This window comes from Cyprinodon tularosa, unplaced genomic scaffold, assembly GCF_016077235.1.
Source record: "Cyprinodon tularosa strain WSP-4 unplaced genomic scaffold, ASM1607723v1 ctg337, whole genome shotgun sequence".
Lineage (NCBI taxonomy): Eukaryota > Metazoa > Chordata > Actinopteri > Cyprinodontiformes > Cyprinodontidae > Cyprinodon > Cyprinodon tularosa.
The window spans coordinates 286898-358986 of NW_024039049.1; the positions used below are offsets into that span (position 1 = coordinate 286898).

The 72089-nt window shown below is 40.7% G+C and overlaps 1 protein-coding gene across 1 annotated transcript; it reads left to right on the top strand.

Annotated features, from left to right (window-relative positions):
- Positions 1-3828: 3828 nt before the first annotated feature.
- LOC119789374 (chloride anion exchanger-like) lies at positions 3829-34996 on the top strand. Its single transcript, XM_038294238.1, is given in 20 exon segments — positions 3829-4058; positions 4164-4303; positions 6091-6201; positions 6403-6563; positions 6653-6817; positions 12650-12802; positions 12922-13004; positions 13083-13173; positions 13175-13231; positions 13388-13501; positions 13588-13665; positions 13750-13845; positions 15995-16101; positions 18333-18402; positions 18473-18565; positions 18652-18747; positions 33617-33838; positions 33941-33995; positions 34530-34663; positions 34985-34996. Coding segments are annotated over 20 exon segments (2205 nt in total). The 5' UTR covers positions 3829-3891.
- Positions 34997-72089: the final 37093 nt, after the last annotated feature.

A 72089-nucleotide genomic window follows, 5' to 3' on the forward strand; every position in this document is an offset into this window, starting at 1 on the left:
GGCAGTGTTGTTTTTGACAGCCATCTTAAATTTAGTCTTTTGTGGGAGTTTTAGTTGGTTTTAGTCGACTAAAATTTAAAAAGGTTTTAGTCAGTTTTATGTCGGAAAAAAAGTGAAACTTTACCATTTGTAATAAAAACCAGATTCTTCCCCAGACTGGCAGCTCTATCCTAGATGCTACAATAGCTGGGTATAGAATGCTGCCGTGCAGATCATCATTGCTGTTGGGCAAAAAAACTTTGATTTAATGAATTCAAATAACTTTTTTATGAATTAATGCCCTACTTTATAAAAAAAAGTGTCTCACAAAAGCTGTGAAAATAGCAGATCTTGTTCAACACATCATATTGGTTAATATAGCAGACAGACAAGCTAACAAAATATACAGTAAAAGAATGATTTTAGAAATATACGGTTTCCATCCCAAAGCAAATACTTCCTGATCTACTATGAATTATGCATAAAGACAGATCAATAAACATCTTCATTGCTCCAAAATGCCCCAGGGTCAACAGATGAAAAATAGCATTTTGGCTAATTCTGGTGCATCTGCAGGAATGCTTACTAATGTACACTTTCCTGTCAAATAAATAAATCTAAAAAATCCAAAAAAGCAAAGAACAAAAAATTCTTCTTTCTACTTTGGTAGATTTTGCTTTATTTCTATTTAAAAGCCTTCAGCTGTAAAAGCCTTCAGCTGATCCAAAATGCTGCAGCCAGAGTTCTGATTAAAATGAAAAAGAGAGATCATATCTCTCCTATCCTGGCTTCTCTTCATTGGCTTCCTGTTAAATCAAGAATAGAATTTAAAATCCTCCTTCTCACATATAAAGCCTTAAATGGCCAAGCTCCATCTTATATCAGAGATCTGATTGTTCCTTATGTTCCTAACAGAGCACTTCGCTCTCAGTCTGCAGGTTTACTAGTGGTTCCTAGAATTTCTAAAAGTAGAATGGGAGGCAGATCTTTTAGTTATCAGGCTCCTCTCCTGTGGAACCAACTACCAGTTTTAGTCCGTGAGGCAGACACCCTGTCTACTTTTAAGGCTAGGCTTAAAACTTTCATTTTTGATAAAGCTTCTAGTTAGAGTGGCTCAGGTTATCCTGAGCTATCTCTATAGTTATGCTGCTATAGGCTTAGACTTTTGGAGGACATAGGGACCCCCATTTCATCATTCTGCTTCATTCTCTCTCTGTTCTCCTATTCTGCAGAATCTGTTAGTTCAATCTCTAACCTTCTGCTCTCTCTGCTTTTCCTCAGAGTAGCTTTGCCTCGTCTGTTCCTGTTTGGCTGTGACGTCATCCTGGAAAAAAACATCAGCTGTGCTGCTTCTATCAACACCCTTGTTAATAGATGTTGGAGATCGGCCTGATTTCCAGTGTGGTCCTGTTTCTCTGACCGTGACTGAGTGGATGTGCTCTCTTCGTCCTCTGGCATGGGAGCTGCCTTGGAGCTCGTCTGCCTGGCTGTGTGTTTCCTGGACGGGGCCGCCTTTTACAGCTGCTTGTATCTCTGCTTCTGTCTCCTTGAACCCCAGTCGGCCTCGGCAGATGGCCGCTCACACTGAGCCTGGTTCTGCTGGAGGTTTCTTCCTGTTAAAAGGGAGTTTTTCCTCTCCACTGTCGCTACAAGCATGCTTAGTGTGGGGGATTGTATTTGAGTCAATGAGTCAATGCAATCAACTGGTTTTCCTTAGATAGAAAACTTTGTATCAATTTGACTGTATGATCTGGTTGAACTGTAAAGTGCCTTGAGATGACATGTGTTGTGAATTTGGCGCTATATAAATAAACTGAATTGAATTGAATTGAATTTCTGAGAATTTCCCCCTCGGTTACTGCTTCTCAGGGGTCAAAGTAGAGTTAAATTCAAAGGCTTTGAAATAAAAAGATACAGCGAGAAACTACATAATTGTCTTATAATGCCATGGCAACCCAGACCTTCTGTCATGATGGGTTGTGTTACTAGCCCAAATGCAGAACACACACAGAGGCAGAGGAAAAGTCCAAAGGTTTATTGAACACAGACTGGGTTCTTCCTGGAGGGCATAGAGGACAAAACAGGTTAGGTTCAGGTTCAGGTTAACAGGGAGTCAAGATTCAGGCAGGCAGGTTGGCTCAGGCTTGCTAACCATAACTGGCAAACAATCTGGCAAGGAGTGAAGTTCTCCTCCAGCTTAAGTAGTTCCTCTTGATGAGCAAATGGGGAACAGCTGTTGCAGGTGAGCACAAGCTCTCAGAAAGGGATCCACGGCACCCTCTGGTGGGCAAACCTCTGGATCCCAACACCTACATTGAATGAATATGCAAAATAAAATGTTGAAATATTTAAAGGAAACAGAGAAAATGTTTTAATGACAATACAAGGAAACATTTACCCGTCCATCCATTTTCTAACAGGCTAATCCCAAGTGGGCTCACAATGTGTGCTGGTGCCTATCTCCTAGCCTCGTGAGAACATCCTGATCTCGCGAGCTTTCAAGGTTCCACTCGCAGATCAGTCTGGAGACTCTCCGTTGAAGAAAATTTGGAGCCGTTCACCAAACGAACGTCCAATCAGCGTTGGCTTTGAGGCGGGTTGAGGTGTGACGCAACGAGAAGCGCGACAGTTCAGTCTAAAGAACATGGCGGCTTCAGCCGATGAAACTAGCGTTAGCGTGACTATCGAGCAAGTTTTATGGGAATTACAGAGTATTTCTTCACTAAAAGAAGAGCAAAACACTGCTCTGGAGGCTTTTCTCAGAGGAAAAGATGTTTTTGCTCTTCTCCCGACTGGTTTCGGCAAGAGTTTGATCTATCAATTGGCTCCTCTTCGTCGTCGCTCTGTTAGTACGTCATATGCTCCGTTGATCTGATTGGTTTATTTGGCCCATCTATCACCAACATAGGCCAATCAGCTAACCAGTATTTTCGCCCCTTCCCAAAATTACTTCTACGGAAGGTTTCCAGATGGATATGCGGAGCAAATCCATCTGGCGGAGTCAGGTTACCTATCTCCAGCTGTCAGTAGGCGAGAGGCGGGGTCCACCCTGGACAGGTCGCCAGTCCATTGCAGGGCAACACAGAGACAAACAGAACAAACAATCATTCACACACAATCCCACCTAAGGAGAATCTAGAGAAGCCAATTAACCTAACAGTCATGTTTTTTTTTGGACAGTGGGAGGAAGCCGGAGTACCCGGAGAGAACCCACGCATGCTCAGGGAGAACATGCTAACTCCATGCAGAAAGAAACCGGACTGGGATGAGAGAGATGAGAGAGAAATATTCAAAGATCTATGTACCTTTTCATCTGGATCTTTATCCAAAAATAAACAGAATGCAATGAAATATTTGCTTTGGACATAATTTAGGGATTAATTTTGGTAGAAATTAACGAATATTTAGCATCACCTCTTGTGAGCTGGAAGAAATAAAGCATTAATAGACTAAAGGATATTTTACGCTTGGAAGAGGATGATCAGCCACATGTAGTTTATTAAGTAGCGAGAGCAGGAAGATGAGTGAAATGAACAATCAAGACAAGATCATCCAGTCAAATTGATCCAAAATTTTCTATCTGAGGAAAACCAGTTGATTGCATCCACTGATTGACTATTCAGCAATCCCTCACACTGAGAGTGCTTGTGGCAACAGTGGAGAGACATTACTAATAGCATTCACTGCTGTTCAGTCTTTACTGTTTTTTCCACACATTCCTCACATCTCAAAGGAAAGTTACTGACCAATAAATTCAAAGAAACAATGACAGACAACAACTCAGTAAACTGTAAATTTACGCGTGTTAATCATTGAACGGAGAGAAGACAAAGACGGCACAGCGATGAGACTCATGTCAGATTTCAGCTTTGATGCCTCGACCAAAGGTTCTTCAAAGGATCTCTATGCTTTATGACTCACTGTGACTCTTCAACATCCTCCACTGGAACAATGGTGACTTCCAGAAAACAATATGTGGTTTCCAGGCCGGTGTACTCTGAGGACAGCCTCGCTGAAGATCATGAAAAGATTCAGAGGAAACACAAAGCTCTCACTGCCCATGTTAAGGAATATTTAACGTAAGTGTTCCCACAGACTCATCGGAGATCTCCATATTGATCTTCTGCTGCAGGGTTCCTGCTCTCACCTCACATAAACTTGTGTTTTTGGTTTGATTGAAACAGCTGTGATGCAAAGCGGGCCAAAGCAGCGGTTCTCTCTGCCCTGCCTGTCATTGGCTGGATGAGGAGCTACAGAGTCAGAGAGTGGCTGCTGGGGGATGTGGTGTCTGGGGTCAGCACTGGACTGGTGGCCATCATGCAGGGTGAGGAGATCAATTGCATTCGCTGCAAAAAATCTAAATCTAGATAAGTCATTTTTTCTTAAAATAAGTGCATTTGTTCTTGAATTGAGGAGGAAAAAGAGACATTTTGCCAATGGAACAAGACAATTTACACTTAAAATAAGAAAACACAATTGCATTGTCTTATTTCAAGTGTCTTATTTTAAGAGTGAAATTACTCATTCCATTGGCAAACTATCTCATTTACCTACTCAAATTAAGTTTGAATAAACTTAATTTAAGGCATTTTTACTTATTTCTAGATCGTTTTTGCAGTGTTGTTGGTCCTTTTCAAACAAAACCTCTGGAATCAGCTCACTGCAAAAAAACATCTAGAAATAAGTAAAAAATTACTTAAATTAAGTGTATTTACGCCTAATTTGAGCAGGTAAATAAGATGATCTGCCAATGAAATTAGTATTTTTACTCCTGAAATAAGATAATTAGATAATATACACTTGAAATAAGACAATGCATTTGTTTTTTTCTTATTTTAAATCTAAATTGTCTTGTTGCATTGCACTGCAAAAAATCTAAATCTTGATAAGTCATTTTTTCTTAAAATAAGTGCATTTGTTCTTGAATTGAGGAGATAAAAGAAACATTTTGCCAATGGAACAAGACAATTTAGATTTAAAATAAGAAAACACAATTGCATTCTCTTATTTCAAGTGAATACTATCTAATTATCTTATTTTAAGAGTAAAAATACTGATTCCATTGGCAAACTATCTCATTTACCTACTCAAATCAAGGGTAAATACACTTAATTTAAGAAATTTTTACTTATTTCTAGATCGTTTTTCCAGTGTGGCAAAGTGTCTCATATACCTCATCAATTCAAGAAAAAATGCTCTTAATTTGAGCAAAAAATACTTATTTAGATTTCCATTTTCCTATGGAGGAAGGTTATAAAGAATTATTACACCTATTGAATGATTTAACAGATGTACAGATTGTTACATAAAATCTTAACTGCTTTTTTTGGTCATAGTTCCCATAAAAGCCAAAAAAACAAACAAATAAAACACCCATTTGGCCATTATTTGAAGACGACCATTTCACTATCTTCAGTGAAATCTTATTTTTTAGAGATTAAATGTTTGGCATATTTCATCCCCAGAACTATTAAGTCATTGGTTGCTAATTAAAAGTTCAAACTCACTTAGATAAAAACAACAACAACATAGTGCTTTAAGAATTTGGGGGTAAAGATAAATTCATCCTGGATTTATTCCCATCTGACAAAAGCACCTAAAGTTCAGATCAATTTATGTTTATATGAGATTATACTGAGGCAATAAAGCGCTGAATTGATTTGAGGCTCTATACTCAGCTTTACAAGCAGCACCAATAAATGTGAAGGGCTCTGTGTGTCATAAATGCCGCCAAATTCTAAGAATCAGAACTAGATTAGATTATGTAAGATTTTGATATGATTTTTAAAAAATGGTGTAAATATCTAGATAATATTCTCATTGTTTTTTTTTTTATCAGGCTTCAGAATCTCAAATATTTTCTTGTTGGTTCACTCAGACCGGATATTTAGAATCATTATTCCAGATTTTTAGGCAATGCCAGGATTATCTATCAAATATAAACATATTGCACATTAGATATTTGAGGAAGAAAATGTTTAAGTTTGGCTACATGAGACCGAATGTAAAGGAAAAGGTTGAAAGGATTTAAATTAAAAAGAAAAAAAAGATCAAAAACCTTCCCAGCTTTGTCCCAAACTGGTTTAAATGTTTTTTTCTGGTTTTGTTTAGGCCTGGCCTTCTCCCTGCTGGCCTCGTTGCCTCCCAGCTACGGCCTCTACACGGCTTTCTTTCCTGTGCTAACATACTTTTTTCTTGGCACCTCGAGGCATATATCAGTAGGTATGTTGTGCAAAACAAAAAGATGTTTTATTACCACGGTCATCCTTTCTGATTAAGAAGTATTCTACCAGAGATAAAAAAGACTTGAAGGTCATTTAACTTGAAGGTCCAATTCCTGGAACTATGTAGACCTTATCAAGTTAACCAGATTAGATCTAAGTTAACTATCTTTTTACACTCCCATCTCCACTCTCTCTGAAGGCCCCTTTCCTGTCCTGAGCCTCATGGTGGGAGCGGTGGTGACCCGCCTAGTCCCTGATGAAGGAGCACATGCAAATATTACCGACTTTGAAGGTCTGACCCAGGATCAGAGGAGAGTCCTGGTTGCCTCTTCTATGACTTTCCTCATGGGTATTTTCCAGGTCAGTTGGATCCTCCCTCCATCGTTTTAAGCAAATAAATGCATCTATTCTCTAACCTTCCCCTCTCTGCATATTCTGCCTGAATGCAGCTGGCCATGGGTGTCCTGCAGGTGGGCTTCATTGTCGTCTACCTTTCAGAAACTCTGGTCTCCGGCTTTACCACAGCAGCCGCTGTTCACATCTTGGTTTCTCAACTCAAATTCGTTTTCGGTTTGACTGTTCCGGGAATCAGCGGCCCACTTTCTATAATATATGTAAGTTTAATTTAGGTGCAGTATAATGTTACAAGAAACAAATGTCATTATTGGTACCCAGAGATGGGAAATAATGAAGTAAAAAATACTTTCTTACTGTACTCAAGTAGATTTTTCTGATATTTTTACTTTACTTTACTACTCATTTTTATGGTGGCTTTTTACTTCTACTTCTTACATTTTTACACAAGTATCTGTACTTTCTACTCCTTACATTTTAGAAAATTGGCTCGTTACTTAAAAAAAAAAAATACATAAATAAAAATAAAAAAAATAAAAATAAAAAATAATAACGGTAACTCAATGGAGTTACCGTTATTATTTTTCACGTCATCAATACCAAATTCAATCTAATTGGATGGGAATCTACGTTGCATTTGACACACCACTACAAGATGAATCGACAGATTCGGCGGTATTCATTGGCGGCAAATCATTGCAGCTTGGTGGCGGTGGCGTTAGCATAGTAGCATGGACGACGAGATGATTGAAAATGAACACAACGGAGATCTAGTCCTATTGGCAGACATCCATTTAAAATGTAGGCAACGGCATGAAAAAAGTGGTTTCTACTTTTACTTTTATACTTTAAGTAAATTTACAAGCCTGTACTTTGTTACTTTTACTTGAGTAAAGAAGTTTAATCAGTACTTCCACTTTTACCAGAGTATTTTTTAACACAAGTATCTGTACTTTTACTCAAGTACGGAAAGTGAGTACTTTTTCCATCTCTGTTGGTACCTGACAAAGTTGAGTGCAATGGGATCTGGTTGAGGAAAGCAACACAGTTCTGTGCCTTTATAGACATTGAAGCGTCCTACATATCCTGGAGATTACCACTTATTGAAAGCTGGTGATCCTTAGAGAAATTACTTCTTTTAAGTATACAAGTTTGTGTCTATCAGTAAAAAAAAAAAGTATAGGTCAGCAGAAAGGTTAATGGAATATAAAACTGTCTATCACCCCTTTTGCACAAGTGCCAGAGAAATAGGCAGAACAGCCACAATCAATGACTCCCAGACACCATATCCTCTACTCCTGGGCTCAGTTGCACAGGTGAGTCCTATAGAAGAAATCCCAACTGCATCCAGGGTAACATCGTTCTACTGCTTTTTGAACCATATATGCTGTTCACATTTTGATCACTGCTGCTCTTTATAAATGTAAATGTTCATTTTCATTGTCAGGCTGCTGCCATTCGGCTGGGAAGAGTCATTTTGAATGGCTGCTACTGTACCTGTTCGCAACTTGTCATGTCTCTCCTCTTTTACTCAGACTTGCAAAGCCATAATAGGAGCATCACATCCGACTGTAGAGCCGCCTTGTTGTTAAATATCTTGCCCCACGGAGATACTACGCTAACCTGACTCCGCCAGATGGATTTGCTCCGCATATCCATCTGGAAACCTTCTGTTGAAGTAATTTTGGGAAGAGGTGAAAATACTGGTTAGCTGATTGGCCTATGTTGGTGATAGACGGGCCAAATAAACCAATCAGATCAACGAAGCATATGACGTACTAACAGAGCGACGACGAAAACACAACCTGAAGCCAGGCTACTATTGCCGAAACCAGTCGGGAGAAGAGCAAAAACATCTTTTCCTCTGAGAAAAGCCTCCAGAGCAGTGTTTTGCTCTTCTTTCACTGAAGAAATACTCTGTAATTCCGATAAAACTTGCTCGATAGCCACGCTAAAGCTAGTTTCATCGGCTGAAGCCGCCATGTTCTTTAGACTGAACTGTCGCGCTTGTCGTTGCGTCACACCTCAACCCGCTTCAAAGCCAACGCTGATTGAACGTTTGTTTGGTGAACGGCTCCAAATTTTCTTCAACGGAGAGTCTCCAGACTGATCTGCGAGTGGAACCTTGAAAGCTCGCGAGATCAGGATGGTCTCACAAGGCTAATACTACGCCATCTTAACGGAAAATGAATCAATCCCAATGTGAAAAGGAGTCTTAATCCGATACATCTTCCGTCGCATATACTTGCCTCCTACCATTTCAATTAAAAAGTGAAAACTGGTAGTACTCATACTACCAGTTTACCCCTTAATATTGATCTTAAGTCTTCCAAAAATCCCTGTCAAGATCAGCTAATAACATAAGTGGCACTCCAAATGAGCGCACTAAACTGCTAAATTGAGCAAAGAGCTAACTTGTCCTGTGCCCCAAACCTGCTACTCCCACACAGAGGCCATGATGTTATAACTTATATTGATCAATCTTTCCAGTGTTTATGAGCGATTAAAAAGGGAAATCGAACACAGGTCAGATACTTAGACCTAGAGATGGGACTATATCTCCCTCACCTAGTAACTTTCATTGTTAAACAAAGGTTCCCTGATGGACGTACCCTCAGACCTGATTCAGAAAGCCAGTCAGTGTTTTATGCCGATCAGGACTGTGTTCTTCAGATGTTTTAATTCAATTCCATTGTTTGTTTCCTTCAGCATGATCATCTAGGTCATAAAAGGCCACTCCAAACTTCCTTACAAGTTTGGAGCATTTTTAACCAAAATGCCTTTTCTGAAAAAAACTAAAAAAGAGTCAACGAGGTCATCCATTTAGACTCAAAACTTAAGCGGGCCAAAAAGAATGTCATGATAATAACAAAACCCAACTTGCCAGAATTATTACGAACAATAACCAAAGTGCTTTACAGTCTTGCACAATATAGAAAATTACCCATTCCTTGGCTGGCCCTTGAACTGGTCCTAGAACTGCCCTGACTGGTCCTTGGCTAGTCCTTGCTGGCCTGGACTGGCCCTATGGCGCTATTTTTGGCTTGCCCTTGACGGTCTTGACTGCCTTGACTGAGTCCATGGTTGGTCTGGACTGTGCCTTGATGTTCTTGACTGGTCCTTGGCTAGTCCGGACTGGCCCTTGGCTGGTTTTTGGCTTGCCCTTGGATGGCCTTGACCTGGAAACCTGCTGGTCCTGGCTGGCCCTGCGCACTGGTCCTTGGCTGGTCCTGGATGGTCCATTCGATGGCCTTGGATGGTCCTTGGCTGGCCCTTGGCAGATGTTTGGCTGTCTAGCCTGTCCTTGGCGCACTATGGCTGTTTTAGGCATGGTCCTTGACTGGCCCTTGGATGGTCCTTGGCCCCCCTGCGTCCTTGGCTGGTCCTTCGCTGGCCTGACTGGTCCTTGCTGGCTTGGCTGGTTTTTGGCTTGCTTCGCTGGTCCTTGCATGCACTTGCCTGGTTTTTGGTGGTACCATTGACAGCCTTGACGTGCCTTTGACTGTGTCATTGGTAGTCTGGGAAATGCACCTTGGCTGGTTTTTGGTTGCCCTTGGTGGCCCTTGCACTAGTTCCTTGATGGTCCTGCTGGCCTTGGCTGGTCCTTGGCGGCCTTGCTGGCCCTTGAATGTTTGGTAGTCTGGACATGGCCTAGGCTGGTTATTTGGCTTGCACCTTGACCTGGTACTTGGACTGCCTGATGGTCCTTGGTGGTCCTGGATGGTTCTTGGTGGCCTTTGTCTGGATCCTTGGACTGCCCTTGGTGGTTTTTGGTTGCCTTGAATGGTCCTAGCTGTCCTTGGCTGGTTCTGACCTGTCCCTACAATCCTTTATAAACATAATCTGTAGTTCTATAAGATTTCGTCATGTTTTGAACATAATTCATTGAAAGGTTGAGTCAAGTAAAGAAATCTGCAAGAGGGGGTATCTCCAGTGCTGAAAGTTGAGGATTGTGGTTGATGGAAGTGGCTCCATTTGACACCTGGAGGCGCACACTAAACTGCATAAATTGATGACAAAGAGCAACTTGTCCCTGTTGCCCACAAACCTGCTACTCCCCACCACAAGGCCATGATGTATACTTCATCATTGATCAATCTTTCCAGTGTTTTATGAGGATAAAAAGGGAAATCAGGGAACCACAGGTCAGAACTAGACCTCAGTGATGGGACTATTATCTCCCTCACCCCTAGTAAGCTTTTCATTGTTAAACAAGGCTTCCCTGATGGACCTGCTACCCTCATGACCTGATCTCAGATAAGCACAGTCAGGTGTTTTTTATGCCTGTCAGGTGTTGTTGTTCAGATGTTTTAAAATTTCCACATTTCCATTGTTTGTTTCCTTTCAGCTGATCATCTAGGTCATAACAAGTCACTCCTACTTCCTTACAGTCTTGGCAGTTTTTAAACCACATGCCTTTTCTGAAAAAAACAAAACAAGAGTCAAACCTAGGTCATCCATCTTAGACTCAAAGACTTTAAGCCCGGCAAAAATGAATGTCAATATAATAACAAGAAACGCCAACTTGCCAGAATATATTAAGAAAAATAACCAAAGTGCTTCTACAGTATTAGCCATTAAAAATTACCCCACTTTCCTTGGCTGGCCCTTGACTGGTCCTTGACTGGCCCTTGACTGGTCCTTGGCTAGTCCTTGGCTGGTCCTGGACTGGCCCTTGGCTGTTTTTTGGCTTGCCCTTGACTGGTCCTTGACTGGCCCTTGACTGGTCCATGGTTGGTCCTGGACTGGCCCTTGACTGGTTCTTGACTGGTCCTTGGCTAGTCCTGGACTGGCCCTTGGCTGGTTTTTGGCTTGCCCTTGACTGGCCCTTGCCTGGTCCTTGGCTGGTCCTTGGCTGGCCCTGGACTGGTCCTTGGCTGGTCCTGGACTGGTCCTTCGCTGGCCCTTGACTGGTCCTTGGCTGGCCCTTGGCAGGTTTTTGGCTTGTCCTTGCCTGGTCCTTGGCTGGCCCTTGGCTGGTTTTTGGCTGGTCCTTGACTGGCCCTTGGCTGGTCCTTGGCTGGCCCTTGCCTGGTCCTTGGCTGGTCCTTCGCTGGCCCTTGACTGGTCCTTGGCTGGCCCTTGGCAGGTTTTTGGCTTGTCCTTGCCTGGTCCTTGGCTGGCCCTTGGCTGGTTTTTGGCTGGTCCTTGACTGGCCCTTGACTGGCCTTTGACTGGTCCTTGGCTAGTCCTGGACTGGCCCTTGGCTGGTTTTTGGCTTGCCCTTGGCTGGCCCTTGCCTGGTCCTTGACTGGTCCTTGGCTGGCCCTTGGCTGGTCCTTGGCTGGTCCTTGACTGGCCCTTGACTGGTCCTTGGCTAGTCCTGGACTGGCCCTTGGCTGGTTTTTGGCTTGCCCTTGACTGGTACTTGGCTGGCCCTGGACTGGTCCTTGGCTGGTCCTGGACTGGTTCTTGGCTGGCCTTTGTCTGGTCCTTGGCTGGCCCTTGGCTGGTTTTTGGCTTGCCCTTGACTGGTCCTAGGCTGGTCCTTGGCTGGTTCTTGACTGGTCCCCTACAATTCCTTTATAAACATCAATCTTTGTTCTTAAAGATTTTTCTGTCATGATTTGTGGAAGATAATTCAGTGAAAGGTTGGAGTCAGAGTAAAGAAATATGCAAGAGGGGGTCTCTCCAGTGGCTGGAAGTTTGAGGGGATTTCGCTGGGAGTTGGATGGAAGTGGGCTGCCATTTGGCTGCCATTCGGCTGGGAAGGGCCATTTTAATGGCTGCTACTCTATAAGAGATTCATGAAAAACTCTCAGAGAGAAAGAAACAGTTTTTTTGGTCCAACATAACCTTAGAGGCATTAATGCAGATACTGGCACTTACATTTTTTAGTTTATAAACCTAAATATAATTGTTAACTAGGCTTATTAACTTTTAACTTTACCTTTTAACTTTTCAGTTAGCTTTTTACCACCTTTTCTTTTCAACTTAATTTACAGTAGGTAATATATCATTCAAGGGCTAAATTTAATGTTAACAATTTAAAAAATAAAATCCGCATGCTGTATTTTCTTAAGTAAACACTTTAGTGAGGCAAAAGCAAACTTTTAGAGATGCTGACATGTGGATGTTTTCCTGCCTGACAGACCTTGGAAAAGATCTTTGTCCAGATCACCTCCACCAACATCTGCGACCTGGTTATGTCCATAGTGATCATGGTGGTAGTGTTCATTGTAAAGGAGCTTAATGACAGATACAAAGCCAAGCTGCCTTTTCCTATTCCCATAGAGGTTATAATGGTGAGTTCCTTTGGTCGCTGACCTTTTTTTACCCTCACCTGTCTCTATATTATGAGGTACCCTCTACCAACCTATTAGATTTCACAGCAGCATTAAGAATATCTGTTTCATTCATGCAGACTGTTATAGCTTGTGGAATTTCCTACAAACTCAACTTTGAAGATAGGTATAAGGTTGACGTTGTTGGCAAAATGGTTAGCGGGTAAGTTTGCAGTTCTGCATATTTCTCTCTTGTTGTTTCATAATTCAGATTTTAAATGAGTCTTTTGTCACATGTCAGGTATGAGTCTCCTATTGCACCAAGCGTGGAGGTCTTCCAGGAGAGTGCCGTGGAGGCCTTCCCTGTAGCCATCGTAGGATTCGCTGTGGCCTTTTTCAGTCGCCAAAGTGTACTCTATTAAACATGACTACCCCATCGATGGCAACCAGGTGCGCTCTATGTCTATCCTAACTTGCTCTTGGCTGAGCTATTGGGTTAATTGGCTACTGATGCTTAGAAGTGAGAGTACGAAACTTTCGGGTGTTCAGTTTACCAGTTTTTGTATTTTCTGACCATAACATTGGCCTAATTCCTTGTTACCTCAGGAGCTTATTGCGTTTGGGGTTAGCAACATATTTGGAGCAGCGTTCAGTTCCTTTGCAGCCAGCACTTCCCTCTCCAGAACTGCAGTGCAGGAAAGTTCTGGAGGCAAAACGCAGGTCAGGAATCAAACCCAACCTCATGAGTTGTGCACATTACGCCCTCTTCCATTTTTCCTCATGGTTTACTTGACTTAAAAAATCAGACCGCAGGGCTGATCTCAGCCATAATCGTGATGATTGTAACGCTGGCCCTGGGCTTCCTCCTGGCTCCTCTTCCAAAGGTGAGCTTACAATTGTTTTTCATTTTTGAATAATCTTTCAGTCCCTAATATATGAATTGATGTTAATATTTTTCTTGACTGCAGTCTGTTCTGGGTGCCCTGGTAATCGTCAACCTTAAGGGGATGCTGATGCAGCTCAGAGAAATCCCGTACCTTTGGAGGAGAGACAAGCCGGAGTGTGTAGGTGCTCAGATGTGAAAAGAAGCTAAAATCGCAGTTTTGCTTTTCTTAAAAAAAGTATTTGGCTCATCAAAGATTTCTCTCCTGTAACTTAAAACAGACCAAAGTTATTAATTAATTAATTCCAGCCAGTAGATGGTGCAGAGCACTCCCCTGCTCTCATGCCATCCTTCAACTTCTATGTTTTGCCATAAATCTACTCTCTATATAACTTACTTGTCGGAGGGAAAATGACACTAACACCTAAAACTTTGATGAATGTTTACCCTCATTTCTCATCCTTTGCTCTGTTTGAATCTTAGACACTTAACATCTAGAAGCTATTTCTTTATTATGAAGCAGAACTAGAGTCCACAGTGGCATCGTAACCAGAAGGAAATAATTTAATACTTTGGATCCGCCAAACTTTATAAAACAATTATTTCTTCATGTTATTTTGAGTAAAATTAAAATTCCAGATGTTCCAGGGATGGAAAATCTTTGAAAAAAATATTAATTTCGTTGAAAGTTTCCTGCTCTGACTAATAGAAGGCAGCAAAGGATCACACTACAGTGGGTACTGGTTGGAAATGGATGGTTTCCTGCGTGAATCACGATGTATTTCCTGAGGCCAGTTTTTTTTTTATTTCAAAAAGAACTGCAATGTACCCGGACAACCCCCAGGTGGCACTTGGGAGCTCTGCCGTGCTAAAGGTGACGTTTGTGGGCCTGCAGTCAACTGAAAAGTTTATTGAGACCATTTCCATAAACAAACAAAACCTTATGATATGATGTTTTTGATTAAAATAAAGTTAATGAATTAATTTAACATAGTGACTGCATTATCTTATTTCATGAAAATTTTTGCGTATGGGCGCAGTTATAGATACACCTCCGAACTGTTTATTTCTATTTATCTGCATCTCTATTATTTAATGAAAAATTATTATAATTAATCTTTTTGGCAAAACAACTAACTTAATCAACAAAGGTCCTTAGATCATCCGTCCACTCGATCGGTCGCATGCTCATGGACGTAAACTGGATCATTTTTCATGCATTTCGTGAAACACGGAGAGCGTGAGTGAAGTGTCCATTTCCAACCAGGACCCACTGTACCACCTCCGTGTTTAACTCCTGGTAAGAGGCACGTTTTTACGAATTTTCTAGATAAATTTTATAGGAAAAGTTCAGTCAGCAAGGAATAATCAATGGATCATTATTTATACTTAAAACTAATACGTTTGCAGTAATTTAATGAATTTAGTGTTAATCAGTAAAAAAATAAAAACAATAATTTTCTTTGCGATCACTGAGTCTGGGAGCGGCCATTTTTGCCCAGATATAGTAGCCCCTCCCTCCTGCCATCTTCCAGCAGTGACGTCACGGTGCGGTAAGCCTAGCGCCATTCTCCCCGCTTTACAAGCTAAATCAATGGGAACTACTAGACACATCTGCAATCAACAACAATTATTGAAGATTTCCAGAGGACTTCACCATTGAAATTCACCAGAGCTATAGTGAAACTGACAATGCCCACGTGCATAGCAGCTGGATGCTGGAATACATCGGGTAAAAGTGAAAAAAATAGTTATTCCACCTTTCTGATTCCTGATCCTCCACGGACGGGTTGGTCGTTGGATCGCCAACTTGAAGAGGGAGGATTTGCCATCGAACTTCTGGCCAGAGAAAAAACCCGTAATATATAGCCGACATTTGGAAGAAGAATGTTTTCAAGATGACTTGGATAATAGCGCGTTGTGACAAACACCAGATACAGCACTGGGACCAGTAGGTGGCAGTAGTGTTCTTTGACAAACATGGATGCCTCCAGTAAAGCACATTCATATGAAAATTACTCTGAATTAGAAAAACTGATCATTTATTGAACAGGATGGAATAATTTAATGTTTAACGTACTTTCAGAAGTTTGAATTTTGAATATAAGCGTACTTTTCCTTTAAGAAAATGTAAAATGCCTCCTTTTCTTTTACAATTTGCCCCCAGTAGTCAGCTGATCAACATCATGTTTTATGGGATAGCTCTTACAGGACGGGGCTCTATGACAGGAAATTTAAAAAATCTGTGAGGGTGGGAAACTTTTTTCACAGCTCTGTATTCCATCGATTTTATCTGGACATCATATCTGACTTTTGCCGTCTGTGTGCAGGTGGTGTGGGTCGCAACCTGCCTGGGTGCCATTCTGCTTGGACTGGATCTGGGTCTGGCTCTGGGTTTGGGCGTGGAGCTCCTAAGCGTTGTCTTCAGGGCTCAATTGTAAATATAACATTTATGTCGTCAAATAAATGTACAGAACAGAATAACGGAGACAGGACTTTATTAGTGCATAGAAACGTGTGACAGAAGGCTGGTATGAGCGATGTATGGAACTGTGGGGCTTTATTGCCATTTGTTATGCATTTTACAACTTCACCATATTGCTGAAGTTTATTGCAGCCTCATCAACAGGATGTAAGTTATAAGTTATCTATACTTTTTATTATGATGGTTCCTTTTATTGGAAATATTCAAACCCATGAACAGATTGGACTTCTTTACTGAGCAGAACATTAACCCTTTGTAAATATCTACTGATTTTTTTCTGACTTGATCCCCAAGTGTCTCTATGAATTAGGCATTAGGCAATAGTTGCCTAGGGCCCCAAGTTCCTGAAGGCCCCATAAAACTCTATGGTTAATACAAATATTCCTTATTTGTGCACATTAATTATGTTTTTGATAAAAATCCTTTGGCTAAAATGCCATCAGAACGCTGATAATATTAAGTGTGTCTCAGCCCCCCCTTCAGTGTCCACCATATTGGATCAGTCCATTTGCTGCACATGTTCAGAAAGGTCCAAACAGACAGCAGCAAACCATTTGAAAACAAACCATGCAAAGAGCAGTGTTGCCAACTTAGCGCTTTAGTCGCTATATTTAGCCACTTTTCAGACCCCTCTAGCACTTTGATTTCTAAAAAGCTCCTAGCGCCAAATCTAGAGACTTTTTTCTGCTACTGGAGACTTTGGAGACAACATCTAAAAGCAGCGAACTCTGCTCTCCAGAGCGAGTAGATTGGTAACCCCGCCTCCTGCTCTCCTCTATCTTGTCTGCTGTCATGCAGCTAAATATTTCATCCAAATGAATCAGTCTGAAGGTTCAGAGGGTCGGCGGATCTGTGTAGATTCTCAGTGGTCTGATTCTCCTTATATTTAATAACATCTCTTTCTCAGTTCTCATTGGGATGTTTAAAGCTGGGAAATCTTTTTGGATCCAAATCCGGCTTTAAACTTCTCCTCTTCATGTTAGGATAAGTATCTCCTCCTCAGTATCTGATGATGATCAATAGATCATCATCAGTCATTTAGGTCAATATTTGATCAATCTTCTGGAGACAGTTTGCTGCACGGGAAGTAAAGGATCCCATTAATTTATCAGTTTATTATTTGTTTAAAAAGTTTAAAATATACAACAAATTTCGCTCCACTTCATGATTGTGTCCCATTCGTTCACAAAAATGGCAATTTTATTTATGTTTGAAGCCTGAAATGTGGCAAAAGGTCGAAAAGTTCAAGGAGGGGTGAATACTTTAACAAGGCGCTGTGTCTATATATATGATTTCTATAGCAAATGGTGACACTGTTATGTGAAATTCATGTCTCTTAACGTGATTCTCATCTTTCACATGCATGTGTCCTCCATCTATAAGGCTTTGCGTTCTTTACTGTATAAAACCTGGAACTTAAACCTATTTCTGACATTTTGAACTGCAAAAACTTCCTGAATGTGAAGAGTAACGTCTTCAAACTTGAAAAAAAAGTCCAGTGGATTGATTTTAACTTTCTATTTTTTGGAATGGTCCTCAAAGGCTGCAGTTCTTTTATGCAACCCTTCTCCCACTCAGCCTACGAAGCTCTGTGCAGGGATCCATTGATCAGAATCAGGTGTGTTTTGGCAGAGAAATTATGTCACCGGTTATTACCGCCGTTCCTTCATTAGGCCAAATTTAAAATGCTTGTGCATTGAATTGGTGTATTAATTGTGAATGTTTTTTTTTTTTTACATCGCATTAATTTGCAGTGTAATCAATTAACTAATTAACGCGTTAAAGCGACAGCCCTAGTAAAAACATGTGGATTTAGGCTGAAGATTTATTAACACATTATTCTGTAAGGGAAGGTCAGTGTATCAGTAATTTGTTTCCCAGTTTGTCTTCATAGCAAATAGCAGGATGTCTGCGTCGGTCTCAGCAGATTCTGCTGGAGGTTTCTTCCTGTTAAAAGGGAGTTTTTCCTCTCCACTGTCGCTACAAGCATGCTTAGTGTGAGGGATTGCTGAAGAGTCTATGAGTCGATGCAATCAGCTGGTTTTCCTTAGATAGAAAACTTTGAATCAATCTGACTGGATGATCTGGTGAACTGTAAAGTGACCTGAGATGACATGATGTGAATTGGAGGTATAGAAATAAACTGAATAGAATTGAATTAAAGAACTGGTTTCTCTTTTTAGCCCTCGCTGTTCGATTCTGGCTAATCTCCCCGGCACCGACCTGTACAGAGACCAGAAGGATTACCTGCAGGTGAAATTGAGTAAAGAACGCTTTAATCATACCTGCTGGATCATTTTTAACCGTCATTCATCCTTTTTAGGTGTTTCAACCAAAGGGGGTAAAAATCTTCCGCATACCTTCACCGATCTTCTTTGCCAACATCGAGTTTCTCAGGAGCAAGCTGGTAGAAGCTGTACGTGGGAAATGCTGCTGCTTCCATAACGGCCCCAGTCTGTTTTTATCCTGGATTAAAGTCTGTAATGTTGATCTTTTCTTCAGGTCGGGTTCAGTCCTCAGAGGGTTTTACGGAAAAGGGAAAGGGCACTCCGAAAAATCAAGGCAACATTCCAGAAGAGAGATCCCACAATCACAGAGGTGGGTGGTAATCCCGTAATCCCAGCATGAAACATTGGTTCCAATATTGTTGCAAAGTAATTGGAATTTTAAAATCCAGAAATGAACCTTTGAAAAATGTCTTAATCAAAAAACGAAGAGTAACTTTTCAAATATTTGATTAAACCTTTTGTTAAAAACATTTTATACTTTATCTAATTTTTCAAAGGTCTGTTTTTCAGATTTACCTTTTTACATGAGGGTTAGAATTGCCCAGCCGTCCACATGTGCTTTGTGTCCCTGGTGCCCTGTGGGAGGGCCTTCGGAAGTACATAGTCAGGGGCCCTTTACTGGGGGCCGTCCAGTCTGTTCAAGTGGAGCAGAAGTTTATTCCGTGTTAAGTGGATTAAGTTGGACCTGCTCCCAGTGCATCCTGCCCTTTGTTAGCAGTGCTGTTCACAACTGAAAAGACCAATGAAAAAGCTGTTTCAGTATCCCCAGAACCAGTCAATCAGTCTGCTGTTAGCAAATCCAGAACCCTGACTAGATCCCAAAATGTTCAGGGAGCATCATACTTCCCCATATTTGATTTAGCTTAGGGTTTTAAAGGGCTGGTTATCCTCCCGCAGCAGTTTATTGCAGTGATGCCCAATATTGAAGCGTGGACTGTGCTATGTTATTCCACGGCACAACACCAGAGGGCCAATCAGGAACTAGCCGTGGGTCTAGATACGGCCGAGGCAGTGAGGAAGTGGGGGCAAGTTTGTACGACAACGGAGGGACATGAGAAAAAGCGGGGATCCAGGTGGAAAAAGGGTCCCAGCGTTCTGGTGCACCTCGCCCTTCTAGCTGGTCCATCTTTCCAAAATGACGGTCAGACAATCAAAACAAGCCGCAAAGGTACCAAACAGGAAATACGCATAGAGTGGATGTAGATTTGACCAATCAGAGGCCTCCTATATGCGGCACTGTCTGCGGTCACCTACGATTTTGGCGAGGTGAAGCAGAGTGTCTGCGTTAACTTCGACGCACACCCCGATGACCTGGTTTCTGAGTATACAGCCTTTATTCTACGTCTGTCTCCAAATTCCACCCAACCACCAAAGGTTGAAAAGACGACATGATTTACGTGCAAATGACGTCTACATTAAGTTGAAACGTCTACTAAGTTGAAAAGGGAAAGGTGAAACATTGTCAGATTGTTGAAACGTCTATTATTGGACAAAATCAAACCGACCAATCACAGCCCAATTTTTAACAAGTATTTCTGGACTGAATCCAGACTCCAACGGAACGACAAGATTTAGCCTAAAAACTAGTGTTGCTCCTATGCCATTTTTTGGCCCTAATACTGATACCCGATACCTGGCTGGGCAGTGTTTGCCGATATCGATACCATGTGTTTGAAATTGATGTGTGTATATATGAAGAACTGCAGACTACCTGGATGTAAAATAATTGCCATCATGGCTTTGTTAGCTGCTGCCTACCTTTGTGAAGCAAGAAAAAGACTAAAACAAAGTGAATCCAGTAGAACTTTTTATTGCCTACCTGGAATGGGCGACAATAGTTGAAGAAACTTTTGGCTCTAAAAATGGTATTGATACCGTATTTGTTGGTACTCGCCGATACAGATAACATTTCAGTGCTGGATCGGAGCCCCGCCTGACACTATCGGTGCAACACTACTATAAACCAACGTCTAAATGATGTCTGGTGTTTGGAGGAAGTGGTTGCGCCATTTTAGATGAGTGTCCGAACGTCTAGTGAATAAAAAAATCAACATATTCTCATTATCAGTTCGTATGAAATTGTACGAAAAGTTATGCACACTATTTCGTATGTTTTGGACGTTTTTCCTAAAAAAAAACAGACCAGTGCGCATGCGCAGGTAGACGGACAAAAAAAGCAGATCCGCGGACGGACGTAAAAATGGGAAAAACAGTGCAATAATTACTTCTTCATGTCTCTAACTACGTTGCTTGCTGTTTTATACCTTAGGGTTAGGGTCAGGGTTAGGGTTAATTGTATGTTAAATTCGAAGTTATTAAATGGTGCGTAAGATGCGCATACGACGAAAAAAACGTCCAAAACGTACAAAATTACGGTGCATAACTTTTCGGACGATTTCATACGAACTCATAATGAGAATACACTGAAAAAATTGTGGAATCTAAATTTTTACCTTGAAAAGTAACGATCATCCACAGTCACTAGACCATTGTGGGTTTCGTTGTTGCGGGGACAAATAACAAAGATGGCGCAGGAATCACGCGGGGAGGCGGAGTCACATGGTTGTGATTATCTGTCCGAACAGTCAGTTAACTATATAGTCCCTGTCGCTACCCGATCCGCATCCCGGAAGCACGTCCTGCGCGTGTGCCAACAGAATAACCTCCGGGTAGGCAATACTTCGTTTTTCTGACTTTTTTATTATTATATATATTGGTTTTTGCATATATATCGCATATTCTAAAACAGAAAAACAGCAATAAACTTAAATAGACTTTCGAACGTTACTGTGACTGCTCTGAACGTGTTCGATGATGACGTCACGCAATACATTGGCGAGAATGTCAAACGTATCCATTTCTTCCAGAAAAGTCTTCAATATTTTCCACATGATGTAGTTTAGCATTCTTTAATGTTTTAAGTATATAAAAAAAAGTATTTTAAGTATCGTTATTGCATAGCTTTCGGGGACTCAGATCTTTTTGTTCTGTTAGCGGATGCGCAGGAACGATGGCGCTTCCAGGACATATCGGGTAGTGGCAGTCCCCCCTCAATATAGTGATGGAAGGATTTAGGGGTTAGGGCAATTAGTCGCAGTTAGCTTGTCGCAGGTACGATGCAGATATTTTTGATTTATGCCCAATATTGAAGCGTAGTCTGTGCCATGTCATTCCACACCACAACGCCAGAGGGACAATCATGAAGTGGTGTTCCCCAAAGACTGGCAACCAGAGCTTCTGCCATTAGGTACTAAACAGGAAATACGCATAGTGTAGAGCCAACCCAGTCTCGTGGGAAAATGTACCCCCACTACGTTGGTCCACACTGCAAAACGTAGTGGAGGTACATTAATGGCCATTTTTTTGTGGTACTGTTACGTTTCTTCTGCCTATACGCTTTCTATTGTTTTACGTCCTAGTCACGTGACTTTCAAGATTCCAGCTGGGAGAAGAAAAAAATATATATAGATGGCCGACATTCGCTCATTTTTTTGTGGAAAGATTAATAACTTGAGTTTGTTTTTGCATTAAAATGAGTTTTGATTACATTTCTAGTGAGAAATGTATAGTTTGTTGCCAGAATATTTACTCAGGGAATGTACATATTCACTTGCTTGTTCGTTTCTTGCAAAGATTTTTCAAGATAATGTGAAACTGTAACGTTTTGGTATAAACATGGCTGAGATTTCTCTAACTTTTAGTGGGAAAATCAATAATTTCAATCAGTTTCTGCATTTAAATGGGTTTTGATTACATTTATAGCGAGAAGTGTAGGGTTTATTTACATAATATTTACTTAGTGAACATACATAATCACCCGCTTGCTAGTTTTTGCTACGGTTTTTCGGATCTCGTCAGGATTATGTGAAATTGCAACGTTTTGGCTGCTACCCATCGCCTAGCATTTAGCTTAGATTCAACATTGAATTCTTTGTGATTTAACTCCATCTGACGGATCAAACCCTCGCCACTGCGTGCGTTGCGTCTGAGGTTGATATTCAGATCAATGCATTACGTCGTGGCATACGGGAGAAACTAATTAAACTAGTTAAAAAAAAGGATCATGGGTTAAGATCGGATGTGTTTTATTTGGAAATCTACCGGATCCTTTGTGCATTTAACTTCCTGTTTGGTGCGATCTCATTGATGGGTTTTGACCAGATTTTGACCAAAGAGGAACTAAAAAAAAAAAAAAAAACAATTTAAATACACAACCAGCATATCTGGAATCAATGACAGAGAGCATACATAATCACCCGCTTGCTAGTTTTCGGATCTCGTCAGGATTATGTGAAATTGCAACGTTTTGGCTGCTACCCATCGCCTAGCATTTAGCTTCCGCCCCGATTCAACATTGAATTCTTTGTGATTTAACTCCATCCGACGGATCAAACCCTCGCCACTGCGTGCGTTGCGTCTCAGGTTGATTTTCAGATCAATGCATTACGTCGTGGCATACGGGAGAAACTAATTAAACTAGTTAAAAAAAAGGATCATGGGTTAAGATCGGATGTGTTTTATTTGGAAATCTACCGGATCGTTTGTGCATTTAACTTCCTGTTTGGTGTGATCTCATTGATGGATTTTGACCAAAGAGGAACTCAAAAAAAACAAAACAATTTGAATACACAACCAGCATATCTGGAATCAGTGACAGAGAGCGACTGGGACCAGAAGTTTATTAATTTCTCCCCATTGATTTCCATTCAAAATGTTTTCGATCCCACCGGGCTCTAGGGAAGGGGCGGGCATACCGCCACCTGCTGTTTTGAGTGTGTAGCAACATTGTTTTACATCTATTAAATTCTATTTTTTAATTTTGTATTCTGAAGATAAATAAATAATGCTTTCCTTAATCTATAAATATATTTTATATTTCCTTTATTTCCCAATAATCCTTTAAGACTCCATTCTTGGCCTGTCCTTTCAACTCTTTTCAATTTCTTCTTTTCAGGTCCAGATGTTTTACAGTTCATCAATACGTGTTCTACATTTTCTATCTCTCCACATCCTTCACATTTATCATTATTTTTCCTCCCTATTAAGTATAAATTGTCATTTAAATAAGTATGACCTACTCTTAATCTGATCATTATTATTTCTTCCCTTCGGTTTCTCTCATTAATATTTCTATTTAATACTGACTTTTGTACTTTATATAACCTTCTTCCTTTTTATCTTCATTCCACCTTTTTTTTTGCCATTTTTAAGTTTCTTTCCTCTTAATAAATGATTTCCCTTCCCCTTTCCCTAAAGGAATTGTAATTGTTATTTGTCTACTTTTCATTCCACCTAACTTTCCATTAATTAGCTTGAAAACAGCACTTTGTAGGCACCCAGTTTCTCTAACAATGGCCCTTTTTGGGTTACCCTCCATGCATTGGGTGTCAGTTCAGTGGCAGTTCCAGAACATTTTCTTAGGGTTGACCAGGCAGTACAATAATGTGCATGTGGCCAAAAAGTAATAGGGATCAAATTCGGTTCAGAGTCAAGCTATTGGGATCAGGCATCAGGTTCAATTTGCATATTTTCTTAGCCAAAACAAGGATTTGTTGGGCTACTGTAATTTTGAATTGAAAAACGTCCTGAATGGGAAGTCTTCAAACTTGAAAAACAAAGTCTAAAGTTTGTTTGTTTTTGTTTTTTTGTTTTTTGTTTTTGGAATGATTATGACCTGGATGTCTAAGAATCTTCACCAGCTTATCAGGGAAATAAATGCCCACAATGTCTATATTCTCCAAAAGAGAATAACAGAACAGACCTTCATGAGGCCCTTGTTAAAGCTATGCATATATTTATGTATCTATGCTCTTCAAATAACTTTCTGGTTCGAGGCAACATTTACATTAAATGGGTTGAGAGGTTGTTCTTTACCAGTAAATACATAAAAGATTCCCAGATGACTGCCGATGCAAACTCTCCCCTATAAAACCTAAAACTAATTCTTATAAGAGAGTAAAATCTGTATTAGTCTTCTTTAAATGTAGCATATTGTTGTAAATAATCGATTGCTTTATTTTTGGTGTCAGCTTTTGGTCAATATGCTAACCTTAAAAGGTCAAAGTGGGAAAATGTACCCCCACTACGGGTAGTAGTGGGGTAGTAGTAGACAAATTAGCAATTAGAGGAGGCAATAACAATTACAATTCCTTTAGGGAAAGGGGAAGGAAAATAATTTATTAAGAGGAAAGAAATTGAAAAATGGCAAAAAAAAAGGTGGAATGAAGATAAAAAAGGAAGAAGGTTATATAAAGTACAAAAGTCAGTATTAAATAGAAATATTAATGAGAGAAACCGAAGGGAAGAAATAATAATGATCAGATTAAGAGTAGATCATACTTATTTAAATGACAATTTATACTTAATAGGGAGGAAAAATAATGATAAATGTGAAGGATGTGGAGAGATAGAACATGTAGAACACGTATTGATGAACTGTAAAACATCTGGACCTGAAAGGAAGAAATTGAAAAGAGTTGAAAGGACAGGCCAAGAATGGAGTCTTAAAGGATTATTGGGAAATAAAGGAAATATAAAATATATTTATAGATTAAGGAAAGCATTATTTATTTATCTTCAGAATACAAAATTAAAAAATAGAATTTAATAGATGTAAAACAATGTTGCTACACACTCAAAACAGCAGGTGGCGGTATGCCCGCCCCTTCCCTAGAGCCCGGTGGGAGCGAAAACATTTTGAATGGAAATCAATCGGGAGAAATTAATAAACTTCTGGTCCCAGTCGCTCTCTGTCACTGATTCCAGATATGCTGGTTGTGTATTCAAATTGTTTTTTTGTTTTTTTTAGTTCCTCTTTGGTCAAAATCTGGTCAAAACCCATCAATGAGATCGCACCAAACAGGAAGTTAAATGCTCAAAGGATCCGGTAGATTTCCAAATAAAACACATCCGATCTTAACCCATGATCCTTTTTTTAAACTAGTTTAATTAGTGTCTCCCGTATGCCACGACGTAATGCATTGATCTGAAAATCAACCTCAGACGCAACGCACGCAGTGGCGAGGGTTTGATCCGTCAGATGGAGTTAAATCACAAAGAATTCAATGTTGAATCTAAGCTAAATGCTAGGCGATGGGTAGCAGCCAAAACGTTGCAATTTCACATAATCCTGACGAGATCCGAAAAACCGTAGCAAAAACTAGCAAGCGGGTGATTATGTATGTTCACTAAGTAAATATTATGTAAATAAACCCTACACTTCTCGCTATAAATGTAATCAAAACCCATTTAAATGCAGAAACTAATTGAAATTATTGATTTTCCCACTAAAAGTTAGAGAAATCTCAGCCATGTTTATACCAAAACGTTACAGTTTCACATTATCTTGAAAAATCTTTGCAAGAAACGAACAAGCAAGTGAATATGTACATTCCCTGAGTAAATATTCTGGCAACAAACTATACATTTCTCACTAGAAATGTAATCAAAACTCATTTTAATGCAAAAACAAACTCAAGTCATTAATCTTTCCACAAAAAAATGAGCGAATGTCGGCCATATATATATATTTTTTTCTTCTCCCAGCTGGAATCTTGAAAGTCACGTGACTAGGACGTAAAACAATAGAAAGCGTATAGGCAGAAGAAACGTAACAGTACCACAAAAAAATGGCCATTAATGTACCTCCACTACGTTTTGCAGTGTGGACCAACGTAGTGGGGGTACATTTTCCCACGAGACTGGGTTGGTAGAGCGGATGTAGAATTAACCAATCAGAGGTCTCCTGCCTGCGGTGCAACAGAGTGTCTGCGAAAGGGGGGACACATAACTGCATTAACTGCGACACTGGTTCCTGAGTATAAACCAGTCTTAAATGTGCGGTTCCATCATACGTTTTAATTCAAGTCGCAGGTGAAGTAAATTCCTATTATTTTGCTCATCTTATGATTCTAGTAAATATAGTGTCTGTAATACTCAATATAAATCAGCTTGAGTTTTATATCCTATGCCCTGATATTGAGGGGCGGAAAGCAAAGTTAACTCATTAATGTTTAGACGAGCATCAGCTAATCAGTATCATTTATCAATATTGTTTGTCTTAAAGGAATTTCATCTTTTACTTCAAACATTTTCTCAAAAGTTCATCTAATTTCTCCTAAGTTGTGGTTTGTTATCCCTACTGTATTATTTCTTTATACTTTTAGCACTAGAAATACCAGGATTTTTCCGCCTACCTAGAACTTCCAGGGAGGGGTCAATTGTCCCGGCGGCTTTTCCCGAATACACTAATCACTCATTTTGTCATGGTAATGAGGCTGTTATGGGCCGTGTGTGGGGTGAGGGGTGAGGGGGTCACACCTCACAGTGGTAACAGCCAAGACAAACAGGGACAGACAGCTTCTCCCCAGTGTGTTACAGTACAGTTTTTCTCCCTTTGTTTGGCTCATTTCTTGAAATTGAGATGTCATTCTCAAAACATGGACAAATCCCAAAACTAATTTGCAGTTCCTCACAACAGAATGGCATTTATCATAATTTTCATCAAATTTCAAATGCTTTTGTATATGTCTCAATCATTTAGTACATCCTTGCAAATGGTTATGTACAAGTAAGAGTAATAAAGATAATTGTGCAAAGAACATTCTATTAGTTGCAAAAAAATGTGCAAAAAAACATACTAGGTCAGTTGAGGCAGACAAGCTTAACATGACCAGGAAAGAGTGTTGACAGATACATTTATGATATAATATAGAGATATAGAAGTAAAAGAAATGAGAGATAATTCAAGTCAGTATTTCCATAGTGTAATCAATAGTTCCATAGTGCAGTGATTGAAAGCTCAAGCCATTGTCTGAATTTTTCCAGAGTCCCTCTTGTCCCTCTTTTCAGTCTCTGACACTGTTGAATTGTTCATAAAATGTAATATTGTCAAAAGTGATTGGAATCTGTTGTGGGGCATCACATCAGCAACTGGGGAGTTCCGCCTATCTGTCTCCCAATACATACGGGTTCCAGCCATTTGGACCAAGCCCAACCTCAGGTACATGCCCAACATTTTCTGTATTTCCTTGATTGTGGCGTTCACCGATCTTCCATTACTTTGAACGCTGTACTCATTTGTATGGGTTGCCAGAGCTTGAATCATGTCTTCTGAGACAAACTTTTCAAAGTACTGCAGCGGTGTGTGGAGGACAGTTGCATCATCTGTGAGAGCTGGAGCAGAAAAATCAGTATTGGGACTGATGAAATCCTTTTTTTTGCCAGCGATATCTGTCACTGGGCTTGATGTGTTAATTTGATTGGGGCTCAATGTCCAATGTCCTGGCTGTGCAGTCAGTGGGTTCCTGGTTTTCTTTGTCCACACAGGCATCGTTATCTGACTCCTCATCACTCGCATAAGTGTCTTCAAACTCTATGTCCACATCACTCTCTCCATTTTGGACGTGTGAATCTCCCATGTGAACATGACGAGTCATATGAGTGCAACCAGATAATGGTTGAATTAACGTGTGAATCTCCCACGCCATGTAACCATAACGACTCATGTGAATGCAACCTGGCAATTGTTAGATGGACAAATACCAGTGCATGTGGACCACTGCTTCATTTCCCTCAAGAATTTTGTGGTGAAAGAAGCTCCTCTCCAAGGAACGAAGATGCAGAGATACAGCACTCAACAGGCATTGGAGATGATCCTGAATGGAGCTGACCCTTGCGAATCGGATGGAGAAGACATCAATCTCCAGGTGGATTCAGACTCCGAGCTGTCTCAGTTGTCTTCAGGTAATATTTCTTTTCATATTATTTCCCATTTTACATTTCATATCAGTGAGGGAGTAAATCACCTCAGAACTAGTATTTTTTTAACTAGAAATAAGAACCTAAAAACTAGACTATTTTGACATGTTTTAAGACATTTGCCAATGGGGCAAGCTTTTTTGCTAGCTAAGATTTTTTACTAGCTTGATTTACTCATTTCAAGCAAATGTTGTTTGCCTAGCAAATTTTGCCAAGCAAATTTGGCTAGGAAATATTGCTAACCTAGTAAAAAAAAAAAGCTTGCCCCATCGGCAAATTTCTTAAAACAAGTAAAAATAGTCTAATTTGAGGTTTTTATTTCTAGTTGAAAAATACTAGTTCCAAGGTGATTTTTACTACATTACTTGAAACTAGAAAAATAAACAATGTTTGCTGTGATTAGCTTCTATACTTGCATTTGTGATATCATTTGAATTTCCCATTGCTCATAATTAAATTTTTTTCACGCTACAGATGAGGAGAGTGCTCCCCAACCAACGAAGAGAGCTCGGCTGGCGACTGATGTGACAGAGACTGCAAAAGATGGCACAGTATGGCATGAAGAACAGGTGGGAACGGGTCCACATTTCACCCCACCATCGCCATACAGCGCAGATGGAGAGCCAACAGCTAAAGCCAGGAGGTCAATCACAAGTCGCCTTCAGAGCTTCCTTTGTTTCATCACTCTGGACATGCTTGGCATCATTCGAGACCATCATTTCCAAAACATCATGCATCACCTGCGTTTTGATGACAGAGACACCCGCAGTGAGCGAGTACAGACTGATAGGTTTGCTGCAATTTCAAACATATGGGGATTGTTTGTCACCAACTGCATCACATCCTACATTCCTGGTCAAGACATCACTATTGACGAACAACTTTTCCCGTGCAAGACTCGCTGCTGTTTCCTACAGTACATTGCAACTAAACCAGACAAGTTTGGTATCAAGTTTTGGGTGGCGTGTGACTTGAAAACCAAATACGTCTGCAACATCCTCCCATATCTTGGCAAGGACCCCACTCGGCCTCGTGGGGAGAGAGTGTTTGAGAGTGTAGTTATGAGGTTGATGGAACCATTCTTGGACAAGGGCAGAAATGTTACCACAGACAATTTCTTTACATCACTGTCACTTGCAAAACGCCTATTCAGCCGGAACACAACCATCCTCGGCACAGTCAACAGGATTCGCCAAGAAATCCCACCGTCAACTCGACAGATGCACCGCAATGAATTTACCACCCAGGTATTTTCATCCACTGGTGCCACACTGACTGTGTATGCACCCAAGCGGAAGAAGACTGTGTATGTTCTCAGCAGCATGCACAGCACGATTGAGACAGGAGAAAACCACCAAAAAGAAGCCAAACACCATCACACTCTACAACACAACAAAGTGCGGCGTCGATGTCATGGACCAGATGGTGCGGGAATACACTGTCCGTGCAGCAACAAGGCGCTGGCCAGTAGCAGTGTTCTACAACATGATAGACATTGCAGCACTGAATGCCCACGTGCTCTATCAATTATGCACCGGGAGAAAGGAAAGACGGGTGGATTTCCTGTTTGAACTGGCAAGAGAGTTGGCTCACTCCCACATGGGTATGAAAAAGGCCCAAAAGGAGCAATTGCTTCGGCAACAACCCTCCACACCACAACTCGGACAAAGAACCAAGTGTCAGGCTAAAATCAAATGCAAGGACAATCGTGCAAAAGTGCGCTGTGAAAAGTGTTACAAATACACATGTGGGAAATGCCGAAAGGAGCAATGGCAGTGCCAGAATTGCTAGTGACTGCTCAAATGTATTTCACTCATTTGCATTCTTTGTAAATATGATTTTTTTCTTTGTAATTCCTTTTTCTTCTATTTTTGGCACACAAAAATAAGTTACTTATGCCACAACCTTCCACACGAAAACTGGGAAAACAGTTTCTTTTGCATTCATTGTAAATAGGTTTTGTTTTGTATTTTTTTAACAATAAATGTTTAGAGTTTTGATCCCAAATTCTCGTTGATCCTGATGATTCACTGCGTAAAAATCCACTAAAAACTATACTAAAAGCTTGCCTTTGCCAAGTTGAGCCTGTGTAGCCTCCCCACACAGGCTCAAGCGACTCTGTGACTCAAGTGACAGCTATGAGCTGCTAACAGCCACATTTCCACAACAAAAGGAGTGTCCGCAGGAGGTCCAAAGGGACAAATGACCCTCTTGTAGGGCTTTTAGGTAAAAAGGACAATTGACCCCTCCGTAGTAGTTCTAGTGTTAGATGATGTTGCCTTCTGTGCAGCATTTCTAAGCATGGTTCAAGTTATACTCCTTTCATGTTATGCTAATTAAAATTCACCAGACAAATGATCAAAACCCGGCTTAGATTGTTTCAGTGAAACATCTTTACAATATTGCTTATTGTAATTGTTTAAGATTACACTAATTGTCATGACTCTAGACTTTTTGGTTCTGTTTAAGTTTTCTTTTTGAGTTTTCAGTTATACTTTGTCTTTCTGTGTTTTTTAGTTTGTTGGTTTTATTTCAATTTTGTCTTATTCTAGTTGTTGTCGATTGAATTTAAGTTTTAGGTATTTCTTGTTTGCCCTCTGCTGCTCTTTTGTATCAGTCTCATTTTCCCTAGCTCCCTTCTAGTTCCTTCTGTCCACAACTGCTCCCAATCTGCTGATTAGCCTGCTCTTTGTTCATTCTCCTATTTAAACACCTCATGTTCAGTCACTCTTTGCTGGAACTTGTTGTTTTGTTGCTCCTTCGTCTTCTTGCTCCCCTTGTGTGTTTTCCCTGAGTTTTTTTTTTTTATTTATTTTAGTACTTTCGGGTAGTTGCCCCTGTTTGCCTCTGGAACTTTATTAAATCTTCAAAACTCACCACTGCATTTGGATCCTCAAAAATCTCCATTTAACCTTGGCACTAATCTGTTTCCTTCTCTTACTTTTACATAGATGCTGATATTTTATACTTAGCTTTTGTTTAGAAAGTTATTTCTCAATGTGGGTCCTTTAAATTGCATACGTTATCTGTGGATTTACACTAATCTGTTTTTGATCATTCACTCACAGTTTTTTTCATTGTATATAATAATCTGGGGGTTCAGTTTAGTTATCAGTCCCATCCTGGTCCTGTCTGATGGTGGTTGACCCTTCAATCGGCCCATCATTGCCTATGGCCCCTTTCTTTGCCTCTCTGTGTCGTCTGAGGCAGATGGCGTCCTCTTACCACCTCAATGTCTGCATATCAGCAGCTTCACACCTTCCATACTTATTAAACCAAAGACTAAAAACCAGAGCTGTCAACTAACAAATAACACATACTTCTTTACGTTACTTAAGTGGAAATGTTGGCTATTTATACTTTTCTGGAGTAACTATTTTTTAGACTTTTAAACTTTATCCTTCTAATTCTTACATTTTAAAAATAGACTCATTAGTTTTGTTTCATTTAAGCTCATTTTCATTCTGGCCTGTTGGTATTAAAAAAAAATAATAATAATAAAAATCATCAAAATAATTAGTTTCATCCAGACAATTCATTTCTCTGTGGTTGGACTCGGTGCTGCCCCAACCTGTTGCTCATCACATACCAAAATAAATCGTTGTTAGAGTTATTGAATGACAATTATAAAATTAATATATGTGCATATGAAACATTGAAGAAATAAGATGCTACATTCTGTCCTGTGATTCAATTAGGAGGGTCATTCTAGACTTGCCAGCCAGAAGGCATTTACAGGGTCATAAACTTTTATGACCTGCCTCTCAGCCAGTTGGTCATTCTAGGGTCATAAAACCCACCCATCTGTTTCTGCTCTGTGAATAAAAGACTCCGCTGTTCTGTTGGGGGTCAGATTGGTGCTGGGATGTGAGCAGCAGCCTTTCTCATTCCTGCAGGAAAAGCTCTGTTTAAAAAATCCCTTTTTGCTTCAGATTCATTTTTGTCCTATATGAACTCACAATATTTTGAATCTAACAATCGTTTTTCAAGATGTTAAATTTAGCACTGTTACCATTAATTATAAAACTAAAACAATGAAGTCTAAGGAAGTTATCATCCAGAATTGTAGAAAAATGTTCCTTTATTGGGTTGAGCAGTAAAGCTTCTGGCCTTAACAGTTTTTCCTGCATTACTTTGACTTTTATACTTTAAGTAGTTTTAAAAATGTTGACCCCTCTGCTACAAATGACTCTGTGTTCCCTCTGTAGTGAGTTCCATCCGGTGTCTCTCCAAACCGTCCTTAGTTCATATTTTCTGACACAAACAAAAGTAACAACCAATATTATCACATCCTCTTTGTTAAGAGCATAAATGCTTGTCAGACAAAGAGGAGAAAGACAGACACACAAACTATATTACAGACAAACATCAGGGGCATTTTGCAATTCAACCCAATGGCTCGAGTTCCATTCTATTCAGTTTATTTCTATAGCTCCAATTCACATCATGTCATCTCAGGTCACTTTCCAGTTCAACCAGATCATCCAGTCAGATTGATTCAAATTTTCTATCTAAGGAAAACCAGCTGATTGCATCGACTCATTGACTCTTCAGCAATCCCTCACACTAAGCATGCTTGTAGCGACAGTGGAGAGGAAAAACTCCCTTTGAACAGGAAGAAACCTCCAGCAGAACCAGGCTCAGTGTGAGCGGCCATCTGCTGAGGCCCACTGGGGTTCAAGGAGACAAGAGCAGACATAGAAAAAGAAGCATAGATACAAAAGGCAACTGTCAACCAGCTCCACAGGCGGCCCCGTCCAGGAAACACACGTTAGCCCTGGTTGCTACAGATGGGCTGGGTTACCCTCGGAGCTCCATTGGTTGCCGCGTTCTTCTCGACTTTGGAAAAAAAAAAAAAAGTTTATTCCGCACTAAATCAGTCAATGTTCCATATAGTGACGCTTAAAGTATAAAAACATACTTTTATAGAACAACAGAAAAGAAAACTTTTAACTTAATACTCGGAGCTCTGTGAGCGCTAACCTGGAAGCTGCTGCTGCCGCAGTGCATGCTGGGACAGCTGTCAGTCTGGAGAACGGACAGGTCTGCTGTGATGCATGCTGGGTAAAGAGGGAGGGGCCAGAACAACATCCGGGTACTTTGTCCGTTCTATAACAGTACTAGAGCTGAGGCTGATGACGTTTCACGAGGACGCACAAGCACTCATATTGAGAAACTGAATGAGTTTACTGAAGACAACCTGCTGCTGACCAGGTTAGCTGTGGGGAAAATGTTACCATGGCAACAGAAACAGAGGTTGAGGGAAATCACTTTGTGAAAAATCCCAAAGTTTTTAGTAAACTTGCTTGTGAAACAGAACCCAAACGCTTTTTTTTTTATGGTCAATCAAGCTTCCATTGTGGCAAAATTTCATTATTTTATAACTGAACCGTCTTCAATTTAACTTTTTTATGTAACAGAAAGCCTTGGAGGATTCCTGCTGGACGACTCCCGATGAAATGTGTGCAAACACCGAGGAGATGGACCCGCCGTGTGATCCGAAGGACGTCTCGTTTCAGATAAACATGAACGCCGATCTTCCTCCCGGGATCAACTTCCCCAGAGTGGACCTCCACAGCCTGATCCTCGACTTCTCCGCTGTTTCCTTTCTGGACATTTCTGCGATGAAGGGACTCAAAACGGTAAAACGACAAATCAAACAGTAATCTATCAAAGAGATGATCCACTAGTAGTCGTCCTAGGAGTCACTATCCAATATAATCTACCGTTGCTTCTCTCTACAGGCACTTAAGGAGTTTATCAGAATTGATGTGGATGTTTACATAGTTTCATGTGATGGTGAGTTGATCATCTCTTCAACGGTTTTTCTCGCTGTCTTTATGGTTAAATGTGGACAGTCACGTTATATCTCTAAACAAATAAGACTAGAAACTATTGGTTCTTAATAAAACGAGGTTAAATGAGCCAAGTTTCCATCCTGATACTGTTTAGATTGACCTTTTTGTGCCTAAATAGAATTCCAGCACCGAGCACGATGAGCTAACACAAACAGGGTAGCGCCATCTGCTGGCAGTGGTACTAAACTATGAGAGCAGTAGGTGGCGATTACTTAATAGAGCTTAACTGTTTTATTGTTTTATTTATCAGCATCTAAAGGTTTTTTTAGTCTTTTTGCTGTATGCATATAATGGGGACCTCTAAAATGAAAGAGCAGGGGAACATATTGAAGAGAGCGATGGAAGCGATGAAGTTTTCCAGAACTTTTATGGTTTAAGATGGAAATCGGTTTATAATCCGTGGCTGAAGTCATAATTCCAACTTCCTGCTAAAATGTAGAAACTAATGATGTAGTTACTGATGTTCTACCATCAGCCCTGATCCTGGAGAAGCTGCACAGCTGCATGTTCTTTGACGATGAGATTCAGACATCCATGTTCTTCCCAACCCTGCATGACGCCATGCTGCATGTGTTGGAAAAATTCAAGGACAACAGAACCGTTGATGTGGTAAGAAAAAAAGTTACAATTTAAAATGACAGCAAACTGCCTCCTTAGAGAATAAAATCTAGTTAAATTATCCAACCAGAAGGAATCCTTTACTTGATGAGCAGTGAGCAGAGAGATGATGGGAGAACGCTGCACTGAAGCATCAAACCTCAATAAAATGTCTTCGTATTGCTAAAAATGTTCCTACCTTGAAAGCAAGATGGATTCAAGATGTGGAATTCAAATTTAACTACATGAATTAGTCTGTTTGACAACAAGTTGAAAATTTAGAGCCTGACCTGCATCTTTGAGGGTTTTCCTTTTTCCATGTGGTGACTGTAGAGAAACATTTAACCTTGGATGCTTAGAAGTATTTAAAATGGAATCATTCTTCCTGGGACCTTAGCTTGATGCTTTATTATCCGGGGTCCGGTGGCGGAGGACATCGTCCCTCCATTGTGTCCTGGTCCTTCCACCAGGCCTCCTCCCAATGGGACATGCCTGAAACACCTCCTGAAGGAGGCGACCAGGAGGCATCAGGAACAGATGCCAGAACCTCCTCAGCAGGTTCCTTTCCACGTGGAGAAGCAGAGACTCTACTCCGAGCTCCTCCCTGGTAACTGAGCTCCTCACCCCATCTGGAAGGCTGCGCCCAGCCACCCTGCGAAGGAAACTCATTTCAGCCGCTTGTATTCGTGATCTTGTCCTTTGGGTCGTTACCCAGATCTCCTGACCATAGGTGAGGGTGGGAACGTAGATCCATCGGTAAATCCAGAGCTTTGCCTCCCGACTCAGCTCCCTCTGCACCACGACAGTCCGATACAGCGACCGCATCACTGCCGACGCCGCAGTAATTTGATTTGACTCTGACTACTTTCCATTACCAGTGTTGGGCACAATACTTTGAAAAAGTAATTAGTTATAGTTACTAGTTACTTCTCCCAAAAAGTAACTGAGTTACTCCACAATAAAAGTAATTAGTAGTAAAAGTAACTATTGCGCTACTCGACGTAACACCGGCATTTCCATCTGGAAAGCGCTGTTTTGCTGCTGGAGTCCTCCTGACTCTCCACCCTCCCCTCTCTCATGACGCGCGCACGAGTCCTATCATGAAAAAAGGTTAATTGTGCGACCTGAGTAACGCGCAGTAACGGGGTGTCGGCAATTGTAACTGCGTTATAGTTACATGAAGAGTAATAATTTTGAATACTCGTTACTAAAAAAGGTAGCGGCGTTAGTAACTTTCAACGCCGTTACTCCCATCACTGTCCATTACTGTAAGTAAGGAGGAACGGACGCTGCCCAGATCAGAACAGGGCTGATTACCGTGCAGTAAAGGCTGCATGATAAACTGTTCTCTCTTTGCAAAGATAAAAATAAAGTAATAAAGTGCCGACTGAGAGAAATCCATCGATCTCCGTTTATTTAACTGGGGTGAATAGTTCAATAGTTTTTTTTTCCAACTACATCTACTAAACTGGTTGCACTGGATTTTATTTAAAGGGATCAGAGTAAAAAAAATTCTTGAGTCTTTGCAGCGAACATCAACCTGCTGCTTTGTTTTCATTATCCTGTTTTCTCTGCAGCTCAAAGACACCAAACTGTAGAGGAACGACGGCTGGAACCAGGAACAATCCTCTCCTGGAGAAAACCAACAGATTTTATTCAATGCACCGTTTGATTGTTTGGATTCTTTTATTTCCTCCCAAACTGACTTTTCTGTTAAGTCTCACAAGCCTTGTTACACTGTTTGACATTTGTTTTCATGATTCACCTCAATAAAGATTAAATTTTAGTCCCTCACTGAGGAGTTGGAGGGTTTCTTCATTTAAAACCTGAGGAAAAGAATAAAGGAACCGAATAAAGGAATCGTCCTCCAGTATTATTAAAGCTGAGAAATTGTTTTAAAAAAAATAATAAATTTCAAGGTTAACTTTTTTTTTTACAAGTGAAACAGCCTTTAACTGTTCAACAGTGAAACAGTTCAGGAAAAAATGAACTGAACTCTTTTAAATGCTGCTTTTTGGAAAAAAACAAACAATTTAAGACTTGATTTGGAAAAGTCGTCACTGCCGACCGTAACAGATCTGAGTTCATAATGGAAAAAACGTCTGAAGTGGAAAAACCATCAAAGCAGCAAATATTAAACCAATAACTACTGCAGACATTATTGATGATATTATCAATAACATGGCTGTAAAGAATCAAAAGGAGAGATCTATTAGTGATTTATAGGGATTCTGAATATAAGTGCGTCAGCATTGACACTGTTTGTAAATAAATTCTGTTTTCAATATTTCTATGTAGGGAAATATGAGCCGTAAAATGCAATTTAAAAAATCCAGATATAAAAGGAATATTTCAATTACCTGGATACCAAAGCTTTTCTATAATTCCTACAAAATCAATAATATATGAGGTAAAATTTGTTGCATTATTGGTGCTAAAACCTCAATTTGTCCTGATGATGCTCATAACAGGCAGGTCATCAGAGGCCGATCAGGTCTGCATCTGCTGCCTTTGACTTTTTACAACCAATAAAGACTTTATTTAAAAGACAAATGGCAGAAAAGTTTTCCCACTTTAGGAATATTCAGCTTTATCATTTTGTTTTCTTTATGCTAAATTTGAAAGGAGCTTTAGGAGCTGAAGACTGTGACAAAGATAAACCATCATGATCAAATACCGAATCTGACTTTGGGAAACATGGATGCTGAAATACGCTGCAACAGTTTATGCTGTGAATTTGAAGTAGATCTTTTTCAAACAATATGGCTCCAAGGAAGAACGCGTCTGAGGATATGGAGGAACTAAGAAGAGCGATTTTTCCTAATTCCTAACCGAGGAGGTTTCCTCGGTCACAACGCAGCAAAAAGGAATATTGAGCTTAGTGGAGGAGATCAAGGCACTTTGTATTCAAAATGCAGAAAAGGACAAGAAAATCGAGCGACTACAAAGTCGGGTTGCAGAGCTGGAGCAACACGCGAGGTTAAACGAGGTAATTATCACAGGCCTCAGGGTGAAACCGCGTTCGTATGCTCGCGCTGTCACTGCAGACGAAGGAGAAACGAATATGGAGATGCAAGCGTCCACGGAGCAACAAGTTACTTCCTTTTTCCAATCTAAAGGAATTGAGCTGGACAATGGGAGTATCGAGGCTTGTTTTCCAATCACGAAGAGAAATGCCGGTGATAGGCAAGCCATCCTGATACGTTTTTGCAACAGAAAACACAAGACGGCACTGTTGAAAGAGGGGAGGAAATTGAAAGGAACCGATGTTTATGTAAATGAACATCTGACCAAGGAAAATGCGGAAATAGCCAAACAAGCGAGATTCATTAAAAAACTGAAGAAAATACAACAAACGTGGACTGTAAACGGCAAGATATTCATCAAGTTAAATGGGGCTCCGGAAGAGGCTAAAGTTGTTCAAGTAAGGAGTATGGAGGAGTTGAGAAAGTTTGAATGAGGAACGTCATGGGAGCTACCGTAAGGTAACGCAAAGACTACACCTACATGACAAGCATAAAAGAAGATTTGGCGGAGGCCAGTATGTCACACCTTCACAATTTACAGGACATTACGGAGTTAGGCTTACACCAATTTCAATACACTGAGCATACCCAACTAGATATGGAACAGGATATAGATCCCGACAACAACTTCTACACTCACATCAACAGTGACTGTCGTTACTACACCGACAAACAATACAATCAAGTAAAGCAGGACGGGAAATTATCAGTACTACACATTAACAGCAGAAGCCTGTATGCAAACTTTGTAAACATAAAGGACTATGTGTGTCAAGTTGTACATCCCTTTGATGTCATAGTAATAACAGAAACGTGGATAAACAACGAAAGCGGGGCGGATTTTGGGATGGAAGGATATGAGTTTGTGCATCTGAATCGAAACAATAAGACTGGTGGAGGTGTGGGATTTTTTGTGAAAAATGAGTTGAATGCTAAGATTGTTGACAAAATGACGGTATGTGTGGATGACTTACTGGAATGCGTCACAATTGAAATTGGTTTAGAAAAAATGAAGAATGCTGTTATCAGTTGTGTTTACAGAGCACCGGGAGGAAATGTTGAATTATTTACTGAATGGTTTGAGCACTTCTTTAATATGACACAGACGCTTCTATTCATCTGTGGAGATTTCAATATTAATCTCATGAATACAGGACATAGAAAGACGGAACAGTTCATGAATACAGTCTACAGTATGGGCCTATATCCAACCATTACCAGACCAACAAGAATAACTTCTCACAGTGCCGAGTTGATTGACAACATATTTACAAACTACACGGAAAATAGCACAGAAAGTGGTATATTAATTACAGACATATCTGACCATTTACCAATTTTTACATTATTTAATTGCAATTATAGAAGAAAGAAGCTTGCAATTAATGGGTTTAGATATAAAAGGATTAAAACAGAGGGAGCCATGATGGCTTTAAAACAGGATTTATTACATCAAAACTGGGAGCCTGTGTACATCGAAGAAAATGTAAATGCAGCCTATGAGAAATTTATGGATATGTTTAATATGTCGTACAATAAGCACTGCCCAGTAAAGAAATTTAAAGAAAGCATTAAACAGATAAATAGTCCATGGGTGACTGAGGGGTTGAGGAGGGAGTGTATGAAGAAGAACTCATTGTATAGACATTTTCTTAAAAAAGGACAGTGGAAGCAGAAGCAAAATACAAGAGGTACAAAAATAAATTAACTAATATATTGAGGTCTTGTAAGAGGGAGTACTACAATAAATTGCTGGAAGGAAATAAAAACAATGTTAAAGGTATATGGACTATCTTAAACAGTATTGTGAGAAAGGAGTCAAAGGGAACAAAATTACCGGAATATTTTACTGAAAAGGACAAAATTATAAAGGATATGACTGACGTTGCTAATGGTTTTAATAGGTTCTTTGTCAATGTTGGACCTGAGCTTGCGTCAAAAATATCAGAGACAAATACATCTGTCTGCGAAGACATGGGGGAAAGGAACCCATACACAATCTTTCTGGGTGCAGTGACTGAGACTGATGTTAGAGAAATAATACAAAACTGCAAAAATAAAACCTCTGCTGACTGGATGGAAATAGATATGAAAACTGTTAAGATTGTTATGGAAGAAATTATTAAACCACTAGCTTATATTTGTAACCTGTCCTTTCAAACAGGTACATTTCCAGACAAAATGAAAATAGCCAAAGTTATTCCACTGTTCAAAACCGGAAACAGACACCATTTTACAAACTATAGGCCAGTTTCTTTACTCCCTCAGTTTTCCAAAATAATTGAAAAACTATTTACCACTAAACTAGATATCTTTATGGAAAAACACAACATATACACTGACAATCAATATGGATTCAGGTCAAACAGATCAACATCCCAGGCACTACTACAGCTCATGGAGGAAATTACAGATTGCATTGACGATAAAAAAGTGGCAGTTGGGGTTTTTATTGATTTAAAAAAGGCTTTTGATACCATTGACCACAACATATTGCTGACCAAACTAGAAAGGTATGGGATAAGGGGAGTTGGGTTGGACTGGATAAGAAGCTACTTAGGAAATAGACAACAATTTGTTCAAATAGGGGAACATAAATCAGAGCTCTTGGAAATTACATGTGGAGTACCACAGGGTTCAGTGCTGGGCCCCAAATTATTTATCATTTATATAAATGACATCTGTAAAGTTTCAAGGGCACTGTCATTGATTTTATTTGCAGATGACACAAATGTATTTTGTTCGGGCGAAAGTTTACCGCAGATCTTGGAGCTAATTACAACAGAAATGAATAAATTTAAAATTTGGTTTGATAAAAATAAATTATCTCTTAATTTGGACAAAACAAAGTTTATCATATTTGGAAGAAAGAATTCTGAGATTAATGGAAACATTTCAATTGATAATAAAGAAATCAAAAAAGTGAATGAAATAAAGTTTCTTGGTGTGATTTTAGACCACAAGATCTGCTGGAAACCACATGTAAGCTATGTGAAAAATAAGCTTGCCAAATGCTGTGCTATTCTTAGCAGGGCGAGTCATATATTGAACCCAAAATCACTAAAAATGCTTTATTTTTCATTGTTTTTGCCATATTTGATTTACTGTGTTGAAGCTTGGGGTAACATCTATAAGAGCACATTACAATCCATATGCACACTACAAAAAAGAGCAATAAGAATAATATGCAAAGTAGGATTTAGAGAGCACACCATCCCATTCCTTTTCGAACAATTTATTATGGTTTATGTATTCATTGTGTTGTGTTGTATTTACACATCTTATATTGTTTTGTTGTTCGAATAAACTGAACTGAACAATTTACAGTAAATGATTGGATAAGCTTTGCTAACTGCTGCTACACGCTCAAATATTCTTCTAAAACTCTAAAAATGAATGCATAATAAAGGGAAGTGGGGTGCAGGGGTCCTGCAGCACCTCCTAGTGGGGAGAGGGAGATTTAAAAAAATAATTTATTAAAAATAATTTGCACAATTTATACATTTCTTATATTTTGGGAAAAGATTTTGACTTGTATTTTGCTATTACGTGTATTTGGATTTTATTTTAATTACTTTGATGCCTAATCGACACAGGTTCATGGAAGTTACGTTGTCATGGTAACATCAAGCAAGCTAGGGCAGGTATCCTGCTCACAGCAGCTGACTAGTAAATGTACGTAGTCTAAAGAGAGAAACGAGGAGAAAATGTGGCTCAGAGACGCATTCGTCCGCTAATCAGAGATTATGTCTATGACCTCAGAGCGCACCTGAACATATGGACATCTGTAACCATGGCAACCTGCATGTAGCTTACAGTAAGGTGCTGCTGTGCATTTTCATATCTATTGGTGCATGGCTGTAGGTTTGCATAGGGACCATAGGGACCTGTTCCTCCCAATAATTCAATGTGAATAACATGTTTATAATTTACAATAAAACATTGATGCATTTGCTTCACCTTGCAGGGCCTCAGAGCAGCGTTAAACCTGCTCTTTCCTGTCCTTTAAAGGAAAAGTCCGCTCGTATTCAGAATTCAAACTTCTGAAAGTTCTTTAAATCTGAAATGATTCCATCCTGTTCAATAAATGATCAGTGTTTTTAATTCAGAGTAATTTTTATCTGAATGTGCTTTACTGGAGGCATCCATGTTTGTCAAAGAACACTACTGCCACCTGCTGGTTAGTGACGTCACGGTGCGGTATCGGCTGTTGATCAAGTCCCAGTGCTGTATCTGGTGTTTGTCACAACGCGCTATTATCCAAGTCATCTTGAAAACATTCTTCTTCCAAATGTTGGCTACATATTACGGGTTTTTTCTCTGGCCAGAAGTTCGATGGCAAATCCTCCCTCTTCAAGTTGGCGATCCAACGACCAACCCGTCCGTGGAGGATCAGGAATCAGAAAGGTGGAATAACTCTTTGTTTCCACTTTTACCCGATGTATTCCAGCTGCCATGCACGTGGGCATTGTCAGTTTCACTATAGCTCTGGTGAATTTCAATGGTGAAGTCCTCTGGAAATCTTCAATAATTGTTGTTGATTGCAGATGTGTCTAGTAGTTCCCATTGATTTAGCTTGTAAAGCGGGGAGAATGGCGCTAGGCTTACCGCACCGTGACGTCACTGCTGGAAGATGGCAGGAGGGAGGGGCTACTAGATTTGGGCAAAAATGGCCGCTCCCATACTCAGTGATCGCAAAAAAAAATATATTGTTTTTAATTTTTATTGATTAACTCTAAATTCATTAAATCACTGAAAACTTATTAGTTTCAGGTATAAATAATGATCCACTGATTATTCCTTGCTGACCGAACTTTTTTAAGTCCAATTAAGGCCTTAGTTTTATATTATTATTCAAATCTTTTTATTATTTTAAGCATACAAGAACGGCAATTAAACAAAACAGATGCTAACAGGGCTATTTACTAAGAAGAAATCTGTCTCAAAGTACATAAGAAATGGCTGCCAGGTGGTATTGTATTGTTAAATTGAGTCGTTAACTGTATGTTTCAGATGTTCAAGCTTCAGGTGGAAATTAACATCTTCTATCCATTACTAATGAGACGGTGGAGCCGCTCTCTTCCAGTTGGATAATATTAGGAGTCTTGCAAGTAGTGTAACAAAAGCTGTGGCATTGGCCTGCTGCGTTGTTATTGGTGTAGTCGAAGGGACAACCCCGAATAAGGCAGTTAGAGCGCTTCGATTAATATTCCTCTCACATATAAATGTAATCGTCCTAAAGATTGACTCCCAAAAAGGGAGAAGCCTGAGGCAAAGCCAGAATATATGACTGAGATCAGCAGGGCTGTGCCCACACCTAGCACAAGACGAGTCTACGTCAGGATAAATTCTAGATAATTAGTTTTTTGTTATTAACCTTAGTTTTATATTGAAGAATTGAATGCCTTTTAATTAGTGTTGCACTGATACAGATACCAGTATCGGGCGGGGCCCCGATCAAGCACTAAAATGGTGGTATTGGTATTGGCGAGTACCAACAATTAGGGCACCGATACTATTTTGAGAGCCAAAAGTTTCTTCAACTATTGTCACCCATTCCAGGTAGGCAATAAAAAGTTCTACTGGATTCTCTTTGTTTTAGCCTTTCTCCTGCTTCACAAAGGAAGGCAGCAGCTTGACATGAAGCCATGGTGGTGATTATTTTACATCCAAGTAGGATGCAGTTCTTCATAGATACACACATCAATTTCAAACAGATGGTATCGGTATAGGCCGATACTGACAGCTTGGTATCGGGTATCAGGGCCAAAAAATGGCATCAGCTCAACACTAGTTTTAATACTTTTTATGGATCGGCAGAAACCCTGTTTACTGAAGCAACTTGGTATATAAATGTATCAGAGAAGGAAACTGGAATTAACCTGGAATTATCAGGAACATCCACCTCACTGTGCCAGTCAGTGATACTATAACAAATAAAAGTGGATTGTTTCCAGAAACCTTTGGATGTAAAAACATCTGAACTGGATTCATTGAGCATCAGTTTGGATTTTTATAAAATGACAAAATGGTTCAGTTGCTTATTTTACTGAAATTACCAAAAAAAACTCAGATTCTCATTTCTAATAGGGACACATGCGATTATTTGACGTATGGCGCCATCTGGTGGCCACGCATGTGAATAACAGCCTCATCACACTCAGTTCAAAATAATATTTTCTTTATAAAAGCTAAACTTTTAATGCTTTTCATAAACCATTTAATAAAACCGAAGCTTTGACGGGAATCCAGAGTTTTCCGCAGTGATCCTCTGGTTGATGGGCAGGCCTCGGATGCAGTGATCCACAGTTTCATAACCGATTTCAAATGGTGCTAGAAGGCAGCGGTTGGCTCTAAGCACCAGAGGAAATCAGTTATCTTTTAGTGGAGGCGGAGGGGGGGGGTCGGCGTTGAGGTAGCCTGCCTGCTGCGGAGCGATCCTTCTGTCCCCAAGAACACTGATTTCATATGGTGCTAGAGGACAGGAACCAACATCTAAACCACCGCATGAAACCAGCTCCTTAGAGAAGGCCTTCAGTGGCTTCAGCTGCAGCCTGGAGGAGTTTCCCTCTAAATGATGCAACAGAAGCAAACTCCTCATTTACTCAGCATGGATTCTATTTAAAAATGTCACGGTTCTCAGTTTTAAGTTATTCTGTTTTGTTGATCTTTGGATTATTTTCAACTATATTCCAGCAGTCTTTATTTACTCTCTGCTGCCCCCTGGTGCTTGTTTCCTTTCCCCTTGGCTTCCTTCTAGTAATAATAAATAATAATCCATTTAATTTATAATGCACTTTTCACCAAAAAAAGCATTTAAAAAAGCATTAAAAAGAAATACATAAAGATAAAAGAAATAAAATAAAATAATAAAAGCTGTTTTAAATGAGAAAAAAGAAACATCTAAGGGGGACCAAAAGTTTTGCTAAAAGGAAATGTTTTAAGGCCTTTAAAAAAAAAAAAAAAACTCACGGTGGCCGGCTGCCGGCGGAGCCAGTGGACTCGCCTCCGCCGGCATGGCGGTGGCTGGGGGGCTTCTTCGTGGCTGTCTCTCCTCCTCCCTTGGTGGGGGTCTGATTTCCGGGGCTGGCCCCTCCTTGGTGCCTTCGCTTCTGGGGTCCCTTTGGGCGCCTGGGGCTTTGGGTCTCCCGGCGCTGGACTCAGTGCTCTGGGGGGGGCGCTTCTCCAGCTCTCCACAACCACTATTGAGCATTTTTTCTATGGATAAACTTTACATGCACAAGTTCACCCTCACAAACAATTTCAGGTGCTTGGCTCCAGGTACTCAGAGATTCACTTCCAAACAGGAACCCCACATTCATATCTTCAGGTAACACAGAGTACATGTCAGACTTAATAATATTACTTCAGCGATAGTTTCAAGGTGTTGCTTTATTGTATGTCTTGTACCGTGTCTTTTGGTTGTGCTGTTCTTTTTTCATCTCGTTACAGGTGATGAAGCAGACTGAAAATGTTTTGTCATTGTCTCCTTTCTCTTCTTTCTTTCATCTTTTCTCTTTCGTTTTTCCTTTTCTTCTTCTGTTTTTCTGCTCTATTTACATTGTCCATATAAACTGTAAAACTCTATTTTTATAATTATAATAAAGCAATTTGTATTCATGAAACAAGTGGAGCTATATGGCAATTGCCATACCGCTACACTTGTGAAAATAAAATCTGTTGGGCTCTTTTTTGGCATCAAGACAATTATTCTTATTGCCACATTGCCAGACAGGACACCATAAAAAAAAAAAAAACTCAGGACTGAGGAGCCCTCAAGATGTCAGGGAGGGAATTCCACACATGTGGGGCAGCAGGACAAAATGCTCCATCTCCCATTGTCCTGAGTCTGGTTCTGGGAATGTGGAGCAGGTTTGAGTAAGTGGAGCGAAGGGCGCGGGACGTGTTCTGTGGCTTGAAGTCTTGCATAATTGATTTTTGTGGGCTTCAAAAGTGAGTTGTGAGTCCATTCTTACACCAAGATTACTAACGGTTGATGAAAGCGGAATGTTAGTACCAGAAAAAGTGATGCTGGTTCTGGTTAATGATTTAGTTTGATGAGGAGTTCCAACCCAGGATGGCTTTGGTTTTGGAGCTATTTAGTTGAAGAAAGTTTTTCTCCATCCATACCTTTATCTCCTCCAGACAGGTGGTGAGTTTTGATGGGGAAGACTGGGAGGGTGGGGGGTCAGCTGTATAGCTATAGATAGAGCTGTATGTCATCAGCATAGCAGTGGAATGAGATATTGTGGCGGCTGATGATTTGGCCAAGGGGGTAAGGTAAAGGATGAGGAGGATTAGTTCCACTCACACCTGCTCCATATTCAGCTCATCAGTCCATCCTTTGCTCTGTTCCCCTTATATACTCCACCTCTGCAGTCAATCAATGCTGGTTCCTGCTTGTTGTTTTGTTGCTCTGTCGTCTCCTTGCTCCCCATGTCTGTTTTCCCCTGATGTTTCTGATTATAATTTTTTTTTTTTTCAGGTTTTCACCCTTTATGTACTTTTGGATTTTTGCCCCTCTTTGCCTCTGGATCTTTATTGAATCTTAAAAAACTCACCTCTGCATTTGGGTCCTCAAAAACCTCCACTAAACAGCTTTTTTTTAATATTTCAGCCATAAAAATGAGACTTCTGGACATTCAGGCAACATTTCAGCTGAAAGTTCCTCTTTCTGTCGACGTATTGAACAGAAACTCAGAGCTGATGTTTGGAGATGATCCTACAAAAGTATTGATCCTTTTAAATCACTTGAAAAACTATTATTATTGAAGTTACTTGCAAATGTATTTTTTTCCTGTGGTAAAATCAAATCCTTATTTATTTCTATTATTTGATATTTCTAGTGATTCCAAAGTTAACCTGCAGAGCAGTCGCCCCTCATTAAATATATTCAACTACTAGCTAATTGCATAAGATATTATTAAAAAATAATAAATAATAAAACTGTTAGAATAAAACCAGTTTATTACCAATTTTACCTTTCTGTGTCTTTATATCATCTATTTTTATTGCACTTGCTGCTATTATCATTCGTTAGTTTTAAATAAGTAAGTTTGGATTCATTCTGTTCAAATCAAAGATCAATATTTGAACCAATTGAACTAAAATGTTAAACATTTCTGTTAATCCATGTTTTTTTGCAGGTCATATTTTAGCTCTCTGCCGGTTCTGACTCAGAACATCCGTAGTTTGACCAGAGCTCTGAGATCAAAACAGCCTCTTGTTCTTTCTGATGCTAACTTAGTGGAGCCATGTTGATGTTCGGTTTCAGCAGGAAAGTTTCAGGGAGTTTTATATCTAGATAATAACTGTCGTTTGAAAAGGCGACTCCATCATCTCCTCGCCGTACGCCTCGCTGTAACTGAGGAGGAAATTATAGCCACAGCAAACGTCCTTCTTTAAAAGTGAGGGCCGTTGTCATGGTGGCGCGTGTCAGCGACAGTTGGCGTGTGAAAACAGCCCTCCAGCAGCGGGGGGGGGGGGGCTGGAACAGAACTAACATCCCCGCCGACGGCGGCTGACGGCTCCGTGGCGGTAATCATAGCAGCTGCTGTCGGCTCCACACTGACATCACGATCGCTCGCCCCTGCAGACCATCAGACAACAGAAAGGGAAAAGCTTCGCAGGTTGAAAACGCTGTAAACGCCTCTGAGCTGCAGACAGGAACCTACAGATTTATGACCAAATAAGGATCAACTAACATGCTGCATCATAAACATCTGTTTTTATTCACCGCTAACCACCAGGCCCTGCATGATGTCATCATGTCAGTGTTTACAGCACCATGTGGGACCCGTGCCTGACGTTCTGAAGGCGCGGCGCCCGTCCTCTGCAGTAACAAACCTCAGCTGTTCCACTAACTCTCCCATCCTCTGAAATTCAGCCACATATGTTCGATTCTTTCACCTCAAACCTCAAACTCTTCTTCCTTCCATAACTTTATCCCAGCCGACTCAATGTCTGCCTGCTTGACCAAGAATAAAAGTCCAAATCGACTCCATCAAACATTTCACCGCATCTGCAAACACTAAGGCTAAGTTCCCACTGCAGGCCTTGATTTTTTTCGCGTTGCCGTTCATATTTCCAAATATATGCGACTTATATGTGATCTCCTGTGTGAACTGCATTCATACAGCCTAAGTGTCCTGCTTAGCATTAGAGGACGCGATGACATCACAGGCCAGCATGCTCTGTGTTTATGGAATTAAACATGGATGGTAGCGCCGCATCTAGCAATCTTTCCCGACCGTAAAAACTCAATCTTTTCAAGATGGTTTAACATAAATACAGCTCTCTGCATCATCATCCGCCACGGTTGCTGTTTTTCTTGCCCGCCTCTTCATAGCAAGACCCAGAATAGTGACCTTTGTCGGGTATTAATGACTTTCAGGTCGAACGAATGCGCCCTGGCCGTTCAGATTCGTATCGGATTCAGGACCACATAACCAAGCGGCTTGGTTCGCATTGGAAAAAATCAGATCTGTGTTGTTCAGACTAGGGCTGGGTAAAAAAATCGATTTAATCGATTTTGAATCGATTCCTTTACATTTTTGCAGAATCGATGTCTAGGGAATGAGATGGATTATTTTTATAGTGACGCACGTGACGTTCACATTCAAATGAGCAGGAAAGATGCACTCAAGATGACTTCAGACAGCTGCAAAAATAGCCAACAGGTCGACTGAAGACATTAGCAAATGGAGGCTGACCAGCAAACACCCTGTAGTCGATACAGACAACGCTGCACATATGGTTTGTGCAGTGGAGATAATGCAGCTCATGCATACCTGCTGTGTCTCCGCTGTGTCACGATTGCGGCTTCACTTTTTCACTTTTCACAAACAAGTTTGCACTTATGAGACAGTTTTGTTCACTTCTCAAGCTTAAAACTGTCTGATTTACAAGTTTGCACTTATGAGACAGTTTTGTTCACTTCTCAAGCTTAAAACTGTCTGATTTACAAGTTTGCACTTTGTGTTTGATATGACAGGAAAAAATTAAATACACAAGTGTTTTGAAACACAGCTGAAGCACTTTCATTATTGTAAAAACAGATCGAATCGAAATTAATCGATTTAGAACTGAATTGTCAAGAAACGGTGTTGGTTTGGAGGACCCAAATGCAGAGGCCAGTAGGCAGAGGTGAATTTAAGTGGGTTTATTAAGGTTCACAGGAACTGAGGCAGGAATCAAATAATCCAACAAAACAACAACGAACCAGAACCAGGGAGACATCAGGGGAAAACCAAAACTCTAGGAGCCAGGGAGAGACGAGAAAGGCAGACAGAGGATCCAGCAAACAGAAACTTTTAAAGGGAACAGAGACAAAAAGAGGGCTAACGAGGGGATTGGAAACAGGTGAGGACAGAGCAGAAAACAGAGCAAGAGAAAGAGGACACAAGAGGGCAGCAGAGGACAACAAATGGAAAACCACGAAAAACAGGAACTAACAAACCAAGACTCTGACATGAATGAATCAAAATCAAATCGATTCAGGACTTCAGACTGCCATGAAAAGATCAGATCCAGGTCGCATGTGGGCAAAAATAAATCAGATTTGGGTCACTTCAGGCTGCAGTGTGAACGTAGCCTTAGAGGCTCACAGCTGCTCCCTCTCTCCTCCTTGAATCCAGCGTTCCCTGCTGCCATTTATATGTCCCCGTCTCACTCCGTCTGCATGCCTACTGACAGACTCGTCTTCATCTCCTCTACTTCATCAAAGCTTTATCTCTCCATAAAATAACCACACTTCTGGCTCTGGTTTTCCAACCTTACATGGCCGCAATCCTGCAGCCTACAGATGTGCCCTTTGACCTACACACCTGAACAGCTAATGACTTAGCGACAGCAGCCAAGCTCTGCTAACGGACTGTAGACAGGTGTGCAGAAACAGAGCTGCCTCTAAAGGTTGCAGAAAACCAACCAACTTTTCTAAGGATCATAAACTCCTGATTTCTATTTAATTAAAAAGACGTTATTAATCCCAAAGGGAAATCAAATGCTGCAGAAACTCATGTTATTTTTTACCAGGTGTTTATGCTGTAGGCACTAAGGATCTCCTGTAGAGGTCCGTCTTCCACATGATCTGCAGAAACCTCTGACTGAAGAAAATCTGTTGCTGTTTAACAGTCTGATGAAGAGGAAGCTCACTGTTCATCATCTTCCTCCTTCTCTGTTAAATCATCTCCAGAGGGTCCAGAGGAATTCTGACTTTAATCTGAGAATTCTGACTGAATTCTGACAGCTAACAAACATGTTAGCATCCAGCCGTAGCCATGTCTGTTTTAGAGCCTCTCTGGTTTTAATCACCTTCTGATCTTCCATTAATCAAACACCATCAGCAGGGACCCTCAGGGACGGAAAAAGTCTTCTTATTCCATCATTTTCCACCAATGTGTTCCTGTTTCTCCCAAACTACTCACATCTCTGTCAGTGAAGCTGAGTGCTCCACATCTCTGCCCCCATGGTGCCCATCTACTTTAAGATCCACAATTCTGAGATTAAAGTCAGAATTTGGACCTTTATCCAATTTTAAACTGAAATAAAATGTAAAAATCAGTTCACTTTTTCCATATTTTTCAGTGGCCCTAATCCTTTCCGTAAACCTGTATAATAATCTTACTATATATATATATATATATATATATATATATATATATACTATTAAAAATGAATTAATTAATTAACCTGTAATATGTGGACATGTGTTCTTTTTCTCTTTTTGACTATTTGAGGTGATGTAACGAGTGAATTTCTCTACTGTGAGACCGACCGACCGACCGACCAGCCCCAACTTGTTGCTCACCACATACCAGAATTAATTGTTTTTGAAGATTATGCAAAGATAAATTTAACACTGTTAATAAAATAATAAAACTAAGAAAGTGAATTCTAAGGAAGTTATCGTCCAGAATTATAGAAAAATGTTCCTTTATTGGAGTAGAGCAGTAAAACTTCTGTCCTTAACTGTTGGGAGCTGGAGAAGTTCCACCTTTCTCCAGCAGAGTCCGCCGTGGATCCTTCTGAGTGAGCCTCCTGCACAGCTGCAGCCCATCAAGATCATCAGAGGATCCACTATATAAGCTGTCTTCAGACCTTGCCTCAATGCCGCAGTGTTGATCCAGTTGGTCAGCGCCTAAGCCTAGACTCTCAGTGTATCTTTGTGACTTTGAATCCAGCCAGGATTCTAACCGTTGTCTCTATCTTCCAGGAAACCAGTGTCTCCTCTGTGAAGCTCAGGAAGAGCTAACCTGCCGAGCCGACCCTCAGAGCCAAACCCGAAGAACCATAGAGAACTTCCATGCAGCTCAGGACTAAGAGCTGGAAAACCCAAGCCAAGGTCTGTTCATTACTAGACGCTGAAGCAGCAAGCGGACTCTGCTGATCAACTCCTCTCCAGATCCAACAGTGACTCTCCCAAAGCTAACCTCAAGAACCCTCAAGGTACAATCAGTTATAGTCAAGAAATCAAGCTCCAACGTGCAACGCTAACTGAACTGTCTCTCACGCAGACTCCGGTGAACCAGTGTCCAGGCCCGAGCCAGAACCAGTACATTCTGTGTGCTTGTGTAAAAAATAAACTTGTTGAACTTTTATTCCTGTGTCCGTCAGTGGTGTTCTGCATTATTGGGTCACTCTTAGAGTACCCATCATGACATTAACAGTTTTTCCTGCATTACTTTGACTTTTATACGTAAAAGTAGTTTAAAAAATGGTCCTTTTACATTTTTACTGGAGTAAAAAGCTAAAGTTGATCCTCTAACTTCTATAAAAGTGGTTTTTAAACAGCAGGATTTATACTGGAGGAATAAAGATGAATCACCTCTGCTACACAGCAGCATCTGAATTTTGACCAAAAAGCGTTGCCTGCTTGCATGTTGACTCTATTTATTAAAGGAAAAGTTCGGTCAGCAGGAATAATCAATGGATCATTATTTATACCTAAAACTAATATGTTTGCAGTGATTTGATGAATTTAGTGTAATCAGTAAAAAAATAAAAACTTTTTCGTCGCAATCACTGAGTCTGGGAGCGGCCATTTTTGCCCTAATATAGTAGCCCCTCCCTCCTGCCATCTTCCGGCAGTGACGTCACGGTGCGGTAAGCCTAGCGCCATTCTCCCCGCTTTACAAGCTAAATCAATGGGAACTACTAGACACATCTGCAATCAACAACAATTATTGAAGATTTCCAGAGGACTTCACCATTGAAATTCACCAGAGCTATAGTGAAACTGACAATGCCCACGTGCATGGCAGCTGGATGCTGGAATACATCGGGTAAAAGTGAAAAAAAAGAGAGTTATTTCTCCTTTCTGATTCCTGATCCTCCACGGACGGGTTGGTCGTTGGATCGCCAACTTGAAGAGGGAGGATTTGCCATCGAACTTCTGGCCAGAGAAAAAACACGTAATATGTAGCCAACATTTGGAAGAAGAATGTTTTCAAGATGACTTGGATAATAGCGCGTTGTGACAAACACCAGATACAGCACTGGGACTTGATCAACAGCCGATACCGCACCGTGACGTCACAAACCAGTAGGTGGCAGTAGTGTTCTTTGACAAACATGGATGCCTCCAGTAAAGCACATTCAGATAAAAATTACTCTGAATTAAAAACACGTATCTTTTATTGAAAATTATGGATTAATTTTATATTTAAATAACTTTAGGAAGTTTGAATTCTGAATATGAGCGACTGTCCCTTTAAGCAGGCCTGTATTACTACATTGTTAAATGTTATATTACATAACATCTTACTCTTCTGCCAAGCTGCACTAAAACAAAGAACTAATTTAGTTAGATGGAACCTAAATCAGCAAATCTGTTGCATTTATTAACCAGTCAAACGGTTAGAAGCAGCTGTTAATATTTTTAACGTACGATGGAGGAAAAATCAGGTTTTAGAGATGAATGCTTTATAGACAGACTCCACTGTTGCAGCCAAGCTGAGTCTCCTCTGCCTCAGAACAAACACCTCTGCACACATTCATTGGAACTGGTGCCATCTTCCTTACGTAACAGAGCCAAGTTGTCATGACAACAAAGCAACAGATCGTCTGTGACTCAGTTGGGTATCAGATGATACGTTTTTAGAACGTATCATCAACGTTAATGATAGATCTTCAACACACTCAAAGGTTACCTGTGGAGTACCACAGGGATCAGTGCTAGGACCAATTCTCTTTACTTTATACATGCTCCCAATTGGTAGAATTATTAGACAGCATGGGATTAATTTCCACTGTTATGCTGATGATACCCAGCTATATCTGTCTATAATCCAGATGAAGCTAACCCATTACATAGATTACAGGCATGTCTTAATGACATAAAAACCTGGATGACTCTTAACTTTCTGCTTCTGAATGCAGACAAAACAGAAGTTATAGTCTTTGGACCAGAGTCTCTGAAAAAGAAACTGATTAGCCAGTCACTTCATTTGGATGGGATTAAACTGATTTCAGATAATAAAGTAAAAAATCTTGGTGTTATTTTTGATCAGGACCTGTCATTTAAATCCCAGATCAAAGAGGTTTCTAGAATTTCCTTCTTTCATCTGAGGAACATTGCAAAAATGAGAAATCTCCTGTCCAGGGGTGATGCTGAGAAACTAGTCCATGCATTTGTTACTTCAAGGCTGGACTATTGTAATTCTTTACTATCAGGAAGTCCACAAACTGTAGTTAAAAGCCTTCAGCTGATCCAAAATGCTGCAGCCAGAGTTCTAATGAAAATGAAAAAGAGAGATCATATCTCTCCTATCCTGGCTTCTCTTCATTGGCTTCCTGTTAAATCCAGAATAGAATTTAAAATCCTCCTTCTCACATATAAAGCCTTAAATGGCCAAGCTCCATCTGATATCAGAGATCTGATTGTTCCTTATGTTCCTAACAGAGCACTTCGCTCTCAATCTGCAGGTTTACTAGTGGTTCCTAGAATTTCTAAAAGTAGAATGGGAGGCAGATCTTTTAGTTATCAGGCTCCTCTCCTGTGGAACCAACTACCAGTTTTAGTCTGTGAGGCAGGCACCCTGTCTACTTTTAAGGCTAGGCTTAAAACTTTCCTTTTTGATAAAGCTTCTAGTTAGAGTGGCTCAGGTTATCCTGAGCTATCTCTATAGTTCTGCTGCTATAGGCTTAGACTGCTGGAGGACATAGGGACCCCCATTTCATCATTCTGCTTCATTCTCTCTCTGTTCTCCTATTCTGCAGAATCTGTTTGTTCAATCTCTAACCTTCTGCTCTCTCTGCTTTTCCTCAGAGTAGCTTTGCCTCGTCTGTTCCTGTTTGGCTGTGACGTCATCCAGGAAAGAAAGATCAGCTGTGCTGCTTCCATCAACACCCTTGTTTGTAGATGTTGGAGATCGGCCTGTCTTCAGGTGTGGTCCTGTTTCTCTGGCCGTGGCTGGGTGGATGTGCTCTCTTCATCCTCTGGCATGGGAGCTGCCTTGGAGCTCGTCTGCCTGGCTGTGTGTTTCATGGACGGGGCCGCCTTTTACAGCTGCTTGTATCTCTGCTTCTGTCTCCTTGAACCCCAGTCGGCCTTGGCAGATGGCCGCTCACACTGAGCCTGGTTCTGCTGGAGGTTTCTTCCTGTTAAAAGGGAGTTTTTCCTCTCCACTGTCGCTACAAGCATGCTTAGTGTGAGGGATTGTATTTGAGTCAATGAGTCAATGCAATCAACTGGTTTTCCTTAGATAGAAAACTTTGTATCAATTTGACTGTATGATCTGGTTGAACTGTAAAGTGCCTTGAGATGACATGTGTTGTGAATTTGGCGCTATATAAATAAACTGAATTGAATTGAATTGAATAGAAACTTCAGAAATCTTTTATTTTAGGTAGAAAATGTCTAATTGGACACAACTTTACATTTAGGAAGGTAGGAGAATGAGCAGATCACAATGAGATGATGTCTAAAAGGAAAGTTTGGTAAAGTCTCTGCTGAGGTGTTCAGTTTTAATTTGGTTATTTTAAACTTAGCCACAAGAGGGCAGCAGTGCACCCACATGCCTCAATCTGTTGCTGTTTTACAGCTTCCTGTTACCAGAGGTGTCAAAAATATTAATGCTTATTACTCCAGTATAAATCCTACTTTTTCAAAACCGTTTAGTAGAAGTTAGAGGATCAATTTCAGCTTTTTAATCCTATAAAAGTGTAAAAGTACTATTTTTAAAACTTAAAAGTATAAAAGTCAAAGTAAAGCAGGAAAAACTGTAAATGCCAGAAGCTTTACTGCTCTACTCTATTAAAGGAACATTTTTCTATAATTCTGGATGAAAACTTCCTTAGACTACATTGATATATTTTATATTACAATATTCTACTGTTCAGGGTATTGCTGAAGCAATCTCTTCAGATGATGGTTCAATTTTAAAGTAATATTTGTTATAGTTTGGTTAATAATTATCAATTGCAATTATAAAATAAAAATTTTAACGTTCACTGGGTCGTAAATAAATCAAAACTGGTCCAACTGCTCTGAATACGAAAATTTTTTTGGTAAATCGACTTTATTTTTAACTGATAATCCAAATTCTTAACTATAATCATTGAATGTTTTTATCCTTAATTACAATTTTCTAATATATCTAATCGTTGTAGGTGATCTTTGAATATAATAATAAAGGATTAATTATAACTTTCAATGATAATTGTTAATAATATTTATGATTAAATCAGAATAATTGCACAGCGTTACTTTTGGGCATTTTAGACGACGTTAAAATGTGAGATCAGTTTCTGCGTCTGGTTTTGGCCGATAGTGGACCGATAGCAGCGGACGTTTAAAATCCCGCCACTCCTTAAACGTTACGTCTCAAACATTAGATTCTGATCTTTTCTCTTTGAGTTCATTCACAGATGTTGGAGTTAAAGTCCTGCAGAGGCTCCTAAAGTCACTCCTCTGAACATTTGAGGGCGAATAGATTCATGATCACCTCCAGGTTGAAGATTTTTATGTTGCTTGTTACAACTTATTTGCAGGAATAATAATAATAATAATGAATTTTATTTATAATGCACTTTACATTTGACTTCAAATCTCAAAGTGCTACATTAAAAAAAGGGAAAAATTAAAACAAGTTTAAAAGACGAAGTTTTTCTTTTGCTGCACCTTATAATTAAGTGCAGAGATGGGAAGTAACGAAGTACAAATACTTCGTTACTGTACTCAAGTAGATTTTTCTGATATTTTTACTTTACTACTTATTTTTATGGCGACTTTTTACTTCTACTCCTTACATTTTTACACAAATATCTGTACTTTCTACTCCTTACATTTTAAAAAATTGTCTCGTTACTTTAGTTTTGAATCATTTCAATGGAGTTACCGTTATTATTTTTCACGTCATCAATACCAAATTCAATCTAATTGGATGGGAATCTACGTTGCATTTGACGCACCACTACAAGATGAATCGACAGATTCGGCGGTATTCATTGGCGGCAAATCATTGCAGCTTGGTGGCGGTGGCGTTAGCATAGTAGCATGGACGACGAGATGATTGAAAATGAACACGACGGAGATCTAGTCCTATTGGCAGACATCCATTTAAAATGTAGGCAACGGCATGAAAAAAGTGGTTTCTACTTTTACTTTTATACTTTAAGTAAATTTACAAGCCTGTACTTTGTTACTTTTACTTGAGTAAAGAAGTTTAATCAGTACTTCCACTTTTACCAGAGTATTTTTTAAAACAAGTATCTGTACTTTTACTCAAGTACGGAAAGTGAGTACTTTTGCCATCTCTGATTAAGTATAATAGACGAGCCTGAGTGACTTTCTGCTGGAAATATGTCAACATTCTTCTTCCCTATGATTGCATCGCTCATTAAAGACGATTTTTTATTGGTCCACACTGGAAAAAAAGCCAAATCTAGATAAGTCATTTTTTTCTTAAAGTAGGTGCATTTGTTCTTGGATTGAAGAAGTAAAAGAGACATTTTGCCAATGGAACAGGACAATTAAAAAATCTTATTTAAAGAGCAAAAATCCTAATTCCATTGGCAAACTATCTCATCTACCTATTCAGAGACATTTTTCAGTGCAATGTGACATTCAGTTTCTACAGATAAGTTATTTTTTTTAAAGCAACAAAGTCTCTCCAGGGCAGGTCTTTTAAAAATTTGCGAAAATCTTCCACTATACCAAATATTAAAAAAAAACTAATAACATTTTCTATTATCAGTTCATTTCTGTCTAATTTTCAGAGTAATTTTAAAGAACCTGAAACTTTCAGAAACGTCCTGAAGTATTGATGCATAGAACCGCCTGCTATAGATTCTACACCACCTGGAAAGAACTTCTGCATAGGAATATAACAAAAAATAAGGATAGATATTATGATTAGTATTTCTTATTGAAAACAAACAAAATAGAAAACAGGAGAATCTCAAAGTTTCTCTATAGAATAGAGGTTAAAGGTTAAATCTATCAGAAACTAGAACTCTTGATCTGAGACTCATCCTACTAAACACCTTAATAAAATAATAAACTACTAATAATATCTGCTCTGAGTTTCTCTCATCTGTGGAACGTCATTAAATCTGTAGATCAGCGGCGTCTAGATTCAGTCCTGATGGCTGCTATCCGCCATGATGGATGAAAAACAGCAGGATTAAAAAAACTGAGCTGAACCAAAAGGAAGAAGGAACTAAAAGCTTCCTGGAAATAGAGAAAAAGACTCAAGATACTCAAACAAAGTACTTGAGTAAAGTAATCCAGTAAGTTACTTTCCACCACTTCATCTAATGAAAATCCAGAGACGCTACTTAAGCTTTATTCATGTTTTTGGAGTGTGGGAGGAAGCTGGAGTACCCAGAGAGAACCCATGCATGCTCAGGGAATCAAACCCCAGACTGCAAGGCAGCAGAGCTGCACACTGCCCCACCGTGCAGCCCATTAAATAAACCATTTCACCAAACGAGAGGAAAGCTTAATCTCTGCATCTGCCCATCGAATCAAATCAGCATCAACTGCTCCGACTTTACAGTCAGTTTCTCACCAGAATCCTTCTTTTCTAAACTCTCTGATCAAACCGGAAGCAAAGTTCCTTCTCAGAAACCATGGAGCTTCCTGGAAAGCTGCCATTTGGGGCCTGTTCTGTTACTGTTTAATGGGAATAAAAGAGTCGACATGTTAGAAGCTTTCTGAGGTTTCTGAGCTAACGGGGGGGAGGGGGGGGCTTACACAGACCTGACTCTCAGAAAGGCTTCATTATGGAGGTGAAGCTCCTGCTTGGCGCCTCCCTCTCTGGCTTCCTGTTCCATTTTCTCCCAGGAAGTGACACGCAGACGCGCCGCTGGCATAAACAGCAGGCCGAGGCTCCCACGGTTACTGATGATGTCATCCTCCCGGTCTGTCCAGCTCTTTGCCTGCAAAGGAGAGATGAAAAGGAGCTGGAGTTAGATAGACGTTCTTGTTCCGTGATTCCGGTTCTGCTGCGTCACGCTGAAAAATCTAATTAGATCTCTGACTCATGACTCATGTTTCCGGACGCTGTGGCCCCGAAGCGAAGCTCTAAGATAAGTCAAAGAGATCATTGGTCGGTGAAGGAGAGAGAGAGGTGTTAATCTGGGGGATGGGCTGCATGTTCTCACCTCGTAGCAACAGCTATTAGTCACGCTGGGGCAGAGGAGCGTGCACCATATGCTACGGGCGTCATTGCTGCAACGGAGGGCAGCAGGGGTGACAGAAATGAACCACTGAGTCCAATCCTGATGAGCAGATCTATAATAAACTAACTAAATGAACATCTCTGTTGGATAATGTCCCGCCCCATGCTGGTTCAGCTGGTGCTGAACTGGACAGCTCCTTCAGTGACAGTCTGCTGCACCTTACAGGTGCTGGTCATAAAATTAGAATATCATGAAAAAGTAGATTGATTTCAGTAATTCCATTTAAAAAGTGAAACTTGTATATTATATTCATACATTACATACAAACTCATATATTTCAGATGTTTATTTTGTTTAATTTTGATGATTACAAATGACAACAAATGAAAATCTCAAATTCATCATATCAGAAAATTAGAATATTGTGAAAAGGTTCAAAATTGATGGCCCCTGGTGCCACACTCTAATCAGCTAATTAACTCAAACCACCTGCAAAAGCCTTTAAATGGTCTTTCAGTCTAGTTCTATAGGCTACACAATCATGGGGAAGACTGCTGACTTGACAGTTGTCCAAAAGACGACCATCGACACCTTGCACAAGGAGGGCAAGACACAAGAGGTCATCGCTAAAGAGGCTGGCTGTTCACAGAGCTCAGTGTCCAAGCACATTAATAGAGAGGCGAAGGGAAGGAAAAGATGTGGTCGAAAAAAGTGTACAAGCAAGAGAGATAACCGCACCCTGGAGAGGATTGTGAAACAAAACCCCTTCAAAAATGTGGGGGAGATTCATAAAGAGTGGACTGCAGCTGGAGTGAGTGCTTCAAGAACCACCACACACAGACGTATGAAAGACATGGGTTTCTGCTGTCGCATTCCTTGTGTCAAGCCACTCTTGAACCACAGACAGCGTCAGAAGCGTCTAAAGAGAAACAGGACTGGACTGCTGGTGAGTGGTCCAAAGTCATGTTCTCTGATGAAAGTAAATTTTGCATTTCCTTTGGAAATCAAGGTCCCAGAGTCTGGAGGAAAAGAAGAGAGGCACTTCATCCACGTTGCTTGAAGTCCAGTGTAAAGTTTCCACAGTCAGTGATGGTTTGGGGTGCCATGTCATCTGCTGGTGTTGGTCCATTGTGTTTTCTGAGGTCCAGGGTCAACGCAGCCACATACCAGGAAGTTTTAGAGCACTTCATGCTTCCTGCAGCTGACCAACTTTTTGGAGATGCAGATTTCATTTTCCAACAGGACTTGGCACCTGCACACAGTGCCAAAGCTACCAGTACCTGGTTGAAGGACCATGGTATCCCTGTTCTTAATTGGCCAGCAAACTCTCCTGACCTTAACCCCATAGAAAATCTATGGGGTATTGTGAAGAAGAAGATGCAATACACCAGACCCAACAATTCAGAAGAGCTAAAAGCCACTATTAGAGCAACCTGGGCTATCATAACACCTGAGCAGTGCCACAGACTGATCGACTCCATGCCACGCCGCATTGCTGCAGTAATACAGGCCAAAGGAGGCCCAACTAAATACTGAGTGCTGTACATGCTCATACTTTTCATGTTCATACTTTTCAGTTGGCCAACATTTCTATAAATCCTTTGTTTTTATTGGTCTTCAGTAATATTCTAATTTTCTGATATGATGAATTTGAGATTTTCATTTGTTGTCATTTGTAATCATCAAAATTAAACAAAATAAACATCTGAAATATATGAGTTTGTATGTAATGTATGAATATAATATACAAGTTTCACTTTTTAAATGGAATTACTGAAATCAATCTACTTTTTCATGATATTCTAATTTTATGACCAGCACCTGTAAATGCACCAGGGAGCGTTATCACAGATTCTTCCTCCCAGCAGCTGGAAGACTCTAGATCAAACTGTTCAAAGAGCCATATTGGACCAAAAAAAAATAAAAAATCTGTCTGGAGCCGCAAAAATGTAAAAGCCTCGCATAGCAACACGGGCTCTAAGTGTTTTATCACACTATAGAAAAGGACTATATGGGCTTAAATATATAATAAGCTTTCACGATTAAATGTTTATCCTGAAGCAAATGTCAGATAGTCGCCTGAGGAGACGGAGGAACAGTGAACGCTCACACCGCTTCACCACCTTTACGGCGCGGTTTAAAGGAATAGTACACCCAAAACATGATTAGCCTTCATTTTCTACTCACCCCCATGCTGAACAACACTCTGGAGTACTTTTTTGATATCTCAAATGCATCTGGAGATCTGGGAGGCTTCTTGCTGTCTGCTGACATTCAAATAATGGAGGTCTATGGCGCCCGAGGCAGAAAGGTCCATAAAAGTCCACAAAAAACGTGTCAATATTCCTCCATACTTCTCGTCCAATGTATTCCAAGTGTCCTGAGTGGGTAGCATCCATAATTTACTCGAAACGAAGTCATTTAGAATGTTTTTAGAGCATAAACAGTAGTGTAAAACTAAGCAGCATGACATTTCCCCCTAAACCTATTTCAATGTTGCAGAGAGACTTTCAAACATCTGGTTCCTTTGAGCTCAGTTCTGGGAAGAGTTCACAGCTTCAGCACCCCTCCCCGAGCAGTAGAGGCTCCATCGGCGTTCCTCCCACTACGCAGATAAACAATCCTCAAAGACCTGGCTAAAAATAGCGTGGACGAGCTGTTTATAGACGTGAAGTTAACCAGAAAACAGGTCTTTAACGAGGAAGGAGGACGACTGTTTCTCCCTGGAAGGAGAAGGAAGTTATCAGACGCTGCCTTGGTTTTACACAGAAGTTTGGAGAGGACGGGATTCTGACGAAACCATGACACATCCTGTACTTACAGTAAAGCAGATGAGTCAGTTTCCTTCCAAACCCCCCCCCCCCCCCCCCCCCCCAAAAGCTCTCTGTGTCAGACAGCAGTTAGCTATACACACTCTGTTACTCTGAAATTATGAGGAACAGCTATTCCAGGTAATGTGGAGCGAGTCTCTGGGATTTAACTACCAGCAGAAATACAGAAACCATGTGATTAATGTTGCTCTGAATTTCCATTGATTTTCAGTTATTTTCAACCCTTTCTGTGCCGTAACCCTAAACCTAACCATTACCAATGCATTCCTCACCCTCACCATAACCAATTAACACCTTCTTCTTCAATTGAGTTTAATGGCGGTTGGCAAACAACATTTTGGTGCATTACCGCCACCAACTAGGGGTGTGCAAAATAATCGTCATGATGATGCATCGTGATTCTAATTTTCGTGATCTACTGCATCGATTCTTGATGCCAAGTAGCGATTATTAATTAAAAAAAAATGAATAAATAAAATTGCATGAATGGTTGGCGAACATCAGCCAAAAACAAGTGTAATACAACTTCCAGTCCAGCAGATGTCGCTGCGGATGTGTTGACGCATGCTGCCTTGTGTCACAAGCATTTCCGGCCGCGGGATACTGCGCCGAGTCATTAAAAAACAAAACATGGAGGACAAAATATTGCACTGCATCACAATAATTCAAGTATTGTGATGCATCGTGATAGAATCGCATCGTGGCCCGTGAATCGTGATTTGAATCGAATCGTGACTTCTTTGGCAATACCCACCCCTACCACCAACCAGTAAGGAGTGTGGAACAAGACTAACAAGTAGGGATGCACGATATTGGGATTTTGGCCGATATCCGATATGCCGATATTTTAAAACTCATGTAGCCGATAACCGATATCGATACCGATGTTAAAGCTGGACAAAAATAAGTAGTCATTGAAAATAGCAGTTTTGTTATCCATTTCTGACACTTTGAAAAATAATATGCTCAAATATATTTTCATATGTTGATATCAAATAGTTTTTTAAAAACGCGGTATCGATCTATTTTACTTTCAAAATCTGGTGAAATTTCATCGTTCTGTTACAAACTCTCGTGACTATTTAATTCTTGTGAGATTTTGTTAGTAAAATAGATCGATACCGCGTCAATATATCAACATATAAAAATATGGCAACATTTGGTGAATTTTCGGGGGATTTCGTAGCATAACGATGACATATAGCAATGTTTCATTAGTAAAAGAGATTGATATGGTGTTTTTAAATGGCAATATATCAGCATATGAAGATATTGGGATATTTTAATGGATCAATATTTTTTCCCTCGTCTTTAGAAGTTTTTAAGTCTGTAAAAAAGAAGTTTTTGAGGAAGAAGAAGAAGTAGTACTTTTTTTTTTTTTTTTTTTTAGACTTTAGAAACTCAGAAGCTGATCAAATATCGGGTTAAATATCGGTGGGGTGGCCGATGTCCGATATTCAGTTTTAAGGCCGATACCTATAGGGGGCCGATTATATCGTGCTTCCCTACTAACAAGCTCAAAAAAAACAACAAAAATTAATAACTCATGTCAAAAGAATCTTTTTTTAATGTTTACAATGTTTAATGGTTCCTTTTCCTGTTTAAGACACCTCAACAATTCCATTCTTTGTCTGTAATATTTCCTACAATTTGCTGATGAAGGTTCTCAGTCATCCAGGTCATAGTCATTCCGTAAAAATTCAAAAAATATCCACTGGACCTTTCTCAATTCAAATGTCTGGATCCGCAGTGAGTTTGAGTCTTTATAGACGAGGCCTTGTATCGCTTGGAAACATGCAAATGGAAAACCGATGAATGGGTCGTTTGGTTCCATCATTAGCCTGTAATACCTGAAACCTGTCTATGATTGTCTACCAAAGACAGAATAAACATTAATAACAAAGTCTGATGTAGGTTTTAACCAGGTTTCCTGAATACCAAGTGACACCTTAGCTCTAAAACGAACCATTAGCAAAATATCATGTGAGGACTGGCAAACAACTGGTCCTCAATTTGATGGTGAAATTGGAAAAATGGTCCTCACTCTGAGGGCTAAACAGGTATAAAGACACACACACGCATACGTATGAAACGGTGAGGCAGCAAAAACAGGCTGCAGCGTCTAAATGTTGGATTTGGCCTTTGCTTCCGTCTGGGCTCTGTGCCTGGACGGCTTCCTAGAGTAAGCAGCTGTGTTTTAGTTTAGGCTGCTGCAGATTCAGTCTGATGGAAACATCACAATCCTGACGCTTCACAAAGCTCCTCATCAAAGTGAGGAAGTTAGACAGTGGAGGCAGAGCGAGGTGGAGATCCATCGCTGGGTCTGCTGGCAGGAGAGCAAACAGCCCAAGGAAGAGTTAAGAGTTGGCAGCAGATCGTCTTTTTTTTTAACGCTCTGATTTATGTTCAGAAAGGCTCAAAATACTGCATTGCTGATTAATCTTTATGTATTTCACATGTTTTAGCCCAAAGTCATGTCTTTTAACAAACAGATAGGAACAAGTCCTGACTGGACCTTTGCAGTCGTGATGGATTCGCACCTGATGTACTTCCCCTCTTTAGTTCAGGATGTAGTCATGCGTCCAAAAAGCTCTGCTTTGGCTTATTTCACTTAGTTTCATTCTTTTTCAAGGATGACAAGTTGTTGCATTGCAAAAACACTGCAATAAAGGCTGTAATTCAGTCACTGTCTGAACGCTTTCAGGGTTTTAAAGGCAGAGTCCAAACAGCTCTGACTACAGGATGTGCTGATAAGCTAATCAGGGCTATTCCTCCTACCTAACAGTATAGAAATATTAGAAGGACTAAATATTTACAATCAGAATCAATTGAAAACACTTTAATAAGTTATTTATAACCCATTCTGAGTATGGCATACTATATATTAAAACAAAAATGTTCAGCATTGCTACGGGAGCTTTTTGCAGAATCAACATTAACAAAATCTATAGGGATGGATATTAAGTATTTATGTGGCATTAGGAGAAACCAACACGTCGTCGTCTTCGGCTTCTTCCGGGAACGGTTTCGCCCTCTAAAGGCCAGACTTCTCTACCGATTACATCATAGCTCAGCGAGGTCTGCAGCTTTTTTTTTTGTCCGTTGTGAGGGACGGGTCTGCTGTATCCTCCGTAGCTTTGGCTTTCCCAAGATTCATTGCGAGTCCAAGCAACCCGACTGCTCCGTGCTCAGAGGAGAAAGGGGGAAATGGCGCCGAACAGTGGTGAATATCCGAACTGCGGTTTAATATAATCCCAGTATGTGAATAGTTTCGTCTGAAATTATGAAAATAGTTGTTTTAATGATTACTGAGTCAAATATGTGGCGGTAATGTTTGGTTTATTGAAAGGTTTTATCTGTCCCTGTATAAATGGGTTTGGCTCAGATTCTAATATCCCTGCAGATGGGGACTATAAATCTGGTATCTGAGACGATGGTACTGCTGCTGAAGCTCCTCAGTAATGTTATTAACACCCAGAGCAGCAGTGAGAAGTTCAGCATCTTTTCTTTGCCTGCTTTGCGTGTTAACTGTCACGGTTGCTAGGCAACAGAGAATATGGGTAGGGGAAGCTAGAGAAGGATGGAGCTGTTTGAATCCACAGCCAAACTCTTCTAGTCTCCTTATTTTCATGGACCTCCAAGGATCTAGTCCAGGTAGACCGGGTCCTTGGAGGAATCGAAAAGGCCCCCAGACCCCCCCCACACACACACCTCCTCCAGCTCCTTTCGGAGAAGCCAAGAGACTGTCTATGTTCACACTGCAGACAAATGTGGACCACACTGGATTTTTTTTTTTTCCTGAAGTGACTCAGGTGAGATTCTTTAATGACTGGAATCTAACTTTTAGAATCCAATCTGGGCCACATTTCATAAGAACAGCTCACTGACGCGTGTCTACCCAAGTCAAAAGGCTCGGACAGCGACCAACGTCAACACACCACGCTCTAACAAGCAGAACCAACTCTGTTTCCATTGTAAGATTGGAACGGTTGACAAAATCCACGGTTCAGTTCGGTTCACGGTTTTGTGGTCACGGTTTTCGGTTCAGTTCGGTATATGTTGATTGTTAGCCTGACATGTTGGTCATGTTTAGCCTGACGTAGTCCTACTCAATTCTTGTCAGAATGAGTCTGATGCTGCTCCATAGAGCTGTGATTATGGGGCGTGTTTCGAACGAACCAGAAAAAAAAATGCCTCTGCACTCAATTGGATAGACCTACAACCAATAAGAGCAACGGAGTGCGTGGCGTATGTTAAGCGACGCATAGTTGTTGTCAACAAAAATCAAAGCGTGCAGTTGCACGCCTAGAATAAGAAGATGAGCCTTGATCGCGTTTCTCTGTTCCTCTTTTAAAATTAATTTGCTGTCGATATCTTCTAGAACAGACCTAATAGCAGAATCTACTCACCTCAACTCTCCAGCGGCAGCCATTGTTGTTGTCACCCAAGCGCGCTTTGGTCACGTGGTTGATTACGTCACTGTTGATCATCTGTCCATCATCGTATAAAGCCCGTCCTGACAATTTGATTGGCCCGCCAGATATTGTGCTAGCATACTCGTGCTGCTATTGAGCAATGCCAGACCGAACTTCCCGACCTCAAACGTTGTCGGCGGGACTAAGTTCGGAATGGCACCCAGGCTAGGTGTGGCACAATGCTCGCACACTGTTGCACTTTTATCCACAACTTTCTTTCCGCCGTCATCGTAGGTCACTCTAAATGCAAAGCGGTCCCATACAGCAGACCTATAAAGTGCTGCTGGCGCGTCTTCCAACTCCTGTTCTTTCCCACTCGCCATACCCACACAATTCTCCACAACAACTGATTTTTTTCTGCTACACCCGGCTAAGCTGCTTCCCTTCTTCTTCTTCTTGTTTACTACTGGTGGTTGGCTTTGGTCGCAGTACCGCCACCTTCTGCTCTGGAGTGTAAACGCTTCGCCTACGAGAAAAAGGAGCAGCGGATGAACCGAACGCAACACACGCGAACCGAACCAAGACAGTCGAACCGAACGGTTCGGACAAATTTCATAAACCGTTCCATCCCTATTCCATTGGATAAACATGGAGCAGCTCTTAGAGGGATTCAGACGGATAATAGAGAGAAACAATAAAGCACACTGACTACGCCATAGATTCCTAACATGTTGTTCTCCATTGTTTACTGTCCTGATTTCTGTCACAGTGGTGACATCATCAATGCCAGCTCAGCATGATGGTGTCACCAGACACGCAGCTGCAGAGAACAGAGGCCACTCATCTGCCAGCGAGATTAGACCAGCTTTTATTGCCAGTGGGAAGGGAACCAAATGCTAACTGTTAGCGCGTCGATTCCTGTTTGAAAAACACGCATTAACCTGCTATTTTCAGTGGTAAAGAGGCTTAAGATACTTGATGAGGCAGTGACCCTCCTCCAACCTATTGACTCAAATATGCAGGTTGTAGAACTGCTGGTAAGACTTTCAGAAAAGAAAAGGGCCTGGATTCAAACCCACAACCTGGTGCAAGGCAGCAGTGCTGGCAAATGATATTGTATATGTATACATTATTATACATAATGTGGAGTTTACAAAAATGTTTTGGTGTTCAGGAAATGAGAGCTTTTACTTAGAAACATCTCATCTAAATAACCGTCTAATAGTGAAACTCAAAAAGCCCAAAAAGGAAGAAAGAAACGCCTGATATTCTCAGAAACCTTTGTAGGCCAAACACCGGCATATATATTAAAAATAACATACAAAGCATTAGAACAATGGTTTTACTTCCTTCTTACATCATTTGACAAAGTGTGAGTCCACGGTGGTATCGCCCACTGGCCTGACGCGAGGGTGTGTTGAAGGTTTGTCGGGCTGCAAGGAAACAGGAACTGTGGCTTTAATAATTCATGCCACGTCATGTTTGGTGTAGTAATTTGTGACGACAGCGATCTGCTGTGGAATGACTGCAGCTTTTCTGATCCTTAACAATGACTACAGGAACCCAGAAATCTGTGAAAGGGAAACATTTTAATGGACATCTGTTTAAAATCATCTAGGAGGCTTTTTGATTGTAATTCTCTAACAGAATCTCTACGATTATTTTATACTGTGGTTTAATAAAGCTCCATATTGTTTTTTTGTTGTTTTTATTGGAACCCAAAACACTAAAACCTCCACCCATGTTCTAGTCTCTTTGACTTTTATAGGAACTGTTGTAGATAATCAGGTTTTTTTAGAACCTGAAATATAGAACAGCAGTGAGTATTTTTGACCTTTTTTAAACATAAGTCAGAGCGTTAAAGCTGACTTTGGTGAAAAGTCAACAGGTTAACCAGAAATCTTAAATGTGCTAAGAAAGGTTCATAAAGGAAAAGTCCGGTCAGCAAGGAATGATCAATGGATCATTATTTATACCTAAAACTAATACGTTCTCAGTGATTTAATGAATTTAACGTTAATCAGTAAAAAAAATTTAAACAATCACTGAATCCGGGTGCGGCCATTTTTGCCCAAACAGGGTAACGCCTCACTAATTAGCCCTGCTCACTGCAGACGGGCCAACATTAGCCCTGGCCACTGCAGACGGGATAACATTAGCCCTGGCCAGTACAGACGGGCCAACATTAGCCCTGGCCACTGCAGACGGGATAACATTAGCCCTGGCCAGTACAGACGGGCCAACATTAGCCCTGGCCACTGCAGACGGGCTAACATTAGCCCTGGCCGCTGCAGACGGGCCAACGTTAGCCCTGCCCACTGCAGACGGGCCCACGTTAGCCCTGGCCAGTACAGACGGGCCAACATTAGCCCTGGCCACTGCAGACGGGATAACATTAGCCCTGGCCAGTACAGACGGGCCAACATTAGCCCTGGCCACTGCAGACGGGCCAACGTTAGCCCTGCCCACTGCAGACGGGCCAACGTTAGCCCTGGCCACTACAGACGGGCCAACATTAGCCTTGGCCACTGCAGACAGTCTAACATTAGCCCTGGCCGCTGCAGCCTGGCCATTATTAGCCCTGGCCACTGCAGACGGGCCAACATTAGCCCTGGCCACTACAGACGGGCCAACATTAGCCCTGGCCACTGCAGACGGGCCAACATTAGCCCTGGCCACAACAGACGGGCCAACATTAGCCCTGGCCACTGCAGACGGGCCAACATTAGCCCTGGCCACTGCAGACGGGCCAACATTAGCCCTGGCCACTACAGACGGGCCAACATTAGCCCTGGCCACTACAGACGGGCCAACATTAGCCCTGGCCACAACAGACGGGCCAACATTAGCCCTGGCCACTGCAGACGGGCCAACATTAGCCCTGGCCACTACAGACGGGCCAACATTAGTCCTGGCCACTGCAGACGGGCTAACATTAGCCCTGGCCACTGCAGACGGGCCAACATTAGCCCTGGCCACAACAGACGGGCCAACATTAGCCCTGGCCACTACAGATGGGCCAACATTAGCCCTGGCCACTACAGATGGGCCAACATTAGCCCTGGCCACTACAGACGGGCCAACATTAGCCCTGGCCACTACAGATGGGCCAAAATTTAGCCCTGGCCACTGCAGACGGGCTAATATTAGCCCTGGCCACTACAGACGGGCCAACATTAGCCCTGGCCACTGCAGACGGGCTAATATTAGCCCTGGCCACTGCAGACGGGCTAATATTAGCCCTGGCCACTGCTGACAGGCTAACATTAGCCCTGGCCACTGCAATTTAGGTGTTCAGGCTGACGTAGAACTAACTGGCCAGCAAAAGATAACGGAAAAAAACACAGATTTTAAGACAATTTTCTAACTTTTGGGACAATATCATCTGATAAAGAGAACATTTATATACAAGTTTAAGCCAGAAAGATTTGACATTTAAATATGACTTCCCTACGACTTTAAAGGACGACCTAAAGGCAGAACATTCTGCTCGATGGCTGGAAGTGGACCATGATAGAAAAATGAGGTCTCATCATGATCCTGAGGTTTTATCATCACATTTCAGATTTCAAGTCACCAAGAACCTGTTTAGCTGCCAAATCCCGGCGGTAGTTAGAAGTTGTGGGTGCAGGTAGAGGTATTAAGGTAGGGCAGGTTGATAAATGAGCTTAAAGCCATGAGCTTAGCAGGTTAGCAGGTGGAAATTCCCTTTTTGATGCTATGACAGAAATGAAAGGGCTCTAGGTTTCAGTCTACTCCATTTACAACCAAGAAAAGTACAAATGTCTCCTTTGTTCCTCTGGTTCTCGCGTCTGTGTTTGATGCAGGAATTATATCATGAAGGAATTCGCAAATTTAGAAACATCATTACAGGTGATTAATGTAATTAATGCTGCATTTATAGCAGAAATACTGCATCCAGCTGCATATGGCAATAAAAAATAATGACAGGAGGGACAAAGGTGAAGAAAGGAGGGATTGGATGAATATGACATCACTGAGGAATCCTTAAAAGGCTAAACCTTTGACATGTTGGCTGTTACTATATAATTTATAGTGATTCTCATCATCAGACCTCCTGATTGTTCTGCGGACTCTTTTGGCCTTATTCATTCATGGTGCTGTTGATGATTAATTGAAGCTGTAAAATAACCTAAAGGATCAGCTTTAATGTCTTTTCTTTTTCTACACTTGATAAGTCGTAAAATAAGCTGGGGAAGCTTTTACAGCTCTGCTGATAGAACTAGTTTTCCTTCAGTTTTCATATGACACAGAACTACTTCTGCTTTTGATTATATTAGAGATCTTATCGCACCAGAATAAACAATAAAAACCAGATGAAAGCAAATCAGACTTAAAATGTCCCACATGCGTTCCAGAGCATACAGCCCTGTACCTGGCATTAGTCTGAGGCAGATTAGCTGCTGATGGCAGGAGTATCGGGTGAGAGCTTGATGGATCTTGTTCCTTTCCCATGACGTGAGCTCTCAGGAGGACGCACAGGTAAAGTAAACAAACCCTGCGTAGAGTATTGGTCGGCTGCAGGTACACACCCCCCTTACGTAGGCGATGTGAAGAAGCTCCAAGCAGAAGATATATACCATCAGCTCTATATTCTCTCTAACCTTGGCGTTAGATTCCTTCAGCGTTTGGTCCACTTGTCTCGTTCTCTCGTCTCCTTATGTAATCCAGATCCAAGCGTTCCCCTGTGAGCGTCTCCATCTCATGACAGCAGTGAAAGTGTCACTATTCCATCTCTGCCGCTAAGTCCAGCCTGGCACCGTCCGCTCCCTCCTCAGAGTTTCCTGACAGTGACGGAGTTACAGTGCACTCCTCTTTCTCTTTCACTCTGTGTCCTGTCCTACAAAGAGAAGTGGGTGTGTCTCCTGAAAACAGGCTGAGAAAGAAAACGTCCCAAACACGGAGGAAGAGCACGCCCACATGCAGTGAACTGCAGCTGTATGCACTTTTATGTAAGCGTCCGAGTGTGGAAGGGGGAAGCCCTTACACATTATAAATGTGTTTGCGTCCTTTTAAACTTGGTGTCATTTCCTTGACTCCAGAGTGCATAATTTCCTCCCTCAGGCTGAAGTGTTTGCCTGTCAGTGGGACTGTTTTTCCCAGGCACCTGGCCCCCATCCCAGAAACCCCGGAAGGAGAACTTCAGAGGGAAAAACCAGGAAAGTTAGAAAGCAGCTGATTTAACACTCACATTTTTAACTCCGTGTAGATTTGAACTGACAACCCTGGCAGGGTTAGTGCCTTGCTAAGCAGCAGATTAAACAGTCCTGGTTCTGTGTTGGAATGAGCCGCAGCTCAGTTAGCCTCCAACATCCAAACTGAATGACAAGCAGCAGGAGGATAAGAGCAGCCAAGGGACTCTATATAAAGAGTCTCCGTCGCCATGGCGATGCCCAAGGCAAAGAGAGGTTGTGTCCGAGTCGCAGCCTCGGCTCTCTGTACACACAGGACTTTGTGGGAAAGCGGATGCGGTTCTCACACCCCGCCTCTGGGCTGGAAGCTTCATTATTAGCAGACACGACCCACTGATGGAGGCTACGCGGGGCCCGCTGGAGCCGGGGGCCCCGCAAAGCTTTTTGTCGGCACAGCCATCAAACATGTGGAAGTCTGAGGAAACGGCAGAGATGGCAAGAGTACTCACTTTCCGTACTTGAGTAAAAGTACAGATACTTGTGTTAAAAATACTCTGGTAAAAGTGGAAGTACTGATTAAACTTCTTTACTCAAGTAAAAGTAACAAAGTACAGGCTTGTAAATTTACTTAAAGTATAAAAGTAAAAGTAGAAACCACTTTTTTCATGCCGTTGCCTACATTTTAAATGGATGTCTGCCAATAGGACTAGATCTCCGTTGTGTTCATTTTCAATCATCTCGTCGTCCATGCTACTATGCTAACGCCACCGCCACCAAGCTGCAATGATTTGCCGCCAATGAATACCGCCGAATCTGTCGATTCATCCTGTAGTGGTGCGTCAAATGCAACGTAGATTCCCATCCAATTAGATTGAATTTGGTATTGATGACGTGAAAAATAATAACGGTAACTCCATTGAAATGATTCAAAACTAAAGTAACGAGACAATTTTTTAAAATGTAAGGAGTAGAAAGTACAGATATTTGTGTAAAAATGTAAGGAGTAGAAGTAAAAAGTCACCATAAAAATATCCGAAAAATCTACTTGAGTACAGTAACGAAGTATTTGTACTTCGTTACTTCCCATCTCTGGGAAACGGGAACTTTACACAACAACACGGAATAAATGCAAACAGGAAATATGCAGAAAGTCGGAGCTGGGAATTTAAAAAAATGGACCTTTACTGGTTTCTGATGGTTGACCCAGAATATTCAACATGTTGGTTGAATTTTGCGATGAAGTTTTAAAGGCATACTATGCAACATTTTTCAGTTAATTAATGTGTTCGTTTGGATGATTAAATGAGTCATTTCAGGTCAAACAAAGGTTTTCCCGGCCGCCCTGGTGGTCTGTAGGGGAAATACCGCACTTGCAATTGAAGGAGCCC